Genomic DNA, 72,089 nt, shown 5'->3' with positions numbered 1-72,089 from the left:
CTACTACACATTTTGTGTCTAATTTAATTGTCTATGTTTTGTATTCTAACTACTATTACTACATGTTATGTGTTCTAACTACTATTACAACACATTCGGTGTTCTAATTACTACTACTACAACACATTTGGTGTTCTAACTACTACTACACAACATTTTGTGTTCTAACCACTACTACTACAAGTTTTGTGTTCTAACAAATAATACTACTACTACACATTCTACTACACTTTTTGTGTTCTAAATACTACTACTACTACACACGTTTTGCTACTACTACTATTATTTAATATATAATATAATAATTTTACAAATTATTAATTATAATTTTAGCTTTGCAATATAACTATGAAGAGAACATTACAATAAAAAATTATTTTTATAATTTTTATTAAATAGATTTCATAAATTTTATTATTTGTTTTACAATATAACCATTAATAAAACATAATAATAGAAAATTTGTTTTTATAATTGTTAAAAAGCAAAATTAACACATATCATTATGTATCATTCTTTTAGTGTACTTATATTGTAAGTTCAATACGTAAATATTATTATACCAACATTTTGCAACAAATCTTATTGCCTTAGAATGTTGTTTCATCCTACTAATATACTATATTAGTGTTTATATTAATACATCATTTCAATAAATTAACATTATATACTAGATGAATTCTTATTAGCAATAATTTTATAAGGATAATCATAAACCTTATTAAAACAAATGTTTCCAAATATCATTTTTTTACTTTAATATTTTTTTTTAATTATCAAATCTTCTTAAAAAATTATTTCAAATAGATATGATTTTTTTTTTTTATCTAATAGCTTCCTGCATGAAATGAAAAAAAAAATTTGGTATAAAAATTAATACATTCTTTTAATATTTTTATCAATATAAATATTTTTATCTGAATGATTTTGTAAGTTAATTATAATTGTGTCATTTTAGTTATATATCTTTTATTTTTATAATAATTAATAAACCCATACACATATTTAAACAAAAAAAAAAACTTAGGTTAATCATTAATAAAAAAAATTCTTTTAAATCTATTTTTTTTTTCATTTTATATTTCCTTCTACTTTTCTCCATCATTTTTTTCTCTTATGGTTTCCTCACATTTTTGGGGAACCAACATAGCATTAAGGTGGTTGGAAATTCAATGACTGGCTTATAAGATCTATCAAAGTAATTAATTTTCCCTAAGGACATAAACCTTCTACAGCTTCTTGGCTATTATTTCTTAGCTAGCATCCTTTGCCCAAAGAAATGAGTAAGGATGTCAATTGGGAAAGAAAATAAGAGGGTACTTGGACTTTTCCATTCAACTCATGAAAATTTTAGATTAGACTTTTGAAGTAATCTATGCTAGCTAGGCATGGCTTTTGTGCAGTTCAATCAATTATTTTCAACTTACACAAAACCCTATCATTATTCAAAATGGGTAGAAGTAAGGAAACTAAAGGTGGTAGATAAGACTAAATAATGACAATAGCAAGTCTTTACTAATAGCTAACTAATTGAGACCTTCAATTCTCCTGCTTATGTACATAAACATGTTTTTGGCTACTTTTATTGTTAAATTAAGAAGATGTATGAATTTATTAATGTGTGGTAGATGTAAAGAATCAACCAAAGAGGCATAATATTATTTAAAAAAGTAAAAATATAAATAGAGAAAACCAAAACTCATGCCTAATAACTCCCCAAAAACCTAACAAGAAATAATAATAATAATAATAATAATAATAATAATAATAATAATCTAAGAATATACAACAAAAAATGAAACCAAATATAACGTAGAACAACCCTTATTAATTAAGGAAGGTGAAAAACTATGGAAAAAAAAATTCTTCCACTTCAATAAAAATGGAAATACAAATAAATGATCACTAGTTTCTTCACCTTGAAAACTAGTGGAAACATATATTAATGCTTGAGGTAGGAATTTATCACCCTCGAAAACAATGAATAGGAAGAGATCATATCACAAGAGCTTTTCCAAAAGGTCGATGAAAGAATTTGAACCTTCATCTTGAGCCCTAGAATAGGGCCTAGAAAACTTGCAATCATTTGTCACTCATATGCCCTAACCTTTTATGCCATAGCTCTAAGGAAGTACCCTTTGTAGCATGTAACTCATTATTACAAACTTTCTTCTGGGTCTTATACAAAGTGCAGTATGTTTTCCATTTTGCAATAACTAATGAGCCCTTAGTAAGATTTCATTTGCCTTTACCAAAGTGGCTTTCATAACCTTGTTTGCCCCAGGTAAAACCTGATATCAAATTAAGGTGCGAATTTGGAACATGCCTTAAACCTTTCAATGTCAACTTACACCCCACATTAGTTTCAAAGCAAACATCACTCATCCTTACAATCTTGGAGTGACTAGAGTTTCCTATTTAGATTGTGCCAAAGTCTCCAACTTTGTAGCCAGTAAATAACTCCAAGTGAGGAATAGCTTGTTAGCAGGTCGTAGTGTCTACAATTTACTCAACTCCTTACTCATCTACGTGCAAACGGTAATCTAAGAGCACCAAAACTTTATCACTATCGGATACAAAAGCTATGGTATTCTTAGCATCTTCTTTTTTCCTAATTTTGCCTATTTTGTTCCATTTTTGAAATATGATAATTTTTTTCATATGACCTTCTTTTCAATGATGGAAACATTTGATTTTATCACTAGACTAGGACCTTACCCTGAACTTGTCATGGCCTTTCTATCCTCTCTTCATATTTCTCTCTACTTTTTATGATGAGGGTCTATGTATTTTCTGTCCCACAAGTCTTTCTTCTTGTTTCTTCATTATACAAAATTTTTCTTCACAAGCTCCATAGACAATGTACCATTCGAAATAGAGTTATTGATAGTCATGATAACACAAGTTTCTCAATTGTTTGATTGTAAACATAGCAATTAGGAGGCTTGCATCTCATTATCTATAACCATTTTCATTGTAGTCAACTGATTTACCACACTTTGAAAAGCATTGAAGTAATTTGTTATCAGAGTTCCTTCCTACAACTTCATGTTCACTAACTTCTTCAACAAGAAAATTTTATTCCTAGCAATTTTTTGTTCAAACATTGACTTTAATTTCTTCTAAAGATGATAGTTTGTTTCATTTGCCACATGATGGCATGAGGATGTATCAATCCATTGCCTAATGTAGGCAATTACCTTTTTGTTTATCTTCTTCCTTTCCAAGTCAAAAATATCCTTGGGCATGGATTCTTCATCCTTAAGAGTATCTAACAAATCTTTGATGGTGAGAAAATCTTCCATCATAGACTTTCACATGGCCCAATTTGAATTGTTAAGCTTTGCCATGAAGGTTGAGTTTCCTTCTATTTTCATTCCCTTCAAGAATAAATATTCTCACAACTAGGCTCTAACACCACTTTGTGAAACTAAGGTTTGGTTAATCTCAGTTTTGATGATAACAAAACAAGGTTGAAACTGATGGTTTATCCAAAGTGTGTTTAGGTAAAATGATTTCTAAAGTGACAATTACAAAAACAAATCAAGCCAAATGAAAGTCAAGAAAAGAAGACCTTAAAGAAAAGATCAATCAAGACCTTTCTATAAGCCCCTTTGTAAGGTTGTTAATGCACTATGTTCATATTATATTACATTTTTTTAAGCACCTAAAATCATCTAAATGCCTAAATCGGTTTTATTTTGTTATAAATTAGACGAAAAATCTTTTTAAATGAAAATCACATTTTTTTTTAATATTATCCATAATTAAAAAGGTTTTCAAAATGACAAGGAATTATCTAGTGGGATTCCCTTAAAGATTTTATGTTAAAGATGCAAAAGTTGTAAAAATTATATGGTCCATTTATGCCTCTTTGAATATTTTTTATAAAAAAAGAAAATGAGATTGATTGTTTCAAAGATAAAAACTTATGTTTTGACATGTATTTCAATACTAAAATGGGTTTTTTAATACCAAGTTTTCATGTTGAAATAATATGAGTCATTAAAGGTTATTTGTGCATCATTTTCTTGCATTTTTTGTAAGTGTGACCAAAGTAGCTCAATTGGTTACTATTCACTCAACCAATTACTATTTATCTACATCTATTGGAAATATCTATTATTACCTACCTAAACCACCAATTATCCATTCTGTTGGGGAATATATGATTATTGTAGGATCTCATCTTTATTTTAGAGTCACCAATGACTTCAACACTAACAAATATTCTCTTAAGGTTAAGAACTCTAATAACATGGTAGTTTGGAGTAATCATGACAACTCAATAATTATTCAATCATTGATTCCTCATAGGTCTTATTCAATATATAACCATACACATTGTTATACTCACCATATGAAAGTTATCCAGATAATCAAGTAATTAGGAGGTAGTACACTATGATTTCTAATAAATTGCTTAAGTTCATGAACTACTTGTAAACAAACTTATCAACTTATAAGCAACCCATGACTAGAAATTTTTATGTAACTCATAATGCACTCAAGTTACATACAATACAAGTAATTATGTCTAGATGCTAAAAAATATCGCAATTATGCAAATAAGCTAGAAAAAAAACTAGAATCATGTATAATGAAATCAATTTTTATACCATATCATTACTTTTAAGAGCTCTTTTTTAACAATCCCAATTTTCCCTAAAATCAAAGTATACTCATCAAATTGGCCCACTTCAAATAGGTGATAATTTGAAATGTGAAGCATGAAATATCAATCACAAGAGCACATCGAAAGCCTAAAATGAAAATAATAGACTATTGGTGTCCTCTAAATGCGAGCATGCCAAAGAAAATTAATTCTTAATAATGTCGATTTAGAACTATTAGAGGCACTACTCATCATCCTCAAATAGTCTCATTCCTCAAAGAAAAGTGTGGTATATATGTCGAGGAGAATGTTCACACATCTTCCTTCCTTGAGTAACTATGCATGTATGTAGGGACACTTTCTATGCATTAAGTCTTTTTCTATGTTTGAAGTCAGAACTTTTAAATCATTGAATTTGTACTAACACCGAAATTAAAAAGATAGGAACAATTGTCAACACAAAAAATAACTCATAAGGAGAAGAAATGAGTTCACTATCACTTAATTTTCCATTATTTTCAATAACTAATCCTATTTAAATTTCCTAATTTTCTTACAATTCTTATGGGATAATGTGACCTATTAAATAATTAGATTATATTTAACTAATACCTAATAGGTCTACATTGTAATTTCTTCTCTTGACTTCTCATTTTTTTTTAATTAAATTTAAATGTTTAATTCTCTCTAACACCTGATTACCACCCTCTCTCAAAAGTAAGGATGACAATGGAGCAAGAGTACCCATCTCATCCCTCCCCTAATGGGATGAGTTTCAAATGAAGATAAACGAGTTCAAGGTAGGTTTTAGACAAATTTGAGTATGACTTTTGTCTCATCCGGCTATCCCAATTATATATAATGTTAAATAAATAAAAAATTATTATAGTTGATTTTTTTTTTCATTTTTAAATTTTTTAAAAATAAATAAAATATTAATTTTAAAATTATAAATACTTATATGTTGACAAATATTATTTATTTTTAACAAAGTTTAAATTTTTAAAAATAAAAAATTGAAAAAAATTAAAAATTTGAAAATAAAATAAAATAAAATAAAATAAATAAATGGGGCAAGATGAAGCTAGGCAAGTATGGGAATTTCCTACTCCCGTCCACCCCATTTATTTATTTATTTATTATGGGATGAGAACAAACATAAATAAACAAAACAAGGTTCAGGGTTGAGATAGGGTGACACATCCCAACTCAAAGTTCCTTATTGACATTCTCCTCAAATTTCCAAGTTTAGCCAGATGTGACCCTCACCATACCATTTTTCCATTAAAAAAAAATGGTATAGAATGATGGCATCCTTCACTTCCAACTATTTCCTCTGATTACCAAGGATTTTATTTTATTTTTACCCCTCATTACTCTTCTATCATTGGTCCTACCTTAATTCATTTTATCCTTACCTTGTTCATTACCTTTACTGGTTTAGGATTGCCCGTCATGGTGAAACCTAGACAATCCAGTAGTGTTTATCAACCTTCAAAGAAAGGTAATTCCTCCTCCTAATCTTGGCATACAGCATACTTAATTGACCTAATTGATCATGGACAACATATCTTAGGTCCCCACTTTGTTTCTAAGATTCTCTCTCTCTCACATCTCCCTCTAAACCTATCAAATCGCTTCATTTTTTCAAGTTTGAAGATAATGACTTTTTTACCTAAGCATCTTCCTTCAGAGGGTAGCCTAACCTTTTAGGTGATTGCAATAGGTAGACTAGCTCTTTACTTCTAAAAGAAGTTGAAAAAGTGAATCTCAATAATGGACTACACCTAGAGTAGGAGTGAATAGGTGTTGTAGAAAAATTTAAAAATTCTCCCAACAAAGATTACCTAACCTTAAACTATAATGTCAAAAAACTTCTCTTCCAACAACTTTTCAACAAAGCATAACATCCACAAGCAAGAATGTATGCATCAATACTCTCCCAACAATTTATAAATGCATAACACATGCAAATGCTTCAACACTCCTCAAAAATAAATCAAAAGAACAATATCTCCTCAACTCATATCAATTGACTCCATGATATCATTAAACAAATGAACAAAAAAATTATTAAAGACATTCCATGGATCATCACACTTATATCACCTCATATTTCTTCCATTCAACATGTATGTCCAAGTAATCAATGATATCAAAAACAGAAAATAAATCAAAGTGTAGAGTGAGAGAAAGAGACAATGAACACCGGGTTTTTAACGTGGAAAACCTCCGAAGAGATCAAAAACCACGGGCCTATCACTGATTGAAAAACTCCATTATGAAGAATAAAAATTGAGTACAAGGTTTTACCTAGCTCAAGCCAACCAATCCTTCCCGGACTACTTGACTAGTACCTTCACTTTCAACTTCTCACCTTCTTCTTCAAGAGCACACTTGGAGTCCGCACCAAGCTCAATTTTGGCCTCTTCTTGAATCCACACAAGAAGAAAATGGGTTTTTGCACAAACCCAAATAGAATGAGAGATTGAGATATGAATGAAGGAATGAATCAACCCATTTATTGCTCAAGAAAATCCATTAAAAACTAGTTTGGAAAACATTAAGAGAATTGGATTTTCTTTGCAATCAAAAACCTCAAATTAGGAAAACAAGATGAGAAAATGAAAAACATATGGAGTGGTTGCTCTCTCCACATTTTCTGCAGTCACTCTTAAGAAAAATGAGAGAAGATTGCTTTTTAAAGTGTAAAAAGAAACCCTTAATCTAATGGCTGATATTTGATCTAAAAAAAAATTGGTTGGATCGACCCACCCTTGCACCTAGATCAATCTAGAAATAGGAGAATAAAAATTTTGCACCAAAAACCATTTCTCCTAACTTTCTAACACATTTAAATATTAAAAACCGGGTTGATTCACATTCAATCACCACACACTCGGCTACATACCTTGGCTTCTTAGCAAAGTCTTAGTCTTCAAAGTCAAGTAGTCCGAAGAGGAATTGGAAAACCGAGTTAGGGGACACTTAGGAATGACAATTTTACCCCTCAGACCCCCTTTAAAAAAATTCACAAGACCAAGGGCAAAATAGGAATTTTCTTCACTAAGGGATAAGTGGTATCGATCTTGGTGGATCGATCTAGGTTTTGTTCAAGAGCTCTCAGTGGAAAAAACTGTGTAGGAAACTTTTCACGAAAATTTCTAAGTGTTGGAGTCAAGTGGTATCGATCTTGGTAGATCGATCCACATTTCGTTCAAGGGCTCTCAGTCACAAGATTGTGCACACAGTGGATCGATCCACAAATTCAGCAGATCGATCGACACCTTACTAAAAAATAACTTAGACAAAAAATTAACGATAAGACACAAAAAAACACACCAACAAGCTTTCCAAAAATTTAAAATTTTGATTCACCAAACCTAAGATACAATAGAATGACATACTTATCTTTCAATCAAGAAGTTAGAATTGATTCATATTGAATAAGAATGCTACCAAGAGCTTAACTTTAAACAAAATTAATAAACATAAAGATTGAAGAACCTTCCAAATTTATCAAATGAATAGGTAAAAAAAAAATTATTATCAACATTCTAACAAGGAAGTTTAAGCTCAAAGAAGACTTACTCATGACACCATAAAATAGTGAGAATGTTAATTGTTTTCCACGTATAAACATATATCCACCTATAAAGCAAAGAAAGTTTTCAAGACACACTTTCTTCCTAGAGAAATTCAAGATAATGTTCCAAGAAGTCAATTTGCACCTCTCTTGGCCGGATTTTTGTTTAATACGACCTATTCACATCCCAAAAAAAATTCATACATTATTTGTTTTTCACATTGAGCATTGAAATGATTACACCAACAAGAGTTTCACCCTCAGGATCAATTGTTTTTTACTTGAGGATCACTACGGTGGCCTTACCAACAACATAACATAAAGGATGTCCCAATTTTGCAATGAAGGCTTTTTAACTCTTGAAACATTGCCAATGAGCCATAATCATTCTAGGAAGCTTAATATTTTTCTTTTTCTTTTCTTTTCCCTTTTCATTTTTTTTTTAATTTCAAAGAGAGGGCAAACAATCAATGAAGAATAATCTTAAACACTCAAGGATATTCCGGGTGACTTTACTCACTTTTTAATCACTTTTTAATGCTCATTAGATAAACATAAGTTTGCATTTAGACTATAAAAAGCATTACTCACCATTTATGTAATCACAAGGTTCGACCATGAGCTATTACTCACTTAAAAGAAATGAAGCTAACCTTTTGTGGTTTATCTAATCAAATCAAAATAGCAAGGATTCAATATCATGTTTATCAATCAAGCCATGGAGTTAAAAACATCTTGAAGCATTTAAGATCATTATGAGTCAATTTAACTTTTAAACAAAAGTGTAAGCATGTCACTCTCATGAACTCAGCAAATGTTGAAAATTTATGAAAAATAAAGAAAAGATTGAACCAAAAAAAAAAAAAAGAACACCACCACAAGGACACTTTGGAACTTGAGAAGACACCTAGGACTCAAAGATATGCAGGAAAAAAGTCCTAGACATGTTCTAGAGGTAGTTAACATAGAGTATATAAACCTATGGGGCTCCTAAGTGATTCAAACCTAGAAACATCCAAAGGTTTAGTAACATTGTTAGCAATTTGACCCTCTATAGGAAAAAACTCTAGTGAAACAACCTTGTCTTCTACCAAGTCTTGAATGAAGTGATGCTTAATGTCTACATTTTTTGATCTAGAATGAAGAACATGGTTCTTTAACCAATCAACAACATTGGTATCATCAAATATTCTCCCCCTGTGAATCTTAACTTTTACAATGGGATGTTCTTTTTCATTTTGCAACAATCTATGTTGCAACAAGTGATTAACACATGCAATTTTAGAACTTCCACACACAAGAGAAGATGATGAAGGAGATTTTTTACTAACAACATAACAATTATCACAAGTTCTCAAGCCAATCATCACATATGCATCATTCAAGTCAAACACCTTGCAAAGATTTTGTGAAAATTGGACATTGAACTCATTCTCACACATTTGGCTTATGCTAATTAAGTTATCCTTTAAACCTTTAACATATAAGACCTCTTCAAGATTGGGAATGTTGGGGGCACAAATGGTACCTTTGTCTTTCACTTTAGCCACATTACTATCTCCAAAAGTCACATTTCCTTCATCAAATTCAGTGAACAAAGATTTATTTCCTATCATATGATGTGAACATCCACTATCAAGATACCATGAGTGTGACTCACTATCTCTAAGTACGGTATGGACAACAAAACACTTCAACTCATTCTTTTTCACCCAAATTTTTTTAACATTTGAGACTTTTGTCTTTTCATTCAAAGTGTTTTCTTTCAACTCACCATTATGAGAGATCTTTAAGCTCTTCTTAGACACTCTCTTATTCTCATTCAGCAACCTATTCTTCAAAGTATGACATTCATTCATTAGGTTGGTCAACTTCCTTTGAAAATTATCAAACAATCTTGCATAACATCTATCAAAAGTATGTCCCATTTTTCCACAATGATTGCAATGAAACTTGATTTGAGATTGAGTTTTCTTAGGAAATTCTTTTTCACAAGGCCTAATAAAAACTGTTTTACTACTACTTAGAGTAGCATTTCCACCAAGAAATCCTTAGCCTCTTTTATCAAAAGATTTACACCCTGAATTAATCAACTCATTAAGTCTTTTAGAGCTAGGATGTAACTCTTCCTTCCTAAGTCTTAACTCATCCTTGAACATTTGATTTTCACTTTTCAACACATCACATTTTTCCTTCACTTCCAAATGTTCATTTTCAAGAAATGCAATTTTATCAAGCAAGACTTTTTTTTCTCCCTTTAAAACATCAACCTCATTGGTTAAAATCTTCTTAGAAGCCTTCCACTTGACTTGTTCTTGTTTAAGTCTCAAACACTCCTTATACAAAGTCTCATATGTTGTGTCAAAACTCATGTCATTATCATTGGAGTCACTTGACTGACTTAACTCACTTGAAGCTTATTTTAAAAGAGGTTCCTCATTTACACTTGCAGCAAAGGCTATGAAGTTAGTGCATTCCTCACTTCCATTGGATTCTTTTTCACTTGATTGATTAGATTCGGAGTCACTCCAAGTAACTTGCATGGCCTTCTTATCATTTTTCTTTGAGGGACATTCAAATGCATTGTGACCCTTTCCCCCACATTTAAAGCACTCAATTTTCAACTCTTTTTTTCACACATTTCTCCATCTTTTTCTCTTTTCCAATTGAGTTACTCCATTTTTTTACCATCATTTGTTTCTTTCTTGGCTTTTCTGAATTTCATGTACTTCTTGAATTTTTTAGCAAACTTAGTAAGCTCACCTTCCGACATTTTCTCACCATCCTCACTTTCGGAACTTAAGGACTCTTTTTTAATAGCTTTTAAAGCAATTCCCTTAGCTTTCCTAGGTGATACAAGAGTCATCTCAAAGGTTTGGAGGAAACCTACAAGTTCATCTATCTTCAAGGAATCCACATCCTTAGACTTTTCAATGGCGGTGACCTTAGCTCTAAATCTCTCTAGAAAATATCTTAAAATTTTTCTAACCACCTTAGAGTTAGAGATGGGTTCACCTAGATTGAAGCTAGAATTCACAATGTCCATCAGTTTTGCATGAAATTCTCCAAAAGTTTCATGATCATCCATCCTAATGGTCTCAAACCTAGATGTCAACATTTTAAGCTTGGACACTTTCACGACATTAGTTCCTTCATGAGTCACTTGGAGGATATCCCAAGCCTCCTTAGCCAAAGCACATGTAGCAATCCTAAGGAATTCATTTGTACTAATGGCATTGAAGATGGAGTACATGACTCTAGCATTATTCTCACTTGCTTCATTTTCACTTTTATCCCATTCTAATTTAGGCTTGATAACATTAGTTGGTTTACTTTCTCTATCCAACACCTTAGGTCTCCACCAACCAAATTCAACAGCATTCTAAACTTTTTCACTTTGCATTTTGAGAAATTATTGCATTCTCACTTTCCAATGAGAATAATTTTTGCCAATTAAATTGGTGGTCTCCCAATGGAAGCTCCCTCTTGATGAGGTTCCATGATTGAGATTCAAGGACCGAAAATGATTTTTTCTTTAAAAACCTACTCTGATACCAATTGAAAATGTGAATCTCAATAATGGACTACACCTAGATGAGGAGTGAATAGGTGTTGTAGAACAATTTAAAAATTCCCCCAACAAAGATTACCTAACCTTAGACTATCTCAATGTCAAAAAACTTCTTTTCCAACAACTTTTCAACAAAGCATAACATCCACAAGCAAGAATGTATGCATCAACACTCTCTCAACAATTTATAAATGCAAAACACATGCAAATGCTTCAACACTCCTAAAAAATAAATCAAAAGAACAATCATCTCCTCAACTCATATCAATTGACTCCATGATATCATTAAACAAAATGAACAGAAAAATTATTAAAGACATTTCATGGATCATCACACTTATATCACCTCATATTTCTTCCATTCAACATGTATGCCCAAGTAATCAATGATATCAAAAAAATAAAATAAATCAAAGTGTAGAGTGAGAGAAAGAGACAATGAACAATAGATTTTTAACGTGGAAAACCTCCGAAGAAATCAAAAACCACGACCCTATCACCGATTGAAAAACTCCACTATGAAGAATAAAAATTGAGTACAAGGTTTTACCTAGCTCAAGCCAACTAATCCTTCCCGAAGTACTTGACTAGTACCTTCACTTTCAGCTTCTCACCTTCTTTTTCCGGAACACACTTGGAGTCCGCACCAAGCTCAATCTTGGTCTTTTCTTGAATCCACACAAGAAGAAAATGGGTTTTTGCACAAACCCAAATAGAATGAGAGATTGAGATATGAATGAAGAAATGAATCAACCCATTTATTGCTCAAGAAAATCCATTAAAAACTAGTTTGGAAAACATTAAGAGAAGTGGATTTGCTTTGCAATCAAAAACCCCAAAAATTAGGAAAACAATATGAGAAAATGAAGAACACATGGAGTGACTGCTCTCTCCACATTTTCTGCAGTCACTCTTAAGAAAAATGAGAGAAGATTTCTTTTTAAAGTGTAAAAAGAAGCCCTTAATATAATGGTTGAGATTTGATATAAAAAAAAAATTAGTTAGATCGATCCACCCTTGTACTTGGATCAATCTAGAAATGGGGAATAAAAGTCTTGCACCAAAAACCATTTCTTCCAACTTTCTAACACAGTTAAAGATTAAAAAACGGGTTGATTCACATTCAATCACCACACACTCGGCTACATACCTCGACCTCTTAGCGAAGTCTTAGTCTTCAAAGTTAAGTAGTCCGAAGAGGTATTGGAAAGCCGAGTTAGGGGACACTTAGGAATTTTGTCCAGAATTGCCAACCTAGCTAAACACTCACAGAAGTCTTTGGAATAAGTTACGTATTTATGATGCCATCACCTTTACCAAGTAGGATTTACCAAAGTATAATGCTTTGATTTACAGTATGAATTCATTTTCCTTCAGATTTTGCCTTCATCAACGACACAATGTAAGACATCAGTACTATTATCGATCTCCTACTTCTAGTTGATGATGTTCATCCTGCTCCTTTACCATTCTCCACCCATCCACATTCGAATAGTTAAACAAAGCTTAATTTTTTTAATTTCAAATTCCTTTAAAAATTCTTATACTAGTTAAAAATTTATCACATTAAGTTTCACTTAACTTGGAATAAGTTTGACTAATGAAAAAAAATAGAATTATGCACAAAAAATATGAACATAGTCATTAAGAAGTCAATTTTGTCCCAAGAGATTTTGGTATTAATTCACTTAATTTCTTGGTTCCAAACGGACACATCAAGTCTCATTACCTACCTGATGGGAAAATTCGAGAAATTTTAGGGAAATTAATTAAAAGTTGGTTGACTAACAGCAAATAAGCACGTTATTCTCTTTGTTTATGCATGTATTAGCCCATCTTAACACACGTGTTAATCCGGCGATTGAGTAAAGACTTGTACCTCCTTCAATGAGTTTTCTAACTTTCTTAAAATTTCTCACCATGCAAAAAGGCCCCAAGGCAAGTGAGACTTAGAGCCCATTTGATTATAATTTAAAGAAGCGATTATAATCTTTTTAACATTTGAAAATTTTTATTTTTCATTTGTTAAAAATGATATAAACACTTTCTAGAATTACTATCAAACAGATTCTTAAAGTATGTTTAGTAGTAATTTTAGAAAACACTTTTAGTCTTTTTAACACTTAAATTATAAAAAATTTCAATTGTTATAAATATTAAAAATGTTTTTTAGAATTACTATCAAATGAGCTCTTAATATGTTTGATTCATTAACATGTCTAGTAACTTTTAAAAATAACTTAAAATTGAAAATTTGTTAACACTATAATTTCTCACACAAAAAATAATCCAAAATGATTATGTCAATTTCTCCTGGACGCATAACCGTACTTTTTCAAATTTTAATCATTAGATAAATAGATTCAAAATAAAGTAAGATTTAATGAGTAGATGTTTTTATGATCGTAATAATAATAGTTTGAAATTTAAAAAATATATATTAATTATCAAGGAATCTAAACCAAATTGATCTTAAAATACCATGATAGTGATTGGGGAGTAAATAATGAAAAACCTTGATTTACTTACATATTTTAGAAAAAAATGAATTATAGTTTTTATGATCCATTTTAAATCTATAATTATTGTTATTATTATTATTATTATTATTATTATTATTATGAACTACAAATTTCCAAAACATTATTATTAATTTTTAATAAAAAATGTAATTATGGATTTACTAAAATATATCTATATTTTATAATTTTTTTTGTAAAATAATATCATTTAAAAAAAACATAATTTAACTTTTTCTTATTAATTTTATTATTTAGGAAATCTATTACTAAATTATTTATTTAAATAATTATCATCCATTTATTTTGTATTTATTATTTATAATTTAACATTCATTTCAAAGTAGATAAAAATTAGTCAATTTTTAAAATATTATAATTAATTGTTACAATTTTTAAAATGTTATTATTCATTTTTAATGCAATCATATAATTTTAATATTTATCTAAAAAATTGAAAATTTGAGGATTTTTTTTATAAAAGATAAAAGAAAAAAATTAAAATTGTGCATTTACTAATATGGATAGATTTGCGAAGTAGACAAAATGGATATTTTTAATCATGAAAAGCAAATTACTATTTAAGGCATGTTGTGAGGAGGATTACTATTGAAAAAAAAATGTACATGTAAAAGTGAAAAGAGGGGTCTATATTGATTTATTCATTAAAAAAAATAGCATCATAACATAATTTTCTAAAAGAATAAACAAAGCACAATTGCTTGTGACAGCTAAAAACATCTACTAGGTTAATCTACGCCTACTACAATGAATGTTGAGGCAAGCAACAAAATTACTAGCGGAACATAAAAACAATGAGATTAGGGATGGCAATGGGGTTTTTTCAGGTACCCACCCATCTCACCCCTAATGGGAGGGGTTTGAAATTTAAATAAATTGGTTAAAGATGAGTTTTGGGTTTTTTTTTTTTTTTTAATCTAAGACAATTCAAGACAGGTTTAGGTATTACCTTGTCCCACTCTGTCTCAATTATATATAAAATTAATTTTTAAAATTAATTTAATTTAATTTTTATTTTCATGTTTTTAATATATAATAATCATAATAATAATATATTTTTAAAAAAATAAGTTATAAAAAATTATAATATTTTAATTATTTATAAAATATATTTATTCTAATATAATTAAAATATTAAAATATTTTTAAAAAATACATTAAAAAAAAAATTAAATGGGGCGGGGCAGATATGAGAATTTCTCATACCTACCCACCCGCCTCATTTAAATTTTTAAATATGATAGGAATGAGAATTATTTTAAATAAACAAGGTGGGATTGGGATGGGGCGATCCATCCTGAACCCATCTCATTGTCATCCCCAAATGAGATTTATCCAAATGATCAACATTTAGTTGCATCTCATTAATTATTGATACTCAATTTTGCACCAAAACAAGGATGCAGATTATATAGAACATGACTATCATAATACACGAAATTGGTGGCACATTATTGTGCTAAGATGGTTAATAAGAAGTCACTTCATGATTCATACTAGCTCTTTTATAATTTATCGAAATGATTTACACCTTTTTAGAATAATGGATTTGGGTGGGAGGGGATTAAGAGTGCATTTGACAATGTTTTTTTTTTAAGTGTTTTTAGTGGAAACATTTCCTCTAAAAACGTTTTTGAGGGAATCACTTATCAAATATTTCTCTATATTATAAGTAACTTTTCAACTTTTAAAAGTGTCTTTTAAAATGATTTTTGAAAAATATTGTCCAACGGACTTTAAATTAGAAATCAAGTAAAAATTCCCTATGCTTTTCCTAATGCATACAAAAGAAAGGATTCTTACTCAAGTTAGGGGTACTAAAGCATGAAGGGTCCAACAATGGGCCTTGATGTTGGGTTTGTGATACTACGCTTTCAACATGTTATATGGTTCTTGATTGGGTGATTAAATAGGAAGACATCCTAGCTGGTCCCAGAAAGTACAAATCAAAGCCCCACCCATGTGGACTGGGTTGAGAGAGGGCGAACCACTTCTCAGGGTGAATGCTGTTGTCGGCGGCATTTTCTCTAAAATAGTCCGCTAATTGTATGACTAAATTCATCATTTTTTCCTAACTTTATTGTCTCTTTCAAAAGAGCCCATGAATGAAGGGTCGAGGAGCCACTTTTGGGGAAGTTTTCTCTGTGGAATATTCAAATCCATCTCATATCATACAAACCCCTTCTTTGAATTCTCCATATTTGAGATCTTTTAGCTAGAGAGCCATTGCCAATTTCATTCATCTAAGAACTTAATCTAAACATAGATTTTAAAAATTAATGAAGTATGTCTCAAATACTGGTTACTTCTCATTATTGGTATTGAAAGAGTTCTTATCATATATTAAAATTGAAGCCCTTCTACGGCACATTAGAAATTGAAAGAGCCTATGACAGCAATGAAGAAAGAAAAAAAAGAATAAGCTTTAGCTGTATGCAGGTGATGCTGGGGTCCTCCATAAATGGAGACATCCACCCTCTCTTGCTTATCCCACTGTAGACCTCTCCCCCCTCCCCACTCTCCTCATTTCCTTTACTCTTTGAAGAACTTCCCTTATTGATATGTCAAATGCATCTTCAATTGTCTCCAGCTTAGAACTTGGATTGGCATATATGATCTTAGGGATTAGGCTTATTACTTCCTCTCTCATGGCCAACATTCTCTGTTCTGGAATTCCAAGCAACACTTTCTCGATGCTTGCTATCCCCTCTTTTATGTAATTCATTGGAATGAACACAGAATACTTTGTATGCTCCTTGGGTAAATGCCACAAATACTGCCTGTAAGCAGAAACCGGATGGAAGAAAACAGGAATGCAGCCTGCCAGAATCGAATCAAAAGTCGATCGCCGAGTGAATGAATCCCCTGTAGGCTGTAAGCAGAAGCTAGAGTTTTGAAACATCTGCATCACATTAATCGTCTTGCAGTTGTTCTTCTTATCAAATGCACAGTCCAGCAACTTGCATTTATCCCTTGAAGCTCGACACTGATTCATCATCTCTCCCCGAATAGAATCCCCATCTTGAGGTCGATCCGCCCCTGCAAAGGAGAACAAGTACTGCCGTCTCTTTCTCCTCATACTATTCTGCCATTCAAACACCTCACTGTCATGCGAAGGATGGAAGTATGTGGGATAGGGTATTCCAAAGTCATTGTCTGCTCCGTGGCTGGATTCGATCCCGAGAATAGTCATGTTCTCTGATTCAGGCAGCCTCAAAAAATTGCTACCCCAAAAGGATTCGTTGTTAGGCATTCTCCTGAAATCCCATGTAACCCTGCCCACAATCAAGAAATGATCCTTACCCCACATGCGTTTCCACTCGGGCTGCTCTACCAAAAACTTGATCAGATCATTAGAAACAGCATCTCTGACTGATGCATTGAAACCCCAAAGGTGTCGGCTGATTTCAAGGCCAGCATAAAATGGCACATATACAGCAGAAGCCATGGCCGAATCGTTAGTCAAGCACTTGTAATCCTTCATCCTGGTACGGAAAATCACTTCCAGAAGGAATTGGTCTGTGGCAAACCAGCTCTTGTTTGGAAAATCATCAACATCCCCAGAATTTGAAAGCTGGGGACCAAGTCCCGAGTTGGATAGATACTCGCATATATCATACCATTGATTAATGGAATGGCAATCCTCCAGAAGGTCATCGTTGAATCGACTAGGAAGATTATGAACATAAATGTATTGACCCACACACTCATCTACTATAGGATGAATTTGACCAAAAATTTTAGGGGCTCTGGCTGAAAAATTGATGAGTACTCCTTGTTTTAAACCACAAAAATCAAAGAACAGCGCTGATATGAACAAGAACAGACAGAGAGGCAAGAGAACAGACCAGAATTGATTGAGGCACTTCCCAGCGACTGTTTTCTCCATCTGCTTCCAATGCCCTCTTACAGACCACATTCTTCACTGGTATATCTCAAATCCCTACATCAAAACCCTGAAGGATTGCACAAAACCCCTCTCCAAAGATCGAACAAAAGAATTAAATATGAGAGGGAGGGTGTGGCTGTGAGCAGGTTTGTCAATGAAAATTTCATGTTTACTCAAGCACGGAAATACTAAAAATGTATGGGAAATCCTTGTATTAATTGCCTGGGGATTCATTGGCCCCTTTTTCCATTTATATTTATTACATTTATGGTTTTACATGGACGCCATTATAGAAGGTTTTTTTGCTTTTATTCAACCTTTAATTTGGTATTTTAAATATTTTATATAAAAAAAAGGGAGAATTATCTTTTGGGGTAGATGGGCCCCCAAATTAACAAAAGGTCCATATAACTCTTCAAATTGAGTTGGAGGATATGAAATAGTAACGGACAAATATACCCTTTAAGAACATATAAAATATTTTATAAAATTAAGTTAATTAATTTTTTTTTAATAATTTTTTTTTTCAAAAATACTTTAATATTTTTTTGAATATTTTTTTTAAAATTAAGTTAATTAAGTTAAAATAATTTTTTTCAAAAATACTTTAAGAACACATCCAAACAAATATTTTTTTTTCAAATATACCCTTTAATATTTTTTAAAAATAAATTTATTTAATTTAATATTTAAAAAAATATTTAATTTAATATTTTTTAAATACTTTAATTTAATTTAATATTTTTGAAAAAAAAATTATTTAATTTAATATTTGTGAAAACTACTTTTATTTAATTTAGTATTTTTAAAAAAAATTATTAAAAAAAAATTAATTAACTTAATTTTATAAAATATTTTATGTGTTCTTAAAGGGTATATTTGTCCGTTACTATTTCATATCCTCCAACTCAATTTGAAGAGTTATATGGACCTTTTGTTAATTTGGGGATCCATCTACCCCCAAAAGATAATTCTCCCTTTTAATTATCACTATTAATTTGAACAATCCCATTTATATTTTTTTTCCTTATTAAGAAAATAACCCATTAATTATTTCAAGCCTTTTCCCAAAAGCCTCTCCATCTAACCACTTTTATTAACTTTCTATTCTTTTGAATTGAATTTTGTACTTTTCTAGTCTTTTCTTCACTCACTTTTGTAATCTTTTGAAAATCATTCGGACTTGAGAGTTTTTCTTTTTGGACTTTTGTCATTCATCTTCGTGTTTGTGCTTCTTAAATTTATTAGATCCATACTTCACGTTCTAATTTTACTATAGGAAAATGTTTTAATCGTCAAATGATTTCGATTTCAATTTTAATTTCTAAATATAAAATCATAAAATATCCACGAGAATAAAAACAAATCCTATTCCAATTTTTTATAATCATATAGGGTGAAACTATGTACCGAAGAACAACTTTTCGATGTCATACCTCCACATATTATCTAATGGGATATAGCCACGTGTATAAAATATAATAAAAAAATTAAATAAAACCTATTAATGAATGATCAAAATCCTATCTAACATATCCAATGGTCTAAAATAATTCTTTCGTACCATAGAATTCTCCATATATATTAATATTAAATTTGAATTTTAGATTATTTATTTTAAATCTGTAAATATATAATATCAGCCCATGGTGGGGTGAGACTGTGCCCATGGATTTAGCCCCACGGGATTTGTATACATCGACAATGGACTTAGCCCTACGAGATTTGCCCACAACGTCTTCAGATCTTCAGGGACAGGATATTTCCACTGGCCTACTGTTTCCGTAATTAACTCCCAGCTTTCTTAAATTATTATCTATTTTTATTTTCAAAAAAAATAAAAATTAGTTTTTATTGATTAAAATATACTTAATTAATCAATTTTTTATTAATTACAATGATTTAAAAAAATGTAAAGAAAAAAAAAAAGAAAGAGAAAAATGATAAATTACAATTTCATTATTTTTTATGGGTAAAGATGCTTGGTATTATCCACTATCGTGGAAAGCATGGTTGTGAAAGGTTGATTAAAGAAGGAATCAAAGTTGCTTAGTGTGGCGTGATTAAAGGAGTTGGCTCTGGGATGTCGGTAGAAGGTGGTCTCACGGATCTCAACCGGATTCCTTCTATCAACCCTCATAATAAGGGTGGGGCAGTGTCCCTCCTCTGGTCCACCCCCCTGCGGCAGTCCAGTCAACAAACAAGTTAAAAAATCAAATTCTAGCAAAAGCCCCTTAACAAAGGGAAAGGAAGGGCCCACCAAAAATGTGTGATGAAGGGGCTTGGTCCAAAAGGGAGATCCTCCTTAGGGGCCTCACATTTTCCTTATATATTATGAAGTACAATTGCGGCTCAAGTAAACCCTAGTTTAGAGATTAACCTCAATTAAAGTGAGACGATTATCATTGGCAAATAAGAATTTTTTTTATTTGTTGAGTATTCAAGATAATGTTGTGTTCACACATGATTCTAGGATTTCCATATGTGAAAAAAAGAGGTAAGATTAATATTAAAGATAGTTTGACTTCCTTAAGTTTCCTCTTACAAAAATGTATAATCCAAAGTTAGAAATTATTGTTGGCAAAATGGTCGCAAGGATTGTTTGGATGTTTGAAGTTGTTGAGATTCTAATATGTTTTCATCTCAATGTCAACTTAAACGATTTTAGTTTTGAAAGCGATAGGAGATCTAGAAAATGATTAATTATTCAAAAAAAAAAAGACAATTAGGAGAGGTGATAGACTTTGTGTAAGCATTCCATAACTTCGCATACATTTATCTTTCTATTATGCAAGATGATCTACTCTATGGCTAAATTTCTTTACCTTTATAACACTTAAAACTTATTCTTAGGCACCGATGGCATGATTTTGAAATAGGAAGAAAATCTCAATTTAATTGAAAAATTAACTTTTACTCGCTAACCAATTAATACAATAAGAAATAGTGTTATTGAAGAACATTGAAAGGTAATTAATCTCTTATTCCCCTATTTGTTTTTTGTAAATAAGAAAAAATTCTTCATAGATTGACATAGTAACACAAGTACATTTTTCTAGTTTAATCATTCCTATAATACAACATATAACAAAGAAACATCTTAATGTAGCTTATAAATGGTCAATACTTTGTTGAGCACATATCTAGCCACATACCTCAAATCTTCATGTCAAATTACAATATTCCATCACAATAAACTTCACCTGCATTTCAAAAAATAAACTAAAAGGGAACGTAACATAGCTCAGTATGGATAGGTTTTCCTTATTGAAAATTTAAGTCATTGATATGTCACTCATAACTATATATATCATTGCTAGTACTTATTTGTTTGCTAATGAGAAAATCTATGGGATTGTGTAGTAGAAAGGGGATTAAAAACATAATAATTTGTATCTAGCAAGAATGGAAAGATTTAAAGACAGGAAGTGAGCCTTTTAGCACAAGAAAAGAAACCTTAGGAAGTTTGGGCATGTACATATCAACAACCACATGGCACAACCGTAGAAGAGGAACAAGAGAGCTAATCAACAATCATCGCCATGCTCTTAAGGAACCTACCATGCTGCAAGGCATTAAATATGAGTAAACCTGCATCATCATTATCCTAATTATGGGCTAGTGTTGAAAGTAAAAAGATCACCATTGAAGAAACTTGATCCAAAGGATGGGTAAAATGTCAACATAATGGTTTCACCCCACATTTAACTATCAAATCATAAATACCATGCCATAATCATCACTGAAACAATTAAAACATTAATGAGAGACATAATGAAATCATTAAAGGCCGCAAATAACCAATATAACCATTAATTTCATACACCTCAAGCGTGGCACAACTATAAGAAAAGAATCTCACCAAGAACAATGTATGGACACAATAAGTTAATCATCTTTTTTATTGTTTTGTCTTCCTTTTCCTTTAACTAACTTGATCTTCCAAGAAGGGTTGGACTTAGCGACCCTATCCTATCCTTTGTTGTTTTCTTTATTATGTCTCTTTGGATTATAGAAGGTGCTTAGCTCACATTCTCAAAAAGAGGACAAAATAGATTGGCAATGTTTGTGGGAAACAAACATACAAAACCTATACTTGAGCTAAGTTAATCATGGTACAAACGCACACTATTAGTTGATGCCACCAAGTAATACACCAATGGCACAGATAAGAGAGCAAATGGAAGAGATGGAATGAAAATTCCAAAGGGAATCAAAAGAAACAAGATCCTGGCTAGTAGAGTTAAGAGGCACAATGAGAATCTTGCCTAAGAAAACATCAACTACGACAGAATCTTCATGAGGCCAATCACTAACAAAGCCACCCTAAGTCGAAGCTCTCTCACTAGAGCCATGTTAAGAAGACTAAGCTCCAAAGAACATGTTTATTTGAAAGAGAATTAGTTAACTCAAAATGAACATAAGAAGTCCTATACCACAAGGAGAAAAGCGAGAACACATTAGGTCTCGGCTCAAGTGTTTAATATGATAATAATACTGTTAGGATGGAGTTTATTGATTATTTAAAAATTTTTCAATTGCACTTTAATCTATCCTTATTTTATGCATTGTATTTTATGAGCATTCTATCATGCATCTCTTGCATTGCACATGACTTAGGTGTATAAAGAGTTACACAAAAGATCTAAGTCACAAGTTTCTTACAAGTAGATGACTTGCTCACAGTCGATTCATGGACTTAGGCAATCCATTTGATATTGTAGTCTACTACCTCCTAAGTGGAGGGATGACTAGTCTTGGCCATTGAAATGTGTTTCCCATGGTAGGTGCATTAGTATATATAGTTACATATTGGATAAGACCTACAGTGAATCATGACCTAAGGTTATTAGGTAGTCATGACTTCACTATGTTTTCATATTGTATTGTCTATCAACCTAAAAAGAACACTGAGCTTATGCCAAAGTTAGTAGTGGCTTTAATATGGGTAAAGTCCTAAAGTGTTATATATATTTTTTATAGATTCAATCATTGTTGATGGAAGTTGATAGCAATAGGTATTCTTAATAAAGGCACCATCATATTTCATAGGTTTTAGACTGTGTCCACTTGGGTAATCCTAAGGATGTGCATTCAAGTAAACTATGGTCATAGTAGTTTTTTAGGTAGAACTTAATATAAGCTCTTTGTAAGCTAGGATATATCAATTTATCACACTATAAGATGATCTACAACTTAAGGATGGTAGAGGTTATCTTGAGAGGTTGATAATTTTCACCTTGTTAGATTAAGGACACCATATCATGGGGAGACTATATACAACTGATAGTAAGTTACAAATCTGAGCACTTATTGTCTCATTTTTACTTACATAGAGTACTCGAATGCACTTGATTCTTTGTTGTGGGATGTTGAATCAACTTTAGAATTAGATTTTGAGGAAGCCAGTATTGTCCTATGAGTCTCAATGGTCCTCGCTCAAACTTATATACCTTGATGATGCGGGTTATGAGGGTTAATCATCTCTTAGTTCAAGTATGTGTATAAGGGCGTTTTAGTAATTTCATAAGGTTGCACAAGGGTTAGCGAACGATATCTTTAGATTGGGTTAATTGATTAATTAAACAGCTATGTTGGGTTAATTAATCAATTAGAACTCATTTTAGACTAGATTAAGTTATTCAAGCCCAAGGTGGGCTTCAGTCACTTAAGCCTAATAAGAACCTTATACCCCTTAAGGGTTAAGATTTCAGTTTTCTACCATCACTATTGTCTACATTCCAAAGAGAGAGTCAAAGAGAGATTCGTAACTTCCACCCTCCATACTCTCACTATTTTAGTGCTTAGCATGAAGAGAGAGTCATTTAGTGGAAGATCATGAGTGTATGAGATCTTCAACAACATCGTATTTGTTTTTCACTACAAGGAAATGATTTGGGAACATCCAAATCATTGGTAAGCATTCTAATCTTATTATCTAAATCATAGAATTGTTTTTGAATGCATGTATTCCGTTGTGCATAGGATTTAGATAAGCCTAGGGAATTTTGCATGCACCTAACCTGATTCTAGGATAGGGAATGAAATAATTCAAGATTCTCTATAACTAGTATCAAAGCTCTAAATTAAGAAAAAACATGTTAGATCCCTTTTAAGATGTGTTAATCCTTGTTTTACAAGGTTTATTATTTATTCTATGGCCAAAGAGATGACTGTATGTACATGAAATTTTATTATCTATGAATACGATGATTATATACTATGGTCATATGTTAGGTTTGTTTTTATTGATCCCTAGATGGGTTGTAAACCCCATAAGGGGTATACGTTTTTTGTCCATTGTAATTTATTTTTATTTTTATTTTTTTGTAAATTGATTTGTAAACGCTAAATAGTTGTAGTATGGATTTTGATGTAAGAATATCAATCTATGTAACCCATGGAAAGTATGAAGCATTCTGGACAATCACAAGGCGTTCCTACACATTCCTTACTAGAAAAAAAAAGTCCTTTTGGAGAAAATGATGGTCAAAGATGCAGAAATCCATCATCGAATTATGCAAATATGTAGTAGCACTTGAGCAGCTAGATTCAATGTTTTCATAATCGGATTGAACATTGAACAGAAAAAGTTACCAGTTCATAGTTCACTGGTTGAATCGATGGCCGAATTGCGATATAATTAATGATGTCAAAAATATAATTTATTTTTATTTAAGATTAAAAATAATTTTAAATATTTAAAATATATATATAGTTAATAATATTTGTAATATTATTTATTAATTTTTATATAAATGTATTAATATTTTAAATTTATTAATACAATATTAAATATGAAAATATATTGAAAATGGAAAAAATAGTATTTAAATATGAAAACATATTGAAAATGAAAAAAAAATCGTATTATGTAATTTTATATATATACCTATATAGTTGTTCCCTATTAGCTTTCTACACAAGTAAAAGCATAGCATAGTGGAAAGATTTTCCTACTGTAAACTTAAGGTTCCCTATTCAAGCTCCCTTGTTGCAACAACAAATCTTGTTTTTTTTTTTCTTTAAAGCCCTTCACATTGATCCCACATCGGATAAGAGATGAAATATGAAGAGCTTTATAAACCTCTTCCACAAACCAAATGGTTGTTAGGCCATGGGGCTCAGTGTATGACATAATAGTCCATTTTGCAAGAATATGAGTGGGCTGGAATATTAGGCTGTGAGGGAAATTTGGCCCATTTTACAAAAATAAAACAAGCAAAAAGTGGTGGTCTTGACCCGTCGAACTCACCCAGTTCATCGGTCTAATGATTGGTTCAAGCGGTTTGAGACCGACCTAATGGGCAAACGGGTCAAAAAGGGGAATCGGACCGAAAAAACCATTGGTCGATGCTTCAACCGATTCGACAAGCCAGTCTGGTCCCATTTTTTAAATAATGGCTAGATTAGTTCTCCAATGATCACAAGTAACTATAGATTGCTCAAGTGCTTGAAGTTGTATCCAGCGTCCAAAGTTGTTTCAAGTGCTTTTAGCGGCTCCTGCGCCATATTGAGGGTTTTTAAGGGTATTTTGGGTTTTTTTAAGGCTACTAACCCTATTTTTGTTGTAGGCTTATTTTGTTATGTTTGAATCTTAAAAATCCAAATATTTGGGCTACCAAAAAGTAATAAGATCCCTAAGGCCATGGAATCTCACTTTTAATTTTCCTTTTATGCTTATATTCTATATTGCATATCATAGGAAATCTAATTAAAAAAAATTTCAAAATGGTAATTTTGGATTTTCTTATAGAAAATCAATTTTTATGAGGATTTTTTCCAACATTATTTATTTTAGAATTGGATGTTTTTATTATTGGATTGTCATTCCTTTTGGAGCTTTCCTATTGTTTTAGGTTAGATGGTTCTCCAAACTTTCCTACCCTAAAAAAAGGAGAACAACACTAAGATGGTCCTCCAAGCTTTCCCACCTTGAGTGAATAAAGATAACACTAAGTTTATTCAGGTTTTCTCCCTATAAGAGAAAAACTATATTTGGAAATGAATGTTCAAGGATAAATAATATTAAAGCAATTCCTATTTAGCTCTTCACGATAGAATCTTCACAAGGCCAATCATTGACAAAGCCACCCTAAGTCGAAGCTCTCTCATTGGAGCCATGTTAAGAAGACTAAGCTCCAAAGAACCTGTTTATCTGAAAGAGAATTAGTCAACTAAAAATGAACATGAGAAGCCCTATACCACAAGGAAAAAAGCGAGAACACATTAGGCCTTGACTCGAGTGTTCAATATGCTTATAATATTGTTAGGATAGAGTTTATTGATTATTTAATAAAGTTTCAATTGCACTTTAATCTATTCTTATTTTATGCATTGTATTTTATGAGCATTCTAGCATGCATCTCTTGCATTTTACGTGACTTAGGTGTATAAAGAGTCACACAAAATATCTAAGTCACGGGTTTCTTACAAGTAGATGACTTGCTCACAGTCGATTCATGGACTTAAGCAATCCATTTGAGATTGTAGTCCACTACCTCCTAAGTGGAGGGATGACTAGTCTTGACCATTGAGATGTGTTTCCTATGGTGGGTGCATTAGTGTATATAGTTACATATTGGATAAGACTTACGGTGAGTCATAACCTAAGGTTATTAAGTAGTCATGACTTCACCAAGTTATCATATTGTATTGTCTATCAACCTTAAGAGAACACCGAGCTTGTGTCAAAGTTAGTAGTGGCTTTGACTTATAGATGAGTGACTGAACTTCACTGTTGTACCAAAATACTTAACCTTTTTACGTAGCAACTCTGGTCAAGAAAAATTAGAGAAAGAGTTACTATGACTTTTGTAATACTCTGGGTATCGTCCTTAATGACCAGCTTATGGAAATTGTCAATACTTGAATAAATGAATTGCTTTTGTTTAAATCCTAAATTGAAAAACAATTTAGGAATTATTTTTTATGAAATGAGATTGAGTGAATGAAACTAAATTAATAACAAACTAAATATTGATTTTTAATTCAATCGATTCAAGTTTAGGGTTTTCCACAATCCAACTTAAGGTATAGAAATAGAGAAAACAAGGGTTTCTTAAGTAAAGTGATCTTAGAGTTTTGGGATCCTTGGCCGCTCATGGTCAACTTGAGTTCTATAACTAAAATTGCATCTGACACCTAATTTTACTTTTTAAAACATATTCCTAAGACCATCAAATGAATGAGACTGATTACTAGTTTAAGATTTGGCTTTTTAACCCTTCATACTCTTTATAGCTTTGTTTTGAGGTAAATAACGATAGAAAAAACGAGCATAACCAATGATCAAGAATTTTCAAGAATCACTAGTATCGGGTAATAACCTACTCTATCATTCTCTAAACTAACTCACAAGGATAGGATAAAAAATTTTGATAAATTGTCACCCAACCAATAATTAATCTCATTGTTATAATAATTTACCCATTGTCCCTATAGGTTTCCTAGCCCTTAGGTTTTCATGTTTCAAGCCCCAAGTTGGCTTTTTAGCCTCTCATGGGGGTGATGTCACATTCACAATTCATAATAGGGTAAAAAATCATTATTTGAATCAAAAGAAACTAAAAAATATATATTTAATAAAGAATAAAAAGAAAACAAACCAAAGTTTTCATCTTCTTCCACTTTCAATGTCCAACTCTCCGGAAAAACATCCAAGATCCTCAAAACCTAGAATCAAGAGAGTTTATATAATATCATCAATTACCTAACATGTGGCACACTCTCATTGGCCACTCATTACAAAAATAATTATCTAAAATGATTAAAAAAATAATAAAATGATGATTTCTAGTCATGTGGGGTCCACTTAGGGCAGATAGAGTGCCCTAGATGCAATTCTCAAGGTAGAGGAGGTGAAACATCAAAGTGGAAGCGGGTGAATTCGAAATTGGGGTCATTTCAAATTGGACTTCGAATTCATAAGTTAAATTTCGAAATCATATTGAAATGGCCCCTCAATTTTATATAGTTGTCTTCAAATGGCTATAACTTCCTCACTTCAACTCCGATTTGCACACCGTTTGAAGTGTTAGACTTCTGACTTCCCAAGCTTTGAAATGATATATAATATGTCTAAAATGGACTCTAGAAAGTTCTTAAAATTTGTCCTCAAATTCGGAGTATATGTTGTCACCATATTTTGAGTTCTAAATTTCCATGCAGCTGAATCTTGCTCTATGCCTCATTTCCCATGTTTTCTTGCCTTCTTTCTTACTCCATAATGGTCATTTCTCATTTTTCAAACTCATGATATCCTCATCTTGCCTTTTCTCATGGTCCATGAGTCTTGACTCACTTATTTACTCATTTAATCTTTTCTTGATCTTTCAAAATCTAAAGTGATTCAACTTACACCCTTTTCTTCCCTTGAACCTAAGATAAATCTCTAAAGTGTAAGTTAAACTCATGTCTAGGGTCTTAACATCTATTTAGGTCAATTTGGGTGATTTGAATGTCCTTTGGTGCACAAATCATATCAAATATGTGTCATTAGAGCACATACTTTGGATCCAATTAGTGAGGTCCTAAAGTGTCATATATTTCTTATGGATTCAATCATTGTTGATAGAATTCGGTATCAATAGGTATTCTTAATAGAGACCCCATCATATTTCGTAGGTTTGAAACAATGTGTCTTCTTGGATAATCCTAAGGATGTGCATTCAAGTAAACTATGGTCATAGTAGTTCTTTAAGTAGAACTTAACATAAGCTCTTTGTAAGTTAGGATATATCAATTTACCATACTATCAGAATATTTGTAACTTAAGGATGGTAGAGGTTTATGGACCCACGTTTTTCACTTGCGTCCCCACTCGACGACGAGACTCGTTTTTTATTTATTTGTGAAAATTTGATTTTTAGAAAGAAAAAAAAAGACTTGGAGTCACCACTTATTTTAGTTTTATTTTTTAAGGGGAAAAACAAAATAAGACATAAAAACCCTAACTGTGACTCTTGAAGGAAAAAAACAGGTACGTGAAAAACCAAGTCTGGGTTTGAGTATTAGGTTACCTATTGAGAAGGTACGATGGTGAACCATAATACCCCTATAAGCGCGTATACATACGATCTCTACTAAACAAAATAAGGGAATTATGATAATTAATTAATTAATTGTAGATACCAAGATTAAATGAACAAATCAATATACACAAAAATGATAATAAAATCAAATTACAAGAATGCACAAAATATATGACAAGAGAATTATGCAATATGATTTATTGAACTAAATAAAAAAGATATTTCAAAAGAATTATTTTTCCAAAAATTTCAAAGCATTTTATTAAAAACAATTTTGAATTAATCATTTCAATTTATTTATATACAAAAAAAAATATTTCAATCTATTTTCTTCAAGTGATTTGATTCAATTCCATTTGTATTCTACACTTATTGTATCAAAATAATTTATTACAAAAATTTAATTTGGCAACAAAAATTATTTTTACTTGCTTTTACTAGAAAAAGAATGAACTTTGTTTACAAAAATATTTCAATTTGATTTTATTCAAAAGGAATTAATTTCTTTACAAAGAAAATATTTTCAATCCAATTTTATCAAGAAAAAATATTTCTACAACTTCAATTTACAAATGCAATTCTTATTAAAAAAAATTATTTAAGGTCTTTACCTACAAAAATTACTTTTAATTCCATTCTACTTAAAGAAAGAATTTATTTATTTAAAAAAAAAACATTTTTTTTGAACAATTTTATCTAAAATTAGCATTTGGGACAATTTTATTTTTAAAAAAAAAAACAATTTTTTGAACATTTTTTTTATTAAACAAAGAAATTTTGGGACAATTATTATTAAATACAATTTTCTTGGATTTTTCTAAAAGCATTTTTCTAAATTTTTATAAAATAAAATAAAACTTTCTTTTATTAAGAAAAAATGTTTTAGAACTATTATTTTATTAAAACATGTTTACTGAATTGTTTCTCTTATTTAAACAAAATTTCTGGTATGTTCGATATTCTATTCTGCACACAACTAATAAACATATAAAAACGAATATTTATAGAAACCAATAAAAATAAAACTCAATGGTAGTGAGAAATAAAACGTGTACCCAAATAAGCTTACAAGGTTACAACAAGTTCAATGTCTTCCTCTAGCTTTTCGAGTCTCATTTTCTTTCACGAAATTTCGTGCTTCATGTGTCATAAATCCGTACTCAGCCAATAGAATTGCGGAATGTGTCCATGCAAAAACAAAAATAATTCAAATGTAAATGTCTAGAAATATATAAAGTTCACAATAGATATTCAAGCCCAAATTCAAACTTCAAATTAGCTTAACAAATTTCGTCAATCAAAATGTGCCCAAATTAGCAAATATAATCGAATAAAAATATCTTACATGTCATAGGCCCTAATCCAAAATTTTCAAATTAATAATCAATATATAAGCTCAATTAATCAAACTCAAAACATGATAAATTAAAATAAATTCCATTAGGGTTAAACTTAATATCTCATAATTCAAGTCTAATTTAATATACAAACCTAAATCAACAACCAAAATCAACCCAATTTAATATGCAAACCCACATCCAAAATATACCACAACATTATATTATGTCCAAATTAAATGATTCAAATGAGCACAACTATATAAATCATCAACTAATTTAACCCAAATTAGCAAATTCCAAATTAATTCATCAACAATAAATTAGCTCAAATTTCATATTCATTCTCCAATAACATATTAACCCAAATTCCATATTAATTAACAAAGCCCAAGTTTCATATTAATTTAATAATTCAAATCTCACAAACAACAATTACTATTAAAATCATATAAAATAATAATAGTAATAATAAAAATAATAATAATAATAATAATAATAATAATAATAATAATAATAATAATAATAATAATAATAATAAGAAAAATAAGATTAATATATATATAAATGCATAAACGGGCTTACACTTGTTTTTTTTTTTTAAGATTCTACGGGCTGTCAGAATTGCTCGCCAGCGACAGTTTGCCAGCAGTGTAGTTGAAGAGAGAAACAAAAATAAAAATAAAATAAAATGAAAAAGAAAGAGAATAAGAGGAAAAAAAATGAAAAATAATGGTAAGATGAAAAAAGAAGGGAAAGGAAGGTGGCCCCGATTGCTGGAAATGGTGTTGTCGACGGTAGCTCATCGGTGATGACTGGTTGGTTGTGGGTATGGAGACAAGTTTTGTGGGAAAAAAAATAGAAAATGGAAAAGAAATGGAAAAAAAATAGAAAGAACAAAATGGGGGGCATGTGGCAGTGTGTGGGTAGGGCTATAGGAAGAAAGAAGAGAGAGAGAACATTTGGAAAAAAAAATTGGGTCGCACCAAAATCCAAAGAAAAAATGAAAATGAGAAAAGAAGGAAGAGTGAAGAGATGAGAGGGGATGGGTCTCTTGACATGAGTGGTACGGCCAAGAGAGAGAGAGTGGGTGGAATGGTTGGGAAAGGTATGGGAGAAAAATAAGAGAGAAGAGAAAAAAATGAAAAAAAGAAATAAAAGAAATATTATATTATAATATAATATAATATAATAATCATAACAATAATAATAATAATAATAATAATAATAATAATAATAATAATAGTAAAATAATAAAATAAAATAAAACAATATACAAAATAATAAAAACTAATAATTAAATGGTGAGTGGTCCAAAAATATGATATGTAATTAGGATTTAAATTTAAGGATAAAATTGACTTCAAAATTAATGTAAAAATGAAATTGGGACAAATTTTGGGGTCTACAAGGTTATCTTGAGAGGTTGATAACTTTAACCTTGTTAGATTAAGGACACCATATCATGGGGAGACTATATACAACGGATAGTAAGTTACAAATTTGAGCACTTATTGTCTCATTATTATTTACATAGGGTAATAGAATGCACTTGATTCTTTGTTGTGGGATGTTGAATTAACTTTAGAATTAGATTTTGAGGAAGCCAGTACTGCCCTATGGGTCTCAAAGGTCCTCGCTCAAGCTTATATACCTTGATGATGTGGTTTATAAGGGTTGATCATCTCTTGGTTTACTTATGTGTATAAGGGTATTTTAGTAATTTCATAAGGTTGCACAAGGGTTAGTGAACGATATCTCTATATTAGACTAAGTGATTAATTAGACGACTATGTTGGGTTAATTAATTAATTAGGACCCATTTTAGACTAGATTAAGTGACTCAAGCCCAAGTTGGACTTAAGTCACTTAAGCTCAATAGGAACCTTATAAATATCCCCTTAAGAGTTAAGATTTCAGTTTTCTACCACCACTATTATCTACATTCCAAAGAGAGAGTCATAACTGCCACCCTCCAAACTCTCACCATTTTAGTGCTTAGCATGAAGGGAGAGTCATCTAGTGAAAGATTGTGAGTGTACGAGATCTTCAACAACATCGCATTTGTTTTTCACTACAAGGAAATGTTTTGGGAACATCCAAATCATTGGTAAGCATTCTAATCTTATTATCTAAATCATAGAATTATTTTTTAATGCATGTATTCCGTTGTACATAGTACTTAGATAAGCCTAAGGAATTTTGAATGCACCAAACTTGATTTTGGGATAAGGAACGAAGTAATTCAAGATTCTCAATAAATAGTATCAAAGCTCTAGATTAAGAAAAAACATGTTAGATCCCTTTTAGGTTGTACTAATCCTTGTTTTACAAGGTTTATTATTTATTCCAGGGCCAAAGAGATGACTATATGTACATGAAATTTTATTATCTATGAATATGATGATTATATATTATGGTCGTTTGTTAGATTTGTTTTTATTGATCTTTAGATAGATTGTAAACCCCATAAGGGGTATAGGTTTTTTTGTTCATTGTATTTTTATTTTATTTTATTTTATTTGTAAATTGGTTTGTAAACTCTAAATAGTTGGAGTATAGATTTTTATGTAAAAATATCAATCTATGTAACCCATGGAAAGTATGAATCATTCTAGACAATCACAAGGCGTTCCTACACATTCCCTTAGAAGAAAAATGAGTCCTTTTGGAGAAAACAATGGTCAAAGATGTAGAAATCCATCATTGAATTATGCAAATATGTAATATCACTTGAGAAGTTAGATTCAATGCTTTCATAATCAGATCGGACATTGAACCAAAAAAGTTACCGGCTCACAGTTCGTTGGTCAGACTGGTGGTTGAACCGCGGTCGAACCATGGTCGAACTGGTGATTTCATAAATTTATAATTTATATTTTATTTAAAATTAATAATATTTGTAATATTATTTATTCATTTTTATATAAATGTATTAATATTTAAAATTTATTAAACAAAATATATACAATATTACATATGAAAATATATTGAAAATGGAAAAAAAAAACATGTATTTAAATGTGAAAACATATTGAAAATGAAAAAAAAATCGTATTATGTAATTTTATATATATACCTATGTAGTTGTTCCCAATTAGTTTTCTACACAAGCAAAGGTGTAGCACAGTGGCGAGATTATCCCACTATAAACTTGAGGTCCTCTATTCAAGCTTCTTTGTTGCAACAACAAATCTTTTTTTTTCTTTAAAGCCCTTCACAATAATCCCACATTGGAAATGAGACGAAATATGAAGAGCTTTATAAACCTTTTCCACAAACCAAATGGTTGTTGGGCCATGGGGCTCATTGTATGACATAATAGCCCATTTTACAAGAATAGGAATGGGTTAGAATATTAGGTTATGAGGGAAATTTGGCCTATTTTGCAAAAATAAAACAAGTAAAAAGTGGTGGTCTTGACTCGTCAAGCTCACCTAGTTCATCAGTCCAATCGTCGGTTCAAGCGGTTTGAAACCAGCCCAATGGGTAGACAAGTCAAAAAAGGGAACTAGACCAAAAAGGCCACTGGTCGATAATTCAACTGGTCTGACCGGCCAATCTGGTCCAATTTTTAAAATAATGGCTACATTAACTCTCCAATGATCGCAAGTAGCCATCAATCGCTCAAGTGCTTGAATTTGTATCCAACGCCCAAAGTTGCTTTAAGTGTTTCTAGCGGCTTATGCGTCATATTGAGGGTTTTTAAGGGTATTTTGGGTCTTTTTTAAGGCCACTAACCCTATTTTTGTTGTAGGCTTTTTTTGTTATGTTTGGATCTTAAAAATCCAAATATTTGGGTTACTAAATAAGTAATAAGATCCCTACATCCATGGGAATCTCACTTTTATTTTTCCTTTTATGCTTATCATAGGAAATCTAATTAAAAGATTTTTCAAAATGGTAATTTTGGATTTTCTTATAGAAAATCAATTTTCATGGGGATTTTTTTCAACATTATTTATTTTAGAATTGGATGTTGTTATTATTGGATTGCCATTCCTTTTGGAACTTTCCCATTGTTTTAGGTTAGATGGTTTTCCAAACTTTCCAATCCTAAAATAAAGAGAACAACACTAAGATGGTCCTCCAAGCTTTCCCACCTTGAGTGAAGGAACATAACACTAAGTTCTTCAGGCTTTATCCCCACAAGAGAAAAAGAACTATATTTGGAAATGAATGTTCAAGGATAAATAATATTAAAGTAATTCCTATTTAGCATTATCATTCCAATTCAAGTAATAAATAAGGATTTTGGAAAAATCTCATGATGGATATTTTAAGAAGCTTACCTAAATTTACTTAAAGTCTTTTATTTCAAAATATTAAGAGAGAGAGAATCATAGGAAAGCCCACAACCTCCAATATCAAGCTCATCTTGATTTTGGATCTATCACCATCCTAAAGATGAGATAACCTAAGGAATCAAGACATATACTATACTTATTGGACAATACCATATATGTTTGTACTGGGAGTAGTCAATTCAAAATATGGAACTTTTCACTCGGTAACATTGATGACAAGGATCTTGGTTATACACTTGACTTAAACATAAAGTCATAGAATCACCTAAAGTGGTCCTACTTGCATATGCTGCAAGTCGAACAAAAAGGTATGTTAATTAATACCTTAGAACAACCTTTTAAGGTTTAAGGTAGGTTGATAAATTAAAGAGGGTTTCTATCCTAGTAATAAAAATCATGTCCTACCTAAAGTAGGCTTAATTTTTGTGACACTAGGATACCTTGCATAGATATATGTATTTGAGTGAACTACATTTTTTCTAAATTTATTATGATCTTTCCTTAAATGATCAGTTTCCTTTAATAATCTAGGGAATGTTTTATTTGTTACAAGAATCATGTCTTATAACCCTATCACTCTTATTCTCACTGATAATAAGTTGAACATACAAAATTATGTTGGTTGGAAAATAATCTTAGACATAGTGCTCACTATAGAACAGTTGAAATGGGTAAGTTAGGAGTTTGCTCCACTTATTCCCAAATCATAATGATTTTTCCATGCAGGAAAATAAAAATGCTCATTCCTAGTGGCAAGGAGCAGATGAGAAGGTCCATTGTATTATACTTAGGTCTCTTAATAATGTGTTGCAATAGCAACACATAGGTATTTCCACTAGCTATGATATTTTGTTAAGCCTATAGAAGATGTTTGGTGATAAGGATAGGTTAGCTAGGCAAGTTGCCCTAAGGTTCATTACGAACACTAAGATGATAGAAGAAATTCCCCTTAGAGATCATATAATTAATATGATTGAACTCTTTAATGAGACAAAGACCCTTAGAGCTGAGATTAATTGGGAAACCTAGGTCAACACAATCCTAGAGTTCTTATCAAATTCATTAAAGTAGTTTAAGTTCATTATACTATGAATAAGTTAATGATAAGCTTGCCTTAATTGATGAGATAACTCTAGATGGTTGAAGGGATTCTCAAGGACGCTAGAGGTGTTCACATAGTAGTGAAAGATTTTTCAGGTTATTCCCATAATTAGAATAAGAAGAATATTTTCAAAAAAAAACAAACAAGGAAAGGCTAAGGCTAGGAAATGTAAGAGCAAGGAAAACAACAAATATTTCATTTGTGGTAAGAAGGGCCACTAGAAGAAAAAATGTCTTATCTACCTAAAGAGAAAAAAGTAAACTTTATTCATTCTTAGTTGAATCATGATTAGTAATGAATTCCACCAATTCATGATGGATAGATTCTAGGGCCACTAACCATATCTATAATTCTATATAGGGGTTTTAACTAAGGAAATTTTTGAATGAAGAAAAGATGTACTTGACTTTAACATCTACTGCAAGGATTGTTATGTAAGCAGTGTGAGACATTACCCTAGTATTAGAGAATAATAAACATCTAAAACTCAAGGATTGTCTTTATGTACCTGAGTTTAGAAGGAACTTGATTTCAATTTCTAGTATAAATAAATCGAATTATTCAATTTATTTCAATAAAAGTGTTTTTATTATAAAGAATGGTTCATTTATTTGCTTAGGTCCATTAGTTCACAATCTCTTTTGTATCACTTTTATTTCTATTTTGTTTATTGTTGAAAATCATCATGTCTCACTAAAGAGAAAGATACCTAGCACTAATTAGACATGTTTATGGAACAATGCTTTTAGGGAGTAAAATGACTAGTAAACCTAATTCGGACCAATGACTCCCAATTATCCATTTCCATGACACATCAATCCACAAATCACCTTCAACTTACATTTAAAATTAAAATTTCAGTGGTAGTAGTGGAAATGTGATGAATAAGGGTCTTTTTTTTTCACTCAAGTAATTATCACACTTCCCTTAGGCACTTCAACAATTGTGCACTACTTACATACACGAAGAAGGAAGCACACTTCACTACCCCAGCTTACATAACACTCACAAAGCGCACCCTTACAACCATAAGTGTGTTATTTTTTACTAATAAGCTAAGCACACCTCAGCAACCCTAAGTACAGAATTTTCCTTTAATAACACCACACACCTCTCCAATTCATAAGTACGCACTTCTCTCCTTCATCTATGAAGCTTATCCTAGATAGTTTCTACTTTAATGCATTGCTTCGATTGCTCCACCTTGAGCTCATGCTACACCTTCCTATCATTGCACACTCAAGGTTGCGTAGCACTTAATGCCCTTAGAGAGTTTATTGATCCACCCATATCACTATGTTATCATACTAAAAAGAAAAAAAGTGTAGTTAGCCGCTCCACAATGACATTCCACACTTAGAGCACCAACATGGGTAGGTAGCTTAGCTTAATAGGACGGTTTCAGAGCAGTAAGGGACAAAGGAAACTTCATATCTATAAATGCAAGAATTGTAAATAAATAAGGAGAAAGAGAAATGATAGGGAAATAAATTAGATTTTTTTTTAATTGTTTTCTTGTATTTTCTTTCCCCAATCTTTTTGAGTTTATAATTTTTTTATGTTTTAATATTTGTTTCTATGTTTTCTTTTTAGTTGTGTTTTTTACCTTTTATTTTCTTCACTCTCTCTCTCTCTATATATACATACACACACACATACACACTTATATATATATATATATATATATATATATATATATATATATATATATATATATAAATCACTTTTGTATACCAAAAAATAAAAATAAAAATTAATTTGGTTACAAATAAAATTGAATTGAAATTTATTTTGTACATAAATTTATAAAAAGTATTTTTCTAAACAATTCATAAAAATCACTTTTCTTAAATAAGAATTAAATTAAAATACCTTTGTAAATAAAACTACCAAATTCATTCTCTCTAGCAAAAGTAAATAAAAATTATTTTTCGAATAAATAAAATCTTTTTATTTTAATTTATTTAATTTATATACATATTTTCACTCAATAAATTCTCTTAATAGTAATAAGTAAGGATGACTTTCTTGAAAATAAAAATCCGATTCAATTCAATTCAAATAAAATTATTCGGTATTTTTTTTAAGTTAAAACATTTTTTTGTAAATTAAAAACATTAACCCAAAATTCTTCTGCCAATAGTTTCGTTCAAAATTATCTTAATACCACGTCGTGACATTTGAAATAATAAAACCTTCTTTTAATTAACCTAATAAATCGATTCATAACTTTCTCATTTCATTTATTTTGCTTATTCTTGTAGTTTGATATTTACCCTGACTTATGTGTATTTCTTTCTTTTCCTTTTTTTTTTCCTGGTATTCATGATTAATTAATTAATTGTCACAGTTTCCTCAATTTGTTTAGTAGAGACCATAGGCTCACCACCGTACCTTCTTGATAGGTAACTTGACCCTCGAATCTAGACTCAATTTTATTTTTATTTTCCAAATAAGGAGTCACACAAGGTTTTCTTTCTTATTTTATTTTTTCTTTTAAAAATAAACTAAAATAAGTAGCGATTCCAACTTTTTTTCAAAAATCAATCTTTTACCAAATAAAAAACGAATCACGTTGTTTCAAGTGGGGACGCACGTGAAAAATATGGGTCCATAGGAGTATTTATAGAAAATCATTTGTGAGTCATTTACTTATTAACTCCTAAAACTAACTATTATGTAGTTGTTGAAAGGGATATTATAGATATTTGACATATAAAAATACTAATAGTGAGTGATTTACTTATTTATCATTTAAACTAGTCATTATATAGTTGTTGGTAGGGATAATATAGACATTTGATGTGAAAAAGAAAAAATAACTATTGATTCACTTTTTTATCCCTCAAACTGGTCGTTATATAGTTATTAAAAGGGGTATTATAGATATTTGACATGTAATAAAAAGTAAAAGTAATATTTGAATTAGCCAAGTGGGTCAGTATGATAGGTTGGCACGATGGCACAACGGGGTCATCTCTTTAGGCCTAGCACGACCTGCTTCTTTGGGTCATGACAACCCGACCCTCTATAGTAACTGGGTCATGCCGACCCGAACTAGCCTTTTGGTGTGTCAGGCCATGAGCCAAAATAGGCGGCCCGACCCATTAGAGATCTTTATCCCAAAACCACCCAGTAGAAGAAAAAGAAAAACCTCTCTCTACTACATGTCTCCACCTATTGAACTCTCTAGAAATGTCTAGAAGCCTTCAAAAAAATAGCCAAAACATATGAGTCTCCCTATGAACCTAAAATAAGGGTCTATACAAATATATTCAAATTACATTTTCATAAAAAAAATTATTTATTTATTTGCTTTAGATCGAATAAAATAATTAGATTTTTGTCTTTTATCCGTGTTAGTTACCTATTGAATCAAGCTTTTAGATATCCACTAAAAACCATGTTTTCGGTATCTTACCTAGAATAGCGTTAAACTAGAGAAATTCAAAGGGTACACAAAGTTGGTTTTAAAAAAAAAAATTAATAAATATTTTAATGGAAAAGATTTTTATTAATTATTCTAATAAAAAATTGAATGAATTTTAAATCATGTTGCCTATGTGTTATTTTACGGTTAAACTAGAGTTTTGGGGCAAAATAACCCTTTCATAAAAACAAATGTAAGGTTTAACCCTTTTACAAAACTTATGTTAAAACTTAAAAGGGGAAATAATATAACTATACATCAACTAACAAAAACATGAGATTTTAGAACTTTGCTTTTTGTTTTTTAATTTTAGTGTAAAATGGGTAAAAATATTGTCTATTCATGCACTCCAATTGTGCTTTCAAAATCGTTCCACAATTACCCTCAAAAGTAAAAGACAAAGTACACACTAATTTAATACCACATGTTAACAAATACATGTCTCATTTATTTTTATTATTTCTCTCACATCAATATATCTCACTTACCACTTGCCATGTTCCCATTTTTTTTCTTTTTTTTCTTTTCTTCTTTTTCTTTTCCTCTCCTTTCATAATAATCCGTTGTCACCTATTATAGTTTTTATTATTTTTTTTCTCTTTTTCCTTTATATTCTTTTTAATATGCTCATGTATTTTCTTATAAAACTTCTTTAATTTTATTTTTATTTTTTTACTCTCTAACTTCTCCATATTTATTGATTTTAATTATTTTTTGACATATTAAACTTAAAATGATAATATATAATAAATAGTTAATATAACAAATTAAATAAAAACAAAAATATATCATGGACAAAAATGAAAATATTATTCCACAAATAATATACTTGATGATTTTAAATATTAATTATAATAATAAATTTGATAAATTAAGGTTTAAATTTAAAAATTCTATTTTATTATTTAGAGGTTAATGATATAAGATTTTTTATATTAATACTAAACAAAAGATTTATTTATTTTGCAAATTCTATCACATGTAAAAGTAAAAATATCTTTGTAATATTATCTTATTATTGACATTATTTTTCTTTTAATTTTCATTTTAAATTCATCAAATCAAAATCACAATAAGTGATGGTGTTTTTATCATTTTTCTTATAATTTTAATTTGATTGTGGATCTAACTTTTTGTTTGGTTAAAATATTTAATTTTAAATTAAAATAAATTATAAAAGAAAATATATTTTTTCATAAAAATAAAAATTGTACTTAACATTTATATTAATTTCATAAAAAAAAATAGGTACATTCTTCAAAAAAAAAAAAAAAAGGTAAATTCATACATAGGGAAACCAGAACCACTATCATACTTATCATGGCATATTCTTAAAAAAAAAATAGGTAAATTCATCATTTAGGACCCTCAACAAGTAATTGGAGGTCCTCGCCTACCCCAAAACGAACTTTGGAATCTTAGGTATACCCATTCTTAGAGGAACCAAGACCCCTATCACCATTCTCATAGTTCATATATTCCATTGGGGACCCTCGAGAAGAAATTATGGGTTGTTCCCCACCCTAGAAAGGACATTGGAACCCAAGGTACGTCCTAAAGACAATTTGGTACATTCTTTACAAAATTTAATACATCTTTCAAAAAATTTGGCACATCCTTAAAACAATTTGGTACATCCAATCCATGAGCTACTGAGACATCTATATTATTACCCATGGTTCATTTATTTCTTTAGGGATCTTTAGGAAGTAATTAGAAGTCATTCCCTACTCTAAAATGAATTTTGGAACCCTAGGTACATCCTTACGGAAATTTGGTACATTGTAAAGAAATTTTGGTATATCCAATCATCGGGCTATCAAGACCCCTATCTATCTTCCCATGGTCCATATTATCCTTTGAAGACCTTTAGGTAGTAATTGGAGGCCATTCCCTACCTCGAAACGAACTTTGGCACTCTTTGTACATCCTTTACAAAATTTGATACATCCTTTACAAAATTTGATACATCATTTACAAAATTTGGTACATCTTTCACAAAATTTGGTACATCCTTTACAAAATTTGGTATATCCTTTAAAATATTTGGTACATACAATCCTTGAGCCATCAAAACCTCTATCTTATTACCCATAATTTGTTTATTCCTTTAAGGATCTTTGGGAAGTGATTAGAGGTCGTTCCCTACTTCGAAACGGACTTTAGAACCCTAGGTATATCTTTGAGAAAATTTGATACATACAATCCATGAGCTAACGGGATCCTTATCTCCCTTCTCATAGTCCATTTCTTCCTTTGAAGGCCCTTAGGAAGTGATTGGAGAACGTTCCCCAGCTCAGAATGAACTTTTGAAACCTTGGTACATCCTTTAAAAAATTTGGTACATCCATTACAAAATATAGTACATACTTCACAAAATTTGGTACATCCTTAAAAACATTTGGTACATCCAATCCTTGAGCTACAAGGACTCCTATCTTATTAGTCATGCTTCGTTCATTCCTTTAGGGATCTTTCGAAAGTGATTGGAAGTCGTTCCGTACTCCGAAACAAACTTTGGAACCCTAGGCACATTCTTATGAAAATTTGATACATCCAATTCTTGAGTTAACGAGACACCTATCTTCCTTCCCATGGTCTATTTATTCCTTTAGACGGACTTAGGAAGTGATTGGAAGTCGTTCCCTACTTCGAAACAGACTTTGGTCCCCTACAAAATTTTGTATATCCTTTATAAAATTTGGTACTTCACAAAATTTGGTACATCCAATCCTTGAGCAACTAAGACCCCTATCTTATTGCCCATGGTACGTTTATTCATTTAGGGATCTTTGGAAAGTGATTAGAAGTCCTTCCCTACTCCAAAATGGACTTAGGAATCCAAGGTACATCCTTGAGAAAATTTGAAACATCCAATTCTTGAGCTAACGGGACACGTATCTCCCTTTTCATGGTCCATTTCTTTCTTTCGAGACCCTCAGGAAGTGATTGGAGGTTGTTCCCCACCTTGGAACGAACTTTAGTACCCTTGGTACATCCTTTACAAAATTTGGTACATCCTTAATAAAATTTGGTGCATCATTAAAAAAAATAAAAAAATAAAAAATTGGTACGTCCAACCTTGAGCTACCAAGACCCCTATCTTATTACCCATGGTTCGTTTATTCCTTTGGGGATCTTTGGAAAGCGATTGGAGGTTGTTCCCAACTCCGAAAAAGACTTTGAAACCCTAGGTACATCCTTGAGAAAATTTGATACATCCAATCCTTAAGCTAATTAGACACCTATCTCCATTTCCATGGTCCATTTCTTTCTTTGGAGACCCTTAGGAAGCGATTGGAGGTCGTTCCCCACCTCAGAATGGACTTTGGCAACCTTGGTACATCCCTTACAAAATTTGGTACATCCTTTATAAACTTTGGTACATCTTTCATAAAATTTGGTACATCATTAAAAAAAATTGATACATACAATCCTTAAGCTATCAGGACCCCTATTTACTACCCATGGTCCGTTCATTCCTCTAGAGATCTTTTGAAAGTGATTGGATGTCGTTCCCTACTCCGAAACGGACTTTGGTACCTTAGGTACATCCTTGAGAAAATTTTATACATCCAATCTTTGAGCTAACAGGACACCTATCTCCCTTCCCATGGTCCATTTCTTTCTCTAAAGACCCTTGAGAAATGATTGGTGGTCGTTCCCCACCTTGAAACGAACTTTGGAAATTGTGGTACATCATTTACAAAATTTGGTACATCTTTTAAAAAATTTGGTGCAACCTTTATAAATTTGGTACATCTTTCACAAAATTTAACATATCCTTAAAACAATTTGGTACACCCAATCCATAAGCTATTGAGTGATTACCACTTAAAAAGTGCTCTTTTATAGCTTGTTATAAACTCTTTTAAACACTTTTGAGTAGTAATTAATACATTTTCACTCAATTGGCACGTTAAGGACCCTTGCAAATGTTTTTAATCAATTTTTGGCTAGTTTTGGTGTTTTTGGTAGCTTTTTTATCATTGAAGCAAACCAAGAATCAAGGAGAACTTTGTGCAACCCTTGGGAATGAGTTTCAAAGCCAATCAAGAGATGCAAGGAAGAGGATCAAAGAAAGAAATCCATCATGAAGCAATTTTGCATGGTAATGCGAAATCTTCACATGCTATGCGAAATTCAAGGGACAGAAGTTTCAAGGAAAATTTGGAGCACTTAATGGAGTCCATTTTCTACATGCTATATATCATTTAGAAGCTCGAGAAGTCAGGAGTCCAACACTTCAAACGGTGTGCAATTTGGAGTTGAAACGAAGAAGTTATGGCCAATTGAAGGCAACTACGCAAAGCTGAAGAGGAATTTCACATTGACATTTCCTGATGCGAAAATTTTCGCATTGACATTCCCTGATGCGAAAATTTTCGCACTGACTTTTCCCAATGCGAAAATTTTTGCAGCACACTTTCCCAATGTGAAAATTTTCGCACTGACTTTCTCCGATGCGAAATTTTTTGCACCACCTTTCTCCAATGCGAAAATGTAATAATCAGATATTTTACACCGACTCTTTTAGATTTTTTTTACCTTAATATATTTGGTGTAATTATCAATTCTCTCCTTGTAATCAATTGAAGATCTTTTAAGATATTTAGGATATCTAATTAAGAGGTTGAAAATATCTCTCTTTATATATCCTAAGATATCTCCTTGTAATATCTATCCCCCATAATCCCCTGATACAATCACAATCTCTGAGACATCTCTGATATCTCTCATCTCTCTGAAGAGGGGAAGACATTAGAGAGTGGATCACTTATACATGTTTTAATAAGAAATATACAGAGCGTTGCTCTACCTTACCTTCTCATTTTGATTGTATTTTTCATTCTAACCAAACAACCTCTGAAGATGTTTTCTCAGAGGATGAGTGGCTAGACTTTTTGTCTCTTGGACGGAAGGGAGCTTGGTAAGGGACCCGACTACAAAAGTGGGAGTTTTCCTTGTTTCAATTTTTAATGAAGAGGAAGTTGTGACCCGTTAATGGTTTTTATATTTTTAGTTAACTTAAAACGCCTTAAAATCACCTGGGCCAACACTTGGTAAGGCAAGTGGACTCCATCCATTGAGTTACACTAGTTTATCTCTTGCAAGCCTCTGGTAGGTGGTTTAAAGGTAGGATTTTCTAGAATAGCCAACACTTGGTAAGCTTTTGGACTCTAAGGAGACATCCATTAGTTATCTCTTGCGAGCTTGTGAAGGGTAATCCAAGGTTAAGGATCACCTTGAATGGCAAATGCTAGGTGAGAGGCACGAGTCATTGCAAGATGCATCAGTGAGAGGGAATTAGCGTTGAAACCATTAATGAGAAGCAACTGTAACACACCGGTTGGGAGGATAACTATAGGTTAAATCCCCAACGCGAGGAAAGATCCGAAATCTCCACTTTTGTATAAAGAGCCTAAACCTAGTGACCTGAAAATCCAAGAGACCATTTTCTTTGTAATTAAACTCAGTTACTATTTTTTGTTAGCTTAAAACCAACCTTTTCCAAATCAAAGTTTATGTTTTCTTTTCAAGCTAACTTAGAAAAGAAAAAGCACCAATCCAATTCTTTAAACTAATATCATGTGTGAAATGAAAACCCATCCCAATGAACGATCCTAGAGCCACTATGCTATGCTAGCTGAGGCTATCCTAGTACATGGTGAAATAGGTTATAAATTTTGTTGATTACTCCCGTCTGAGGACTGAATTAGAAGACACCAGTTGGGAACCACGAATCATCGAGACCTCTATATTGTTACCCATGGTTCATTTATTTCTTTAAGGATCTTTAGAAGGTAATTAGAGTTTTTACTCTGAAACAAACTTTGGAACCCAAGGTACATCCTTAAGAAAATTTGATACATCAAATCGTTGACCTAACAGGACACCTATTTTCCTTCCCTTGGTCAATTTATTCCTTTGGACAACCTTAGAAAGTGATTGGACATAGTTTCCCACTTCGGAACCAACTTTGACCCCCTTGGTACATCCTTTACAAAATTTGATACATCCTTTATAAAATTTGGTACATCATTCACAAAATTTGGTACATCCTTAAAAATATTTGGTACATCCAATCCTTGAGTTACCAGGACCCCTACCTTTTTACCCATGGCCCATTTATTCCTTTAGGGATCTTTGGAAAGTGATTGGAAGTCGTTGCTTACTCCAAAATGAACTTTGGAACCCTAGATACATCCTTGAGAAAATTTGATACATCCAATCCTTAAGCTAATTGGACATCTGTATTTCTTCTTATGGTCAATTTCTTCATTTAAAGACCCTTGGGAAGTGATTGGAGGTTGTTTCCTACCTCAGAACAGCCTTTGGCAACCTTGGTACATACTTTGCAGAATTTGGTACATCCTTTACAAAATTTGGTACATCCAATCCTTGAGCTACTGAGACCCCTATCTTATTACCCATGATCTGTTCATTCCTTTAGGGATCTTTGGAAAGTGATTGGAGGTCATTCCCTACTCCGAAACGGACTTTGGAACCTTAGGTACATCCTTGAGAAAATTTGATACATCAATTCCTTGAGCTAATGGGACACCTATCTCCCTTCCCTTTGTCCATTTCTTCATTTAGAGACCCTCAGGAAGTGATTGGAGGTCGTTCCCCACCTCGAAATGGACTTTGGTAAACTTGGTACATCCTTTACAAAATTTGGTGCATCCTTCACAAAATTTGGTACATCATTAAAAAAAATTGGTATATCCAATCCTTGAGCTATCGAGACCCCTATCTTATTACCCATGGTCCGTTTATTCTTTTAGGAATCTTTGGAAAGTGATTGGAAATTGTTTCCTACTCTGAAACTGACTTTGGAACCCTAGGTATATTGTTAAGAAAATTTGATATATCCAATCTTTGAGCTAACAGGACACCTATCTTTCTTCCTATGGTCAATTTATTCCTTCGAATAGCCTTAAGAAGTGATTAGAGGTCATTCACCACTTTGGAACAGACTTTAGCCCCCTTGGTACATCTTTTACAAAATTTGCTACATGTTTTATAAAATTTGGTACATCCTTCATAAGATTTGGTACATCCTTAAAAAAAATCGATACATCTAATCCTTGAACTATCGAGATCCCTATCTTATTACCTTAAGGTCTATTTATTCCTTTAGGGCTCTTTGGAAAATGATTGGTGATCATTTCCTACTCCAGAACAAACTTTAGAACCCTAGGTACATCCTTTAGAAAATTTGATACATCCAATCCTTGAGCTAACGGGACACTTATCTCCTTTCACATAGTCCATTTCTTCCCTTTGAGACCCTTGGAAACTGATTGGAGGTAAGTCCCCATTTTGGAACGAACTATAGCACCCTTGGTATATTCTTTACAAAATTTGGTACATCATTCACAAATTTTGGTACATCCAATCCTTGAACTACCAAGACCCTTATCTTATTACCCATGATATTTTTATTCCTTTAGGGATCGTTGGAAAGTGATTGGAGGTCGTTCCCAAATCCAAAACGGACTTTGGAACCCTAGGTACATCCTTGAGAAAATTTGATACATCCAACTCTTAAGCTAATTGGACACCTATCTTCCTTCCTATGGTCCATTTCTTCCTTTGGAGACCCTCAGGAAGTGATTGGAGGTCGTTCCCCATCTTGGAACGGACTTTGGCAACCTCGGTACATCATTTTACCAAATTTGGTATATCTTTCATAAAATTTGGTACATTCTTAAAAAAAAAAATTGGTATATCCAATTCTTAAGCTACCGGGAACCCTATCTTATTACCCATGGTTCGTTCATTCCTATAAGGATCTATGGAAAATGATTAGAGATCGTTCCATACTCTAAAACAGACTTTGGAACCCTAGGTTTGAGAAAATTTGATACATATAATCCTTGAGCTAATGGGACACCTATCTCCCTTCTCATAGTCCATTTCTTCATTTGGACACCCTTGGGAAATGATTGGAGGTCAGTCCCCACCTCGATGTGGACTTTGAAACCCTTGATACATCACTTACAAAATTTGGTACATTCTTTACAAAATTTGGTACATCCTTAAAAAAATTTGGTACATCCAATTCTTGAGCTACTGGGACCCCCATCTTAATACCTATGGTTCATTGATTCCTTTAGGGATTTTTGGAAAGTGATTGGAGATTGTTCCCTACTAGGAAACAAAATTTCAAACCCTAGGTATATCCTTAAGAAAATTTGGTACATCCAATCCTTAAGCTAATGGGACACATATCTTCCTTCTCATTGTGCATTTATTCCTTTAGACAACCTTAGGAAGTGATTGGAGGTCGTTCCGCACTTCAAAACAGACTTTGCCTCCTTAGCACATCCTTTAAAAAATTTGGTACATCCTTTATAAAATTTAATATATCTTTTACAAAATTTGTTACATCCTTAAAAAAATAGCACATCCACTTCATGAGCTACCAAGACCTCTATATTATTTCTCATGATTTGTCTATTTCTTTAGGGATCTTTGGGAAGTAATTGGAGGTGATTCCCTACTCTGAAACAAACTTTGGAATTCTAGGTACATCTTTAATGAAATTTGGTACATCATTAAGAAAATTTGATCCATATTATCCTTTGAGGACCCTCAAGTACTAATTGAAGGTCATTCCCCACCTCGGAATGGACTTTGGCACCTTTGGCATATCATTTACAAAATTTGATACATTATTTACAAAATTCGGTATATTCTTCATAAAATTTGGTACATCCTTAAAAATATTTGGTATATCCAATCCTTCAGCTATCGAGACCTCTATCTTATTACCCATGATTCGTTTATTCCATTAGGGATCTTTGGGAAATGATTAGAAATCGTTCCCTACTCCAAAATGAACTTTGGAAACCTAGGTATATCCTTGAGAAAAATTGATACATCCAATCTTGAGCTAACGGGACCCCTATTTTCCTTCTCATAGTCCATTTATTCTTTTGAACACCCTCAAGAAGTGATTGGAGGTCGGTCGCCACTTTATTTTATTTTTAATCATTTTTTTATATTTATATGATCATTTTTTAAAATAGTACTCCTTGGAAAAACAACTAGAAAATGTTCTCTTAAAAAAACCATATTTTTTTGTTTTTAAGAATGGAAAACTATTTCTATTTTATAGTTTTCAAACATATTTTCTTTTTTTTTTTTCTAAAGAACAAAAAATTGTTTTAAGAAAAATTGCCAGACAAAGTCTAGTTTTTTATTTTTTGAGAATGGTTGTTTTCAATTATTTTCACTTATTTTCTAAGGTCTATTTCAAAAAAAAATTATACAAATATGAAAAATAACTAAAAATCAAACACTATAAATAAATAAAAAATTAAAATATTTGAAAACTTGGAAAATATGTTAAGAATAATTCAAGTTCATAAACATATTTTTATTCTATAAAACACCAAAGAACAACTATTTTTAAAAACAATTCTCAAAAACTGTTTCATTTTCAAAAACAATCCCCAACAAATTAATTTTGAAAACTATGCTATATAAAAAGTAAAACCACGCAATCCTATCATAATAAATGAGTAGATAAAAGTCTATGAATAGGACAAGCGTTTAGAGTTTGAAGGTGTTCATAAAACTTAATATTTATTATTTAATGTTTCAAGTTAACTTTAAGTTAAATTATTATTAAGGAGTCTAGAAAAATTTATGGCCTGTTTGGTTATTGTTTTTGAAAAATGTTCTTGAAAACTGTTTTTCAGAACAATTTTGTGTATTTTCAAAAAAATGTATATATATATATATATATATATATATATATATATATATATATATATATATATATATATATATATATATATATATATATATATATGTGTGTGTGTGTGTGTGTGTGTGTGTGTGTGTGTGTGTGTGTGTGCGTGTGTGTGTGTATGTGTGTGTGTTTAGGAATTGAATTCTGGAAACAGTTTTTATTCTGAAAAACAAAAAGAAAAACATTTTTGGTTGAATTAATAAAAAGGTTTTTAAAGCAAGTAAAACAAAAAATATATTTGGATGTTGTGTTTTTTTTTTTCAATTAATAAAGTGTTTTCTTCAATTAATGTGATATTATAAATATATAAATAATTTTTACATGCATAATTCATTTATCGGAGGAGAAACCATTGTGCTAGAGGAGAAACCACTAAGCTAGAGGAGGAACCACTGGGGAAAGGTGAGAACATGGACAAGAAAAACATTGAGAAGAACCTATTCTCTAATACCTTTTTTTGTTCTCTAAATAGTTAAAAATACAAGAAAAACAATGTTTTTTTTGTTTTCTAAAAAGAGTTATTTTGAGAACACGGGGAACAATAAAAACAAAAACTATTTCCCCTATCAAATAGGTTTTTAGTATTTTTTGTTTTCAAAAACAGAAAACAGTTCTTATAAACAACAACCAAACAAGCCCTTATTGTTTTTTACTTAATGACTTAAGTTAATTTAAAGTTAAATTATTCTTAAAGTCACTAATAATTTTTATTCAATGATTTAAGTTGATTTTAAATTAAATTATTCACTTGAAACTTATTACTTAATTTTAACTTTAACCATTAAGATTGTTTGATAAAGTTAACTTAATTTATTTTTTCTAAATCATCAAATTAACATATTTACTTCTTATTGATTTTAACTAATATTTACCTTCATTAATTAATAATCAACAATAAATTTATTTGTTACATATTCATATCAAAAGTATCATAGATATATAAAATAACTACAAAATATTAACCATAAAAAAAGGTTCTGGATGTATATTCACGGTTGTAAAATAAACTCCCATTAGATATGAACAAATATGGCAAAAGAGATTTAAGAATTATTTTAACTTAATATTTAATTTTTTTCTTTAAATTATAATATTAAGTTATTTTACCTAGCATGATTAATTTGCTTGATGACTTAAGTTATTAAGTCATAATAGTTTATTAAATTGAAATATTGAAATCCCTTTTAAGTCATTAAGTTGAGTTCATTATAAAAACCTATAACTATTCAATCATCCCTTTCATTGTTCCATGACATAACCTCTCATGAGAGGGAGAAGAATAATAAAATACTATAACCTTACTAGTAATACTTCCAAGCATAAGGCTTGTGATACCTTTAGTAAAAGTATTTGCTAATTGGTCCTTGGATAAAATGTCGATCAACTTCCACATGCTTTGTATGATAATGGTGTACAAAATTATAAGCAATGCTAATAACTACCATGTTGTCACAATATAGTCTCATGGACATTTTAACATTCACTCGTAACTCTTTAAGAATCCTTAGTCTCATAAGGTCCCATATCCCTTGTGCCATAGATCTAAACTCTACTTCCACGTTAAACCTAGCCATCACTGACTGTTTTTTACTTCTCTAATTCACCAAATTATCTTTAACAAATGTATAATAACTAGATGTTGATCAACAATCAGTAACACTCCTGGCCTAATCCACATCAATGAAGGCCTCAACTCTCAACTTTGCAGATTGAGACCTCTCATGGAAATTCGTTCCATTGAGTTTCTTGTAGTGATCTAACTATTTGGATTATCCCCTTGGATCACCATCCATTATTGCCCTTTAGAGCTCTCTGTCATAACTTCATGTCTTTTTTTGAAGATGGGAGAAATGAAGAAACTTTTTGACGAGGGTAAAATAAAGTACATAGGTCTGAGTGAGGCCTCTGCTTCAACAATCAGAAGAGCACATGCAGTCCATCCCATATCAGCTGTGCAGTTGGAGTGGTCCTTGTGGTCAAGAGATGTAGAGGAAGACATAGTTCCTACTTGCAGGTGAAGCATCTATGGAGACTGAAAAAGCTGTTTAAGTAAGAAGTGTTTGAAAATCTAGATTCGTAACTCCTCATGTTTGTTGTTTGGTCAGAGAACTTGGAATTGGGATTGTTGCATATAGCCCACTGGGGAGGGGTTTCTTTTCTTCAGGACCGAAGCTGGTTGAGAACTTGTCACAGGATGACTACAGGAAGGTTTGTACACACGACCAACATTGCATTACCCATCACCATCAATGAATATGTGAAAATTTGCTTAAAAGGGAAGACAAAAAATGCACTTAAGAGTAAGAAATTCATGTGAAGGAAGATCCCACCGGGAGTCGAACCAAGGCCGCTGGATTCAAAGTCCAGAGTGCTAACCACTACACCATGGAACCCTTGTGCCGTGTCCCGGTTTCTCATACCGAATTTTGATTAGTTTAATTTCTGTTCCACTGGTCTCCAAATAACCAATATTCTGTAGCTACTAATTTGTCTTTAAGTTGGAACGAATACTCTTCTCCATTATATTGTCTTTACGTTTAAAAACTATAGCTGTGTTCTGTATTGTTGAAGTACTTACATGAATTTCATGTACTGCAGGATCTACCAAGGTTCCACCCTGAGAATCTAAAGGACAATAGTAACATATTTGAGCGAGTTAATAAAATTGCGGCAAGGAAGGGATGCACCCCATCGCAGCTAGCCCTGGCCTGGGTCCATCACCAAGGGAGCAACGTTTGTCCCATACCAGGAACCACCAAGATTGAAAACCTGAACCAGAATATGGGGGCTTTGTCAGTGAAACTAACACCGGAAGAAATGGCTGAACTGGAAGCCATTGCTTCAGTAGATGCTGTCAAGGGTGACAGATATGGAGCCAACTTGCCTACCTGGAAGGACTCAGAAACTCCACCCCTTTCTTCATGGGAAGCTTGAATCTTATCAGGTGATTGACATTACAAGGTTGCCAGAATATCACCCATGGTACAACTTTGATGTGTAATTGCATTGCATGTTAGAATCCAGAATAAAACGGGTTAATGTGACACAAGCAGGTTAAGCTCCTGCCCTTTTTTTATCCAACGCCTAAAAGAGGATTGATCATTGCGATAGAATTGAGAAATCAAGGTATATATGAACAGCCAAAGTTCATCAAAGCTCGCATCTTGGTTATCTTATCTTTAATCTTTTAATACCGTTTGTAAAAAGAAAAAAATCGACAACATAGAAAAATCAATAGCTAACAATGAAAAAGACAGATTATACACAATTCTTCAGTGCATCTCCGGCCCCTTGAAAGAAGCAATAAGAGAGTGCAAAATCAGCAATAAAGATACCAACAAGAGAGATAACCACAGCTGAAGTAGTTGATTCCCCAACTCCTTTGGCACCTCCCATGGTAGTTACTCCCCATGCACAGCTTACAGTAGATATGATCCCACCAAAAGCCACTGACTTGATCATTGCGCTTATTATGTCCCATGAATTAAGAGCTCTCTGAGCAGAATCTAGTATGATGTTGATGCTAATCCCATAAACACTGTCAGCTAGAAGTGCACTTGATGCCATCCCTACTGTGAAACACAAGAGTGTCAAAAATGGTAGAGCAATACAAGAAGCAATCACCCTAGGTGTGACAAGATAGTCCACAGGGTTTGTGCCTAGAACTCTTAGTGTGTCGGTTTGCTCAGAAACCTGCATCGTTCCCAACTCTGCTGCAAATGCACTTCCAATACGCCCTGCAACCACTATTGATGTCACAACTGGACTCAGCTCCCTTGAGAAGGCTAAAGCTAATACCCCACCAACAGATCGGTTTAATCCTAATCTGGTGAATTCTCTAACAAATTGTATGGTGAAGGCCATACCAACAAAGGCTGCAGTTAAGATACAGACACCCACTGATCTCGGCCCAACTCTCTCCAGCTGTTGTAGAGTATTCACCCAGTGGACTTTGCCCGTCAGTATCCTAATAATTACCTGCCCTGCCATGATAAACACAGATAATCCCCTCCATAGGTACCTGGGAGGCGACCATTTGCTCAACAAGGACTCTTCTTCATGATTGAATGCATGGTTTGTGTCTGAGTTTTCTTCAGACACTGAGACAGATGGATGGCCATCATCTGCACTAGGAATTGAAAACAACCTGGTTCTTTGGACAGGGATGTGAAACTTACAAGTCTGAGATTTTCCAGTGAAGCTGACTCTTCCTAAGAATGGACTCAAATTAGATGTTTTCATCTTCATCCACCCATCAACTTTGTTTGCCCTTCAAAAGAAAAGTCAAAGATACAGATGAGAAAAATATTTCACATATGTAGGCATGATAGCACAGACACACTGCATGTGTGTGTCTGGAGAGAAAGAGAGATAGAGATAGATAGAGAGAGAGACCTGTTAGAGAAGCAAAAAACTGGGTGAAGAAGAGAAGCTGTCTGCATTATTAGACTCAACCTTTTCAACGCTGTGAGAATGAGTAGAATCCTTTGATTTCAAAGGCTTCTACACAGGAAACTGCTATGAATTGGTGCAAGTCAGAATACAGTCTTAAAGAACTTCAAAATTTTGATAACATGATTTAGCCACATGGGACAGATCCCCCCAGTAACAATGCTGTTGAAGTTCGCCAAAGACTGAAAGATATGTTATCCTCAATTTAGTTGAAACCTGAGCTTGCCTGTATGATACATAAGAAATCTGGAATACACAGGACATGAAAGGATGAACATTATCTTCAAAAGAAAAAGAAAGTATCCTTAAAATGTTCATGGGTTGTAAAAAAAGAATCAAAAGAATCAGCAGTGATAGGTAAGTATTTATAGCAAGTAAAAACAGAGTCGAGAGAATCATGTTAAATCATGTCTTTATGCCCTGTTAGATCACCTGGCTCTCCATCATTATAAATGACCTTGCTCGTTTCCCAATCAATATAAATGCAACCAATTGTTAATTTCTAAGCAATACTGACAGGCATATCCTGAATTTGAAACACCCAAAAAATTGAACCATTGTATATTTACACCCTCCTTGCAAGACCATCAGCTTGATTTGCCAATCTAAGCCTCCAACTGGCGGAGGGAATTATGTAGATTAAATAGCCACACTGGTCTAGGGATTCTTGCTCCTAAATACATTAAAATGTCTAAACAGACCAAGAGTGGGCTAACTTCATACTAGTTTTGTATGTCCATGGCACTGGCTAAGGTGGTGTTTGGCTACATTTCCTATTTTTAAAACTTAAAAAATAAAATAAAATAAAATAAAATAAAAAACATAGCATATACTCTTGTGTAAATACTGGAGATACCTTAAAAAGATAATGATTTTTAAGAATTTTTAAAAATAAAATAAAATAAAAGTATTAAAAACTTTTACTACCTCAAAATTTCAAATTTTTTATAACAGTTTTTAAGAACATAAGTTAAGTCCCTACCATTTATATGTTGCCACATTTTATATAAGAGTGCTTCTACTATTTTTTTTTTTTTAATAAATTAATTTTATTAAAAAAGAGAGAGAGAGAGAAACAGAAAGTGTATCCAAACCCCACTTAATAGAAAACTTTGTGAAACTCTACAAATTTAACTCCTTTCCTTAATCAACCAGTACAGCTCATGCCAGTAACTACTCTGAGTTCCCTAAAACCAAACAAAAAGCTATATTTTTGCTACACTAGATCACCTCAAATCTTAATCCCTGTTCTCCAAAATCAGACACTTGCTCCTAGTTACAGTCTCCCACTTAGTCACTCAACAACAATAACTTTAAAAGCAAATATTATGTGCCAGATAAACCTTAAATGGTGAACTCTCCCAACACCCAATCTCTATAAAAATACCAATAAAATCAGCAACAATAGAGCATGGAAGTCATTACATTGATTCATAACAGTAATACTATCTCATGACTACAACACTGGTGCCTCCATCTTCCTCAGAAAATAGAGTGCATATGTGGTCATAAACATGCAGGTTCAAATGAAGCCTTTATGCTCCCAAAGTAACAGAGTGCGCCTTCTCAAGCCCCATAAAAAAATGTTGGAGAACCACAGCCTATTATCCCTATTATTCCCAAAAAAAAACCCTATATTGTAAAACTCATAATATATATATATACACACAACAAGAAACTACAATTCTCAGTTGTAAAAATTGAAGCTGATGATTATACTTCAAGGCTACAAAGCAGATGCCCAATTCTTCTCTTTTCAATACGACAACCAGTACCTCAGAAAAAAAAAATTCACCAATCATTTTCAAGCTTTAAATTTTTTTAAATTGTCATTGCCTAATTAAGCAAATAGTTATTTCCATTTCGAATAGTTTTCGCCTCAGAAACTCTATTGGATCTCAAAACAAGGTAGGAAAATAGGGAAAATGAACTAGAAAATAAATTATAGTGAAACTTATGAAAAATTGTACATATTTTAAACTCCTCATTCTTTAAATCCCAAACCACACAGATAGTTTCCAACAACATTTTGAAAAAATTTCATTCACACTTCCGTGCAACTAATTTTCGCTGCTTTGTAGAGCGGGAGAGCGAGAAATCGCACCTAAACTTCCCTTTTGTGGGAATCTCAGTGAGAGAAAGGAGGCAGAGTTTTGTTAAAGTCGCAGAGAGAAAAGACGGAGGAGACCTAGGCCTGAGAAAACGCAGCGAGATGCCGATTTGAGAAATTGTCAGAGATCGCAATTAGATGCTAGTTGGAGTAAAAAAAAAAAAAAAACGATGGGCAATAAAAAATTGTGTTGAAATCAGAGTGAGCTACCGGAGTGAGACACGTACCTGAGATGCCGGAGAGAAAGGAACAACGATTTGCAGTTGGTGAAGCTCCGGCAGTACAAAGGCAGGGTTTTAATCCGGAGACGAATATGAAGAGAGGATCTCTATTCTTTCAGGGGTCTTGCTACGGTACCGAAAAGCACTTTTCGGTACCATACCCACTTTTTTTGGGCTAATAGGGTAGAGACACATGGCATTTTTAAAAAAAAAAAAAAAACAAAACGTGTTCTTCAAGTCACCCAAGCGGTTGCCATGGGAAATAATCCCATGCAACACACATTGTTACATTTATTACATTAACCAATTATAAATTTGTTTAATGTAATTATTTTGTTTAGGAAATTTTTTTTATGAAACAGAAAAATAAAGAAAATTTTGAAAAAATAAATTACAGTTTATTTATTTTTGTAATACATAGTGATTAAACCCCACATAAAAATTAAATTTAAAATAAATAAAAAAATTATAAAGAATTTGGTGATATAATTTAGAAATTAAGGAAAAGTAAATTTAATTTATTTTAACATCAAATAATAAATAAAGAAAATTTTGAAAAAATAAATTATAGTTTATTTATTTTTGTACTATAAAGTGATTAAACCCCACATAAAAATTAAATTTAAAATAAAAAAAATTATAAAGAATTTGGTGATATAATTCAAAAATTAAGGAAAAGTAAATTTAATTTATTTTAACATCAAATAATTTGTTGACAAAAATTTGACGAATATTTGAAGTGTGAAAAGCAATATAATTGGTTTATGAACTTAAAAAAATAGGAAAACTAGAACTAAATTTTATAAAATATATATCAAATTAAAATTAACTTAGTTATGTACTAATTATTAATTGAGAATATATGATTAAATTATTTCTTAGCTTTTCAAAAAAATTGGTTGAAATATTGAAAATACAAAAAAGGTATAATTACTAACAATATGGAAATCCAAACCCCTCACATATTTTTTCGGTAAACTTCCACTTTGAATTTTACGATCCATTTCACACCCTCAAAATGTACTGAATTTTTTAGTATTTATAGATTTGGATTTTTCTGTAAATCATTTGACCACCTCCTAAGTATAATGAACTTATTTAAACAATATCCAAGTCATATTAAGTTCCAAAAAAGTTTAAAAACTTCAAACAAGGGGAGAATCTGGAGGGTACGAAGCATATGAGAATTCCTCACATTCTTCGTACCTACCCTTGTGAATTTTTTAGTATTTTTGGATTTCGATTTTTCCGGATGTCATTTGACCACCTTCTAAGTGTAACGAACCTACTTAAACAACATCATAGCCATATGATGACCCAAAAATTTTTAAAAAGTCCAAAGAAGTGGAGAATTGAGAGGGTACGAAGAATGTGAGGATTCCTCACATTCTTCGTACACTTGTGAATTATTTAGTATTTTTGGATTTCGAATTTTCCGGATATCATTTTACCATCTTCTAAGTATAACGAACCTATTAAAACAACATCCAAGCCATATGATGGCCCAAAAAATTTTCAAAACTCCAAACAAGTGGAGAATTTGGAGGGTACGAAGAATGTGAGGATTCCTCACATTCTTCGTACCCTGTGAATTTTTTAGTATTTTTGGAATTCGATTTTTCCGGATTTCATTTGACCACCTTCTAAGTGTAACAAACCTACTTAAACAACATCCAAGTCATATGATGCCCCAAAAATTTTTCACAAGTCCAAAGAAGTGGAGAATTGGGAGGGTACGAAGAATGTGAGGATTCCTCACATTCTTCGTACCCTTGTGAATTTTTTAGTATTTTTGGAATTCGATTTTTCCGGATTTCATTTGACCACTTTCTCAGTGTAACGAACCTAGTTAAACAACATCCAAGCCATATGATGCCCCAAATTTTTTAAAAAGTCCAAAGAACTGGAGAATTGGGAGGGTACGAAGAATGTGAGGATTCCTCACATTCTTTGTACCCTTGAGAATTTTTTAGTATTTTTGGTATTCGATTTTTCCGGATTTCATTTCACCACCTTCTAAGTGTAACAAACCTATTTAAACAATATCCAAGTCATATGATGGCCAAAAAAATTTTCAAAACTCCAAACAAGTGGAGAATTTGGAGGGTACGAAGAATGTGAGGATTCCTCACATTCTTCGTACCCTTGTGAATTTTCTAGTATTTTTGGAATTCGATTTTTCCGGATTTCATTTGACCACCTTCTAAGTGTAACGAACCTACTTAAACAACATCCAAGCCATATGATGCCCCAAACATTTTTAAAAAGTCCAAAGAAGTGGAGAATTGGGAGGGTACCAAGAATGTGAGGATTCCGCACATTCTTTGTACCCTTGTGAATTTTTTAGTATTTTTGGAATTCGATTTTTCCGGATTTCATTTGACCACCTTCTAAGTGTAACGAACCTATTTAAACAATATCCAAACCATATGATCGCCCAAAAATTTTCACAACTCCAAACAAGTGGAGAATTTGGAGGGTACGAAGAATGTGAGGATTCCTCACATTCTTCGTACCCTTGTGAATTTTTTAGTATTTTTGCAATTCGATTTTTCCGGATTTCATTTGACCACCTTCTAAGTGTAACGAACCTACTTAAACAACATCCAAGCCATATGATGCCCCAAACATTTTTAAAAAGTCCAAAGAAGTGGAGAATTGGGAGGGTACGAAGAATGTGAGGATTCCTCACATTCTTTGTACCCTAGTGAATTTTTTAGTATTTTTGGAATTCGATTTTTCTGGATTTCATTTGACCACCTTCTAAGTGTAACGAACCTATTTAAACAATATCCAAGCCATATGATGGCCAAAAAAATTTTCAAAACTCCAAACAAGTGGAGAATTTGGAGGGTACGAAGAATGTGAGGATCCTTCACATTCTTCGTACCCTTGTGAATTTTTTAGTATTTTTGCAATTCGATTTTTCCGGATTTCATTTGACCACCTTGTAAGTGTAACGAACCTAGTTAAACAACATCCAAGCCATATGATGCCCCAAAAAATTTTAAAAAGTCGAATGAAGTGGAGAATTGGGAGGGTACGAAGAATGTGAGGATTCCTCACATTCTTCGTACCCCTGTGAATTTTTTATTATTTTTGGATTTCGATTTTTCTGGATTTCAATAGACCACCTTTTAAGTGTAACGGACCTATTTAAACAAAATCCAAGTCATATGATGCCCCAAAAAATTTTAAAAAGTCCAAAGAAGTGGATAATTGGGAAGGTACGAAGAATGTGAGGAATCCTCACATTCTTCGTACCCTTGTGAATTTTTTAGTATTTTTTGATTTCGATTTTTCCGGAATTCAATTGACCACCTTCTAAGTGTAACGGACCTATTGAAACAACATCCAAGTCATATGATGCCCCAAAAAATTTTAAAAAGTCCAATGAAGTGGAGAATTGGGAGGGTACGAAGAATGTGAGGAATCCTCACATTCTTCGTACCCTTGTGAATTTTTTAGTATTTTTGGATTTCGATTTTTCCGGATTTCAATTGACCAACTTCTAAGTGTAACAGACCTATTTAAACAACATCCAAGCCATATGATGCCCCAAAAAATTTTAAAAAGTCCAATGAAGTGGAGAATTGGAAGGGTACGAAGAATGTGAGGAATCCTCACATTCATCATACCCTTGTGAATTTTTTAGTATTTTTGGATTTCGATATTTCCGGATGTCATTTGACCACCTTCTAAGTGTAACGGACCTATTTAAACAACATCCAAGCCATATGATGCCCCAAAAATCTTTAAAAAGTCCAAAGAAGTGGAGAATTGGGAGGCTACGAAGAATGTGAGGATTCCTCACATTCTTCGTACCCTTGTGAATTTTTTAGTATTTTTGCAATTCGATTTTTCTGGATTTCATTTGACCACCTTGTAACTGTAACGAACCTAGTTAAACAACATCCAAGCCATATGATGCCCCAAAAAATTTTAAAAAGTCGAACGAAGTGAAGAATTGGGAGGGTACGAAGAATGTGAGGATTCCTCACATTCTTCGTACCCCTGTGAATTTTTTAGTATTTTTGGATTTCGAATTTTCCGGATTTCAATTGACCACCTTTTAAGTGTAACGGACCTATTTAAACAAAATCCAAGCCATATGATGCCCCAAAAAATTTTAAAAATTCCAAAGAAGTGGATAATTGGGAAGGTACGAAGAATGTGAGGAATTCTCACATTCTTTGTACCCTTGTGAATTTTTTAGTATTTTTTTATTTCGATTTTTCCGGAATTCAATTGACCACCTTCTAAGTGTAACGGACCTATTGAAACAACATCCAAGCCATATGATGCCCCAAAAAATTTTAAAAAGTCCAATGAAGTGGAGAATTGGGAGGGTACGAAGAATGTGAGGAATCCTCACATTCTTCGTACCCTTGTGAATTTTTTAGTATTTTTGGATTTCGATTTTTCCGGATTTCAATTGACCAACTTCTAAGTGTAACAGACCTATTTAAACAACATCCAAGCCATATGATGCCCCAAAAAACTTTAAAAAGTCCAATGAAGTGGAGAATTGGCAGGGTACGAAGAATGTGAGGAATCCTCACATTCATCATACCCTTGTGAATTTTTTAGTATTTTTGGATTTCGATATTTCCGGATGTCATTTGACCACCTTCTAAGTGTAACGGACCTATTTAAACAACATCCAAGCCATATGATGCCCCAAAAATCTTTAAAAGGTCCAAAGAAGTGGAGAATTAAGAGGCTACGAAGAATGTGAGGATTCCTCACATTCTTCGTACCCTTGTGAATTTTTTAGTATTTTTGCAATTCGATTTTTCCAGATTTCATTTGACCACCTTGTAAGTGTAACGAACCTAGTTAAACAACATCCAAGCCATATGATGCCCCAAAAAATTTTAAAAAGTCGAATGAAGTGAAGAATTGGGAGGGTATGAAGAATGTGAGGATTCCTCACATTCTTCGTACCCCAGTGAATTTTTTAGTATTTTTGGATTTCGATTTTTCCGGATTTCAATTGACCACCTTTTAAGTGTAACGGACCTATTTAAACAAAATTCAAGCCATATGATGCCCCAAAAAATTTTAAAAATTCCAAAGAAGTGGATAATTGGGAAAGTACGAAGAATGTGAGGAATCCTCACATTCTTCGTACCCTTGTGAATTTTTTAGTATTTTTTTATTTCGATTTTTCCGGAATTCAATTGACCACCTTCTAAGTGTAACGGACCTATTGAAACAACATCCAAGCCATATGATGCCCCAAAAAATTTTAAAAAGTCCAATGAAGTGGAGAATTTGGAGGGTACGAAGAATGTGAGGAATCCTCACATTCTTCGTACCCTTGTGAATTTTTTAGTATTTTTGGATTTCGATTTTTCCGGATTTCATTTGACAACCTTCTAAGTGTAACAGACCTATTTAAACAACATCCAAGCCATATGATGCCCCAAAAAATTTTAAAAAGTCCAATGAAGTGGAGAATTGGGAGGGTACGAAGAATGTGAGGAATCCTCACATTCATCATACCCTTGTGAATTTTTTAGTATTTTTGGATTTCGATATTTCCGGATGTCATTTGACCACCTTCTAAGTGTAACGGACCTATTTAAACAACATCCAAGTCATATGATGCCCCAAAAATCTTTAAAAAGTCCAAAGAAGTGGAGAATTGGGAGGCTACGAAGAATGTGAGGATTCCTCACATTCTTCGTACCCTTGTGAATTTTTTAGTATTTTTGCAATTCGATTTTTCCAGATTTCATTTGACCACCTTGTAAGTGTAACGAACCTAGTTAAACAACATCCAAGCCATATGATGCCCCAAAAAATTTTAAAAAGTCGAATGAAGTGAAGAATTGGGAGGGTATGAAGAATGTGAGGATTCCTCACATTCTTCGTACCCCTGTGAATTTTTTAGTATTTTTAGATTTCGATTTTTCCGGATTTCAATTGACCACCTTTTAAGTGTAACGGACCTATTTAAACAAAATTCAAGCCATATGATGCCCCAAAAAATTTTAAAAATTCCAAAGAAGTGGATAATTGGGAAGGTACGAAGAATGTGAGGAATCCTCACATTCTTCGTACCCTTGTGAATTTTTTAGTATTTTTTTATTTCGATTTTTCCGGAAATCAATTGACCACCTTCTAAGTGTCACGGACCTATTGAAACAACATCCAAGCCATATGATGCCCCAAAAAATTTTAAAACGTCCAATGAAGTGGAGAATTGGGAGGGTACGAAGAATGTGAGGAATCCTCACATTCTTCGTACCCTTGTGAATTTTTTAGTATTTTTGGATTTCGATTTTTCCGGATTTCATTTGACAACCTTCTAAGTGTAACAGACCTATTTAAACAACATCCAAGCCATATGATGCCCCAAAAAATTTTAAAAAGTCCAATGAAGTGGAGAATTGGGAGGGTACGAAGAATGTTAGGAATCCTCACATTCTTCATACCCTTGTGAATTTTTTAGTATTTTTGGATTTCGATATTTCTGGATTTCATTTGACCACCTTCTAAATGTAACGGACCTATTTACACAACATCCAAACCATATGATGCCCCAAAAAATTTTAAAAAGTCCAAAGAAGAGGAGAATTGGGAGGGTACGAAGAATGTGAGGATTCCTCACATTCTTCGTACCCCTGTGAATTTTTTAGTATTTTTGGATTTCGATTTTTCGGGATTTCAATTGACCACCGTCTAAGTGTAACGGACCTTTGTAAACAACATCCAAGCCATATGATGCCCCAAAAAATTTAAAAAAGTCCAAAGAAGTGGATAATTGGGAGGGTATGAAGAATGTGAGGATTCCTCACATTCTTCGTACCGTTGTGAATTTTTTAGTATTTTTGGATTTCGATTTTTTCGGATGTCATTTGACCACCTTCTAAGTGTAACGGACCTATTTAAACAACATCCAAGCCATATGATGCCCCAAAAAATTTTAAAAAGTCCAATGAAGTGGAGAATCTGGAGGGTACGAAGAATGTGAGGAATCCTCACATTCTTCGTACCCTTGTAAATTTTTTAGTATTTTTGGATTTCGATTTTTCCGGATTTCATTTGACAACCTTCTAAGTGTAACAGACCTATTTAAACAACATCCAAGCCATATGATGCCCCAAAAAATTTTAAAAAGTCCAATGAAGTGGAGAATTGGGAGGGTACGAAGAATGTTAGGAATCCTCACATTCTTCATACCCTTGTGAATTTTTTAGTATTTTTGGATTTCGATATTTCTGGATTTCATTTGACCACCTTCTAAATGTAACGGACCTATTTACACAACATCCAAACCATATGATGCCCCAAAAAATTTTAAAAAGTCCAAAGAAGAGGAGAATTGGGAGGGTACGAAGAATGTGAGGATTCCTCACATTCTTCGTACCCCTGTGAATTTTTTAGTATTTTTGGATTTCGATTTTTCGGGATTTCAATTGACCACCGTCTAAGTGTAAGGGACATTTTTAAACAACATCCAAGCCATATGATGCCCCAAAAAATTTAAAAAAGTCCAAAGAAGTGGATAATTGGGAGGGTATGAAGAATGTGAGGATTCCTCACATTCTTCGTACCGTTGTGAATTTTTTAGTATTTTTGGATTTCGATTTTTTCGGATGTCATTTGACCACCTTCTAAGTGTAACGGACCTATTTAAACAACATCCAAGCCATATGATGCCCCAAAAAATTTTAAAAAGTCCAATGAAGTGGAGAATCTGGAGGGTACGAAGAATGTGAGGAATCCTCACATTCTTCGTACCCTTGTGAATTTTTTAGTATTTTTGGATTTCTATTTTTCCGGATTTCATTTGACAACCTTCTAAGTGTAACAGACCTATTTAAACAACATCCAAGCCATATGATGCCCCAAAAAATTTTAAAAAGTCCAATGAAGTGGAGAATTGGGAGGGTACGAAGAATGTTAGGAATCCTCACATTCTTCATACCCTTGTGAATTTTTTAGTATTTTTGGATTTCGATATTTCTGGATTTCATTTGACCACCTTCTAAATGTAACGGACCTATTTACACAACATCCAAACCATATGATGCCCCAAAAAATTTTAAAAAGTCCAAAGAAGAGGAGAATTGGGAGGGTACGAAGAATGTGAGGATTCCTCACATTCTTCGTACCCCTGTGAATTTTTTAGTATTTTTGGATTTCGATTTTTCGGGATTTCAATTGACCACCGTCTAAGTGTAAGGGACATTTTTAAACAACATCCAAGCCATATGATGCCCCAAAAAATTTAAAAAAGTCCAAAGAAGTGGATAATTGGGAGGGTATGAAGAATGTGAGGATTCCTCACATTCTTCGTACCGTTGTGAATTTTTTAGTATTTTTGGATTTCGATTTTTTCGGATGTCATTTGACCACCTTCTAAGTGTAACGGACCTATTTAAACAACATCCAAGCCATATGATGCCCCAAAAAATTTTAAAAAGTCCAATGAAGTGGAGAATCTGGAGGGTACGAAGAATGTGAGGATTCCTCACATTCTTCGTACCCTTGTGAATTTTTTAGTATTTTTGGATTTCGATTTTTTTGGATTTCAATTGACCACCTTCGAAGTGTAACGGACCTATTTAAACAACATCCAAGCCATATGATGCGCTAAAAAATTTTAAAAAGTCCAATGAAGTGGAGAATTTGAAGGGTACGAAGAATGTGAGGATTCCTCACATTCTTTGTACCCTTGTAAATTTTTGAGTATTTTTTTATTTGGATTTTTTCGGAAATCATTTGACCACCGGCCAAGTGTAGCGAACCTATTTAAACAACATCCAAACCATATGATGTCCCAAAAAATTTTAAAAAGTCCAATGAAGTGGAGAATTGGGAGGGTACGAAGAATGTGTGGATTCCTCACATTCTTTGTACCCTTGTAAATTTTTGAGTATTTTTTTATTTGGATTTTATCGGAAATCTTTTGACCACCGGTCAAGTGTAACGAACCTATTTAAACAACATCCAAACCATATGATGTCCCAAAAAATTTTAAAAAGTCCAATGAAGTGGAGAATTGGGAGGATACGAAGAATGTGAGCATTCCTCACATTCTTCGTACCCTTGTAAATTTTTTAGTATTTTTGGATTTCGATTTTTTTGGATAACATTTGACCACCTTCTAAGTGTAACGGACCTATTTAAACAACATCCAAGCCATATGATGCCTCAAAAATCTTTAAAAAGTCCAAATAAGTGGAGAATTGGGAGGGTACGAAGAATGTGAGGAATCCTCACATTCTTCGTACCCTTGTGAATTTTTTAGTATTTTTCCAATTCGATATTTCCGGATTTCATTTGACCACCTTCTAAGTGTAACGAACCTAGTTAAACAACATCCAAGCCATATGATGCCCCAAAAAAATTTAAAAAGTCGAATGAAGTGGAGAATTGGGAGGGTACGAAGAATGTGAGGATTCCTCACATTCTTCGTACCCATGTGAATTTTTTAGTATTTTTTTATTTCGAATTTTCCGGATGTCATTTGACCACCTTCTAAGTGTAACGAACCTATTTAAACAACATCCAAGCCATATGATGCCCCAAAAAATTTTAAAAAGTCCAATCAAGTGGAGAATTGGAAGGGTACGAAGAATGTGAGGATTCCTCACATTCTTCGTGCCCTTGTGAATTTTTTAGTATTTTTGGATTTCGATTTTTTCGGATTTCAATTGACCACCTTCGAAGTGTAACGAATCTATTTAAACAACATCCATGCCATATGATGCCCCAAAAAATTTTAAAAAGTCCAATGAAGTGGAGAATTAGGAGGGTACGAAGAATGTGAGGATTCCTCACATTCTTCGTACCCCTGTGAATTTTTTTTTATTTTTGGATTTCGATTTTTCCGGATTTCAATTGACCACCTTCTAAGGGTAACGGACCTATTTGAACAACATCCAAGCCATATGATGCCCCAAAAAATTTTACAAAGTCCAAAGAAGTGGATAATTGGGAGGGTACGAAGAATGTGAGGATTCCTCACATTCTTCGTACCCTTGTGAATTTATTAGTATTTTTGGATTTCGATTTTTCCGGATGTCATTTGACCACCTTCTAAGTGTAACGGACCTATTTAAACAACATCCAAGCCATATGATGCCCCAAAAATCTTTAAAAAGTCCAAAGAAGTGGAGAATTGGGAGGCTACGAAGAATGTGAGGATTCCTCACATTCTTTGTACCCTTGTGAATTTTTTATTATTTTTGCAATTCGATTTTTCTGGATTTCATTTGACCACCTTGTAAGTGTAACGAACCTAGTTAAACAACATCCAAGCCATATGATGCCCCAAGAAATTTTAAAAAGTCGAATGAAGTGGAGAATTGGGAGGGTACGAAGAATGTGAGGATTCTTCACATTCTTCGTACCCCTGTGAATTTTTTAGTATTTTTGGATTTCGATTTTTCCGGATTTCAATTGACCACCTTTTAAGTGTAACGGACCTATTTAAACAAAATCCAAGCCATATGATGCCCCAAAAATTTTTAAAAAGTCCAAAGAAGTGGATAATTGGGAAGGTACGAAGAATGTGAGGAATCCTCACAGTCTTCGTACCCTTGTGAATTTTTTAGTATTTTTTGATTTCGATTTTTCCGGAATTCAATTGACCACCTTCTAAGTGTAACGGACCAATTGATACAACATCCAAGCCATATGATGCCCCAAAAAATTTTAAAAAGTCTAATGAAGTGGAGAATTGGGAGGGTACGAAGAATGTGAGGAATCCTCACATTCTTCGTACCCTTGTGAATTTTTTAGTATTTTTGGATTTCGATTTTTCCGGATTTCAATTGACCACCTTCTAAGTGTAACGGACCTATTTAAACAACATCCAAGCTATATGATGCCCCAAAAATCTTTAAAAAGTCCAAAGAAGTGGAGAATTTGGAGGGTACGAAGAATGTGAGGATTCCTCACATTCTTCGTACCCTTGTGAATTTTTTAGTATTTTTGCAATTCGATTTTTCCGGATTTCATTTGACCACCTTCTAAGTGTAACGAACCTAGTTAAACAACATCCAAGCCATATGATGCCCCAAAAAATTTTAAAAAGTCCAATGAAGTGGAGAATTGGGAGGGTACGAAGAATGTGAGGATTCCTCACATTCTTCGTACCCCTGTGAATTTTTTATTATTTTTTGATTTCGATTTTTCCGGATATCAATTGACCACCTTCTAAGTGTAACGAACCTATTTAAACAACATCCAAGCCATATGATGCCCCAAAAATCTTTAAAAAGTCCAAAGAAGTGGAGAATCGGGAGAGTACGATGAATGTGAGGATTCCTCACATTCTTCATACCCTTGTGAATTTTTTAGTATTTTTGGATTTCGATGTTTTCGGATTTCATTTAACCACCTTCTAAGTGTAACGGACCTATTTACACAACATCCAAGCCATATGATGCCCCAAAAAATTTTAAAAAGTCCAAAGAAGTTGAGATTTTGGAGGGTACGAAGAATGTGAGGATTCCTCACATTCTTCGTACCCCTGTGAATTCTTTAATATTTTTGGATTTCGATTTTTCCGGATTTCAATTGACCACCGTCCAAGTGTAACGGACCTATTTAAACAACATCCAAGCCATATGATGCCCCAAAAAAATTTAAAAAGTCTAAAGAAGTGGATAATTGGGAGGGTACGAAGAATGTGAGGATTCCTCACATTCTTCGTACCCTTGTGAATTTTTTAGTATTTTTGGATTTCGATTTTTCCGGATGTCATTTGACCACCTTCTAAGTGTAACGAACCTATTTAAACAACATCCAAGCCATATGATGCCCCAAAAAATTTTAAAAAGTCGAAAGAAGTGGATAATTGGGAGGGTACGAAGAATGTGAGGAATCCTCACATTCTTCGTACCCTTGTGAATTTTTTAGTATTTTTGGATTTCGATTTTTCCGGATGTCATTTGACAACCTTCTAAGTGTAACGAACCTATTTAAACAACATCCAAGTCATATGATGCCCCAAAAATCTTTAAAAAGTCCAAAGAAGTGGAGAATTAGGAGGGTATGAAGAATGTGAGGAATCCTCACATTCTTCGTACCATATTGAATTTTTAGTATTTTTTTATTCCGATTTTTCCGGATATCATTTGACCACCTTATAAGTGTAACGGACCTATTTAAACAACATCCAAGCCATATGATGCCCCAAAAAATTTTAAAAAGTCCAAAGAAGTGGAGAATTGGGAGGGTACGAAGAATGTGAGGAATCCTCACATTCTTTGTACCCTTGTAAATTTTTGAGTATTTTTTTATTTGGATTTTTTCGGAAATCATTTGACCACCGGCCAAGTGTAACGAACCTATTTAAACAACATCCAAACCATATGATGTCCCAAAAAAATTTCAAAACTCCAAAGAAGTGGAGAATTGGGAGGGTACGAAGAATGTGAGGATTCCTCACATTCTTCGTTCTCTTGTTAATTTTTTAGTATTTTTGGATTTGGATTTTTCCGGAAATTATTTCACCACCTTCTAAGTGTAATGAACCTATAAAAACAATATGCAAGCCATATGAAGTCCCAAAAACTTTTAAAAACTTCAAACAAGTGGTGAATTGGGAGGGTGCAAAGAATGTGAGGATTCCTCACATTCTTCATACCCTTCCTAATTTTTTAGTATTTTTGAAGTATGATTTTTTTGGGCATCATTTGAACACCCCTTTAGTGTAATGAACCTATTTAAACAATATTCAAGTCATATAAAGTCCCAAAAATTTTTAAAAGTATCAAAGAAGTGGAGAAATGAGAGGGTACGAAGAATGTTAGGATTCCTCACATTTTTCGTACCTTCCTAATTTTTTAGTATTTTTGAAGTATGATTTTTCCGGGCATCATTTGAACACCCCTTGAGTGTAATGAATGTATTTAAACAATATCAAAGTCATATGAAGCCCCAAAAAATTTTAAAAGTATCAAAGAAGTGAAAAAATGAGAGGGTACGAAGAATGTGAGTACCCTTCCTAATTTTTTAGTATTTTCGGATTTTGATTTTTTTCGGGCATCATTTGAACGCCTCCTAAGTGTAATAAACCTATTTAAACAACATCCAAGTTATATGACGTCTCAAAGTTTTTTAAAAGTATCAAAGAAGTGGGGAAATGAGAGGTTACGAAGAATGTGAGGATTCCTCACATTCTTCGTACCCTTCCTAATTTTTTAGTATTTTTGAAGTATGATTTTTTCGGGCATCATTTGAACACCCCTTGAGTGTAATGGACTCATTGAAACAATATCCAAGCCAAAAGAGGTGTTACCTAATCACATGTCCAAAAAAACTACTTTCTAATAAGTGGAGAACAATCTATGCATGAATCCAACACTTTAACATCTTATTTTATTATCTATGAAGTGGTCGACCGGTTAAATGCTACCGGTTGGCCTATTTTCTCAACCGGTAGACACTGCTATTTCTTATGATGAAGCACCAAAATGGCTAGTGTCTACCGGTTCCAAAAAAATTGCAACCACTTCATATGGTGGTCGACCGGTACACGAATATCCTTTAGATGTCATTTTGGTTTTTGATTCGGTGATTCGTACACTCAAATGGTATTACCCAGTTATGACATAGATTGCATAATTAATGGTAGAGATCCACACCCCTAGTTTTTTGTAAAAGAGAAAAAAAAAATTATAGAAATACCTTTTTTTCTTGGGCCTCCTTATAAATAATCACCAGTCCAACAAAAATACCACCTCAATTTGTGAAAAGTAAGCACTCTCAGAGAAACAACAAAGACGTATTCAATTGGCATGCAGTGATTATCAAGAAGCTACATTGAGCGACCATTTGTATTGTTTTGTTTTGATAAATTAGAAAAAAAGTTTAATTTAACAAAATTGCATGTCTGTTCCCATTTGAAGGCCAGTGAGTTACTTAGTGCAGCAACAACCACTAAGTTCCATTTGGTTCTTCATCCTGAACCGCTTCTCATAAGACTGATCCCACACTTTTGCACCACATGGGATGCCCCAACTAGACTAAAACAAACCTTAATATCCCTTAATGGATTAAAAGTGGTGAATTAATTAGTTGGTATGAATTCAGAACCATAGTAACACATTTGAATATAATTAAAAATCTATAGGTGGTAAATGGGAAATTCAAATGTAATTCAACATCCTTTAGTTAGATTTAATGGATTAAAAGTGGTAAATTGATTGATTAGTATGAATTTGGAACCATAGTAACACATTTGAATATAATTAAAAATCTATAGGTGGTAAATGGGAAATTCAAATGTAATTCAATATCCCTTGGTTTGATTTAATGGATTAAAAGTGGTAAATTGATTAATTAGTACGAATTTGGAACCATAGTAACACATTTGAATATAATTAAAAATCTATAGGTGGTAAATAGGAAATTCAAATGTAATTCAATATCCCTTAGTTTGATTTAATGGATTAAAAGTGGTAAATCGATTGATTAGTATGAATTTGGAACAATAATAACACATTTGAATATAATTAAAAATCTATAAATGATAAATGAGAAATTGAAATGTAATTAATATCCTCTAGTTTGAATTTAATGAGTTAAAAGTGGTAAATTGATTTATTAGTCTAAATTCGGAACCATAGTGACATATTTGAGTATAATTAAAAAGTTATAGATGGTAAATGGGAAATTGAAATGTAATTCAATATCCCCTAATTTGAATTTAATTATTTAAAAGTGGTAAATTGATTGATTTATATGAATTTCAAACTATAGTCTCATATTTGAATATAAATAATTAGTTATAACTATTTAATGGGGAATCTAAATGTTATTCAAGATCCCCTATTTTCTATTTAATTAATATAAAATGATTAATTGATTTATTTATATTAATTTCAAACTATAGTTGCACATGGGGATATAATTCATGGAAGATGCCATAAAATTTATTCATTTATGTGAATTTTGAACTATAGTTCTTAATAGGAAAATTTTAATTTGAACTCATGCTTTCCCATCATTCCCTTAATTTCCTATCTATGTAAGTGCAGAACCACCAGTGTTTGCCGGTAGAGGAATTTCCTCAACCGGTAGACAAAATTTCTCAACTGCTACCGGTCGACCGGTTTAATGCTATCGGTTGGCCATATTCTCAACCGGTAGCCACTGTCGTTTTTTTCCCTAAAACACAAAATATGGGCAGTAGCTACCGGTAGCAAAAAAAAATGCAATCGGTTCCTTTGTTGGTCGACTGGAATAGGATTTTCCTTTTGTTGTCATTTAGCTTTGTGATCCGGTCATGATGTAATTAGATGATACAATTGTGATTCTCCATATTACAATGGAACTGGTTCATTTGATGGTCGGCCGGAATGAGACTTTCCTTTTGTTTTCATTTAGCTATGTCATATGGTGATGATGCATTTATGCATAAATACTAATAAGCAAGATTGAGTCATACTCATAATTCATTCTTGTTTACTAGGAATTTTCTATTTCTAATTGGTTTCTATTTCATTCAAATTTCCAATACTCTAAAAGTTCCTACAGATATATAGTTTATACTTTTACAAACATTATTTTGTATTTACTACTCCTTTTTTATAGTAAATATTTTTTTAATTATTTTATGAATTGACAATACTTTTAATAAGGATAATTAAGAAATATTTTTTGAAGGTAAATATTAACAATTTGATAATTTAGAAAATAAAAATGAAATTAATTTGATCAAATTACCAAAATATTTAAAGTAAAAATAAAGTAATAAATTTTAAGTTAATAATTAAAAAATGATGGAACTAAAAGTTAATTTAAACCATTAAATAATAAGTATTAAATTTTATAAAATATCATCTTAATAAACTCACTTAATAGCTTGATGACTTAATTTAAGTGTTTAACCACACTAAATATTTTGGGTAAAATAATTTAATGTTAAAATTTAAGGTAAATAAGCTAAAATAAATAATCTTTTCTAGATGGTGTAAGGGGAAAAGAGATTTGTTTCTACTCCTGCATTAGACATACACGTTTGATAAGATCACTTCCATCTTGTATACATCCAATTAATTTAGGGTATATGGGAATGAGAATGATAAATCAATTTCTTTTCTTATTTATTATTAAATTTGGATTATAATTAAAAATGAAAAATTCATTCTTATAGAAAT

At 32.2% G+C, this 72,089-nt stretch overlaps 3 protein-coding genes and 1 non-coding gene across 5 annotated transcripts; 1 reads left to right on the top strand and 3 right to left on the bottom strand.

The window, feature by feature from the left end:
- Positions 1–16,602: 16,602 nt before the first annotated feature.
- Positions 16,603–18,409, bottom strand: LOC100263433 (xyloglucan galactosyltransferase MUR3). The gene has a single exon (XM_002265326.5). It carries the CDS (start codon positions 18,229–18,231, stop codon positions 16,798–16,800), a length of 1,434 nt encoding a protein of 477 aa, XP_002265362.1. The 5' UTR covers positions 18,232–18,409; the 3' UTR covers positions 16,603–16,797.
- Positions 18,410–50,294: 31,885 nt separating this feature from the next.
- On the top strand, positions 50,295–52,278 carry LOC100251429 (probable aldo-keto reductase 2). The gene is made up of 3 exons (XM_002265739.4): positions 50,295–51,190; positions 51,282–51,384; positions 51,775–52,278. Exons 1-3 carry the CDS (start codon positions 51,018–51,020, stop codon positions 52,108–52,110), a joined length of 612 nt encoding a protein of 203 aa, XP_002265775.1. The 5' UTR covers positions 50,295–51,017; the 3' UTR covers positions 52,111–52,278.
- Positions 51,498–51,569, bottom strand: TRNAQ-UUG (transfer RNA glutamine (anticodon UUG)). The gene has a single exon. It is a non-coding gene; the product is annotated as a tRNA-Gln (tRNA).
- Positions 52,279–52,322: 44 nt separating the features above from the next.
- Positions 52,323–56,112, bottom strand: LOC104877441 (protein TRIGALACTOSYLDIACYLGLYCEROL 1, chloroplastic). Of its 2 annotated transcripts, XM_010652103.3 has the most exons (4): positions 55,966–56,099; positions 55,733–55,822; positions 53,572–53,874; positions 52,323–53,446 (listed from the first exon to the last, which is right to left on the bottom strand). In XM_010652103.3, the coding sequence occupies exons 3-4, from the start codon at positions 53,616–53,618 to the stop codon at positions 52,435–52,437; spliced, it is 1,059 nt and encodes a 352-aa protein (XP_010650405.1). In that variant the 5' UTR covers positions 53,619–53,874; positions 55,733–55,822; positions 55,966–56,099; the 3' UTR covers positions 52,323–52,434. The 2 variants fall into 2 exon arrangements, with proteins under 2 accessions (XP_010650405.1, XP_010650404.1); XM_010652102.3 differs by lacking the exon at positions 55,733–55,822 and having other exon boundaries at positions 55,966–56,112.
- Positions 56,113–72,089: the final 15,977 nt, after the last annotated feature.

The sequence above is a fragment of the Vitis vinifera genome, chromosome 5 (assembly GCF_030704535.1).
Source record: "Vitis vinifera cultivar Pinot Noir 40024 chromosome 5, ASM3070453v1".
In the NCBI taxonomy this organism is placed as follows: Eukaryota; Viridiplantae; Streptophyta; class Magnoliopsida; order Vitales; family Vitaceae; genus Vitis; species Vitis vinifera.
The sequence above is the reverse complement of the archived record's forward strand: the minus strand, read 5'-3'. Positions and strand labels throughout refer to the sequence as shown.

What these genes read in the sequence shown, in the direction of transcription:
- LOC104877441 (XM_010652102.3), bottom strand. Translation starts at nt 53,618, where the DNA reads ATGCAGACAGCTTCTCTTCTTCACCCAGTTTTTTGCTTCTCTAACAG. An exon ending in GTTTTTTGCTTCTCTAACAG is followed by an intron (nt 53,447 to 53,571) that starts GTCTCTCTCTCT and finishes TTTCTTTTGAAG; the next exon opens with GGCAAACAAAGTTGATGGGT.
- LOC100251429 (XM_002265739.4), top strand. Translation starts at nt 51,018, where the DNA reads ATGGGAGAAATGAAGAAACTTTTTGACGAGGGTAAAATAAAGTACATA. An exon ending in GACATAGTTCCTACTTGCAG is followed by an intron (nt 51,191 to 51,281) that starts GTGAAGCATCTA and finishes TTGTTTGGTCAG; the next exon opens with AGAACTTGGAATTGGGATTG. An exon ending in CACAGGATGACTACAGGAAG is followed by an intron (nt 51,385 to 51,774) that starts GTTTGTACACAC and finishes CATGTACTGCAG; the next exon opens with GATCTACCAAGGTTCCACCC.
- LOC100263433 (XM_002265326.5), bottom strand. Translation starts at nt 18,231, where the DNA reads ATGTGGTCTGTAAGAGGGCATTGGAAGCAGATGGAGAAAACAGTCGCT.